Here is a 72,089-nt window from a genome sequence, read left to right as displayed (position 1 = left end):
TAAGCACTCATTTAAGAGAAACCAGAAAGGGCCTTAGTTAGCTTTTTATCCATGGATAGACATGTAACCTTACAAACAAAGAAAGTTAAACTTAGAAGAAATGCCTAAATGCCCCCCAAATTTAATGCATTCTTGGCCAATGGCCAAAACCTTACTGGTTCAAGGTGTTTAAGCAGAGTATCTGATTAATCATTGGCTGATCACTAAGGTATACACACCTAGGAGTGATGCAAGGGAGAGTAGCTGAAATATAACAACATGAATTAAAAAATGTTAAAAAAAAAAAAAAAACTGAACAAAGGCACAATGTGAGGATAATGTCTCCAAATAATTAAACCAGGCAAGCCACCAAGCAAATAAACAAATAACCACAAAAATAGTAACAACAAATATGTTCTAGGAATGGGGAACAAGAATACATATGTTTTACAGTAAATTACATAAAACATTCAGTGTTCAACAACAAAAATAACACATGCAAAGAAATAGGTAAGTGTGACTCATACACGAGGGGGTAAGAAAGCAATAGAAATTGTCTATGAGGGATTCCTTATGTTGGACTTAGCAGGAAGTTATTATAAATATCTTCAAAGAACTAAAGGACACTATGGTTAAATAATTAACAAAAGGCATGACAACAATGACTCATTAAATAGAGAATAAGTACAGAGACAAAAATTAAAAAACAACAAAATGGAAACGCCTGAGTTAAAAATACTATAACCGAAACATAAATTCACTAGAGAATGTCAACAGGAGATTTGAGCTGGCAGAAGATTAAATCAGCAAACTTGAAGATAAATCAAGAGCGATTACCCTATATGAATAATTTTTAAAGGGAAAAAATTGAATAGAGACTTATACACCTGTGGGACACCATCAAATGTACAAGTAAGCTTCACTTTCAGAAATGACTGGCTGACTCTCAAATTTATAGGGAAAAAGAGGATAGAAAACAGCTAAAACAATTTTGAAAAGGAGGAACAAAGCCATAGAACATACATCTCCCTATTTAAAATGTGCTACAAAGCTACATTAATTAAGACAGTGTGGTTCCAGCATAATATACATGTATAGAACAATGAAATATAATTGTGAAAGAGAAAATAAACTGTTATGTTAATGGCCTGTTGATTTTTGAGAAAGGCACAAAGACAACCGTTTGGGGAGAGGAAATGTTTTCAAGAAATGGAGCTTAGACAATTGGACACCCACACACATCAAGAAGAATGTATACATTCACCTCACATCATACACAAAAATTTGCTCAAAATGTGTCTCCGTTCTAAATGTAAGACCTAAAATTAGAAAACTTTCAGTGAAAATATAGAAGTAAATTTTAGTGACCTTGGGTTAGGCAAAGCTGTCTTAAATACAACACCAACAGCATGATCCATCTCAGAAATAACTGACAGATTATAAGTTGTCAGTTTTTTTTTTTTTAAGCTTCAAAAGACACCATTAAAAACGAAAAGATCAGACACAAAACTGACAGAAAATATTGGAGCCCTGGTGGCACAGTGGATAAAGAGCTTGGCTGCTAACCAAAAGGTCAGCAGTTCGAATCCACTAGCCACTCCTTGGAAACCCTATGGGGCAAATCTACTCTATCGTATAGGGTCACTATGAATCAGAATCGACTCCATGGCAACGGGTCGCTAGAGGGCCGCTGTAAGTCAGAATCGACTCTATGGCAGTGGGTTTGGTTTTTTGGTTTTTTACTACAATTCAATAACAGGAAGACAAATAACTCAAAAAGTGGGCAAAAATGTAAATAGATATTTCACAAAATTTCTGATTTCAAATTCTAACTACTATTATAAGTTAATATTTTACACATATATATCACACTGTTTATATGAAGTATTTCAAATAAAATTATCATATAGGAAAAGGTAGCAGTATGTACTATGAAAGGCTCCTATACTTATAAACAAGTGTTAAATATTAGTTTGATAATTCCAGGAACAAAATGAAACAGTAATGTTTATGTTTACCCTGATCAATTGAGTTATTTATCTTGTACTTAACTTTGATGAAAGTTTGGCCTTGAACACTCTCCAAAATGGATTATGTTGTTGTTGTGTGCCTTCAAGTCGATTTTGACTCATAGTGACTCTGAGTGACAGAGCGGAAGTGCCCACAGGATTTACTTGGCTGTAAACTTTGTGAAAGCATCACCGTATCTTTCTCCAGTGGAGCAGCTGGGTGGGTTTGAACACTAATATTTCGGTTAGCAGCTGAGTGCTTAACCATTTGTGCTACCAGGACTCCTTAAGATAGACTATAATAAGCAAAAACCAAACCTGATTCCGGCTCACAGCGACCCTATAGGGCAGAGTAGAACTGCCCCATAGAGTTTCCAAGAAGCTCCTGCTGGATTAAAACTGCTGACCATTTTGGTTAGCAGCCATAATACTTAACCAGTACACCACCAGGGTTTCTACAAATATATCAAATATGAAAGACTAGTCCATCTGGAGCTGGGGAAAGGAGTAAGACGAACTTCATAATTCGGCACCAAAATTCATATTATACTTCTCTCTCTCTCTCTCATGTGTGCACGTGCACACACACATACACACACACACACGTTTCTCAACACATTGGTAAGGGTTTACAAAGATGAGCTTCTACTCAATTTTCATAAATTTGAATACTATTAAGTCATAACTTCAGAATTATACTATTTCCCAAAGGCATCAGTAAATGTTCCTAAAATGCCTTTTATTTTGAATGCCAAAGAAATTACTCTCTCATTGGACTGTATTTCAACTGCTTGGAATAAGATGGTACTTAACAGTCCAAGAAATATTGTTACAACTAATATTAATTTGCACAGATATATACTTGCATAACTAAACAGCGTTGCCAGGCAACAATCTGAAATATAAGGCCATCACTTGATACAATTAAAATATATTTTCAGTCTAAAAACATTACAAATAAATTAATGCTGTCCCAGAACTTCCAGCAATTTTGTCAATTTTATAACTGAAAACTGGAAATCATTATCTTAGTTGTTCAAATCCTGGATTATGTGAAATGTTTGTTTTTGCAATAGGAAAAAAAAAAAAGATTGAAAACTAAGGGACAATGTTTGAAACAAGTCCACTTGTGCTTTATTATTCATTATTCTTCTGAGACAACATTAGTATTCTGCAGGGCTCAAGAGCAACATTGATTAGTAGTTGTGAAGATACTTCAAGATCTACTTTGTTCTTTGAAGATTATGCCTTTGTACACAGCCCGCTTCCTGAGGGAGCAGGTGATATTGGCAGACAAGCAAAGATGGAAATCAAGTGAAACAGCAAATGATGGAGTGCTTTTGGGAGGGATTGAGATAAAACTCTGAGTTTAATTACAGTCTACTCAGACACAAACCATAAAGAAGAAAAAAGGTTAGAGTAGATATTTGGATTGATTCGTGACTCATTATGAAATTTCTGGCAGATTTTCAATGACAGAAAAGATAAAGTTTATGTAACAGTAAGTATAAAATTTGAGTTGAAGACAGCAGATACACTGTTAATTAAAAAAAATAATAATGGTACATAAATATTAGAGGCCATAGGAAACTCAATTAGAAATCAATGTTTTAAAAGGCATGTAAAACAGGGGAATATTTTTAACCATTAAATTTTTAAAAATCATATATTTTTTTTGCTCTGTAGTATTTCACAAGAAGTACAGAATGAAACCACTAGTACTACGTTACTAGGAAACTTTACGTTAAACTCTAAGTTGGGGTAAGAGTTGTAAAAAAAAAAAAAGCCCAGTTGTAAAGAACTCAGAAAATTAATACTTAGAGAATCAATAATAAAAATAAAACATGCTAAAAAAAGATATGGTTTAAAATACTGAGCATGCACAAGGAAACTAGAAGTTGGATGCTGAAGCTAATATATATATATTGAAGAGAGAGAACCTTAGCAGTTACGTGACAACTATGAAGTTTTCTGAAAAACAATAAGTTGGGCCAAGCCAGGGATGTGCCTAACCCAAAGAGTTTCTCACTTCCACCTCTTAAACCACAGTTCCCCCAGATTATCTGTTATACATTGTAGTAATAGGTTTAGTGAGTGCAGTGTTCATGACTGGGTTTTTACATAAAAACTGAGAACAGTGTTGTATCGCCCAGTGATCCTGTTCCGCATTACATTATATCTTTTATTTTCCTTCTCTTCTCCTGTTTCCTTTTCCTGAGCATAATGAAGCAAAGTATAATAAATTTCCAACCAGACAAGGGACTTAATTTCAATGGTTAATACTGTGTTTTTTGATTTTTAAAAACAATTTAATAAAACTGGAAGTAGTAGAGACTTTTATGTTCATTCTACATGACAAATCTTAAGATCCTCTCTTCAGATATCCTATTCAAATTAAAAAAAAATATTTTGAGGTACTCGTGGATTCAATGCAGTTGTAAGATATAATACGGAGAGATCCCATGTACTCTTCACCCAATTTCCCTCAATTTTAACATCTTGAAGACCATAGAGCAATATCACTACCAGGATATTGACATTGGGGTTCTTTATAATTAATAATGGTTATAACACCACAGTTTTAATAGCTTTCTTGAAAATGTGAAATTTTATCACTCCCTGTCAGATCTGATTATACCCAGATGTGGCTGAATAAGTGCTTGTATAATTTTCTATGGCTGTGGTAACAAATTACCACAGACTTGGGTTTTAAAGCATCAGAAATTTATTCTCTCACAGTTCTGTAGGCCAGAAATCTGAATTCAATGTCATTGGGTTGAAATCAAGGTATTAGCAGGGCTACGTCCCTTAGGAAGTTGAAGGGAAGAATCCATTCCTTGTTTCTTCCAGCTTCTGCTGGCTGCTGGCATTCGTTTCTTCACTCCAGTATTCAAGGCCACCATCTCCAGATCTCCATCTGTTTCTTCTTCACGTTGCCTTCTGCTGTGTGCGTGGTCAAAGCTCTCTGATTTGCTCTTATAAAGATACATGGGATTGCAATTAAGGATAGTACAAAATAATCTTCCCATCTCAAGGGTCTTCATCACATCTGCAAAGACTTCATCATATAAAGGTAATGGTCACAGGCTCCAGGGATTAGGACATGGATATCTTTAAGGGTGGCATTTCTTAGCCTACCACTCAGCTCATACCACATAGAGTAATATCAGCTTTTCTGTTGCTAAGTCCAATCCAAATTTTTTAAATGTTATTTTAATTTTTTCTTTCTTATTTTCAGACAAAAAAAACCCTCTAAATGCAATGCAAATGTATTATTCTTACATCCCTGTTAATCACCTTGCATACACCCTGAAGATTTTTGCAGAAATGGTTTCTGTTTAAGTGGAGAGTAAAGACAAAGTTATATAGTATGAATATTTTTATTAATGCTTCTTAATAGTTTCTTTTACATTTCAGTATGGAAACAAGGGAAAAAGCAAATATACACACCTTATACACTAGTCTATACTACATTTTGTAAAATGATAATTTGATTTAAAAGAGCTTTTTTTTTAAGCACCAATAAATATTTTTTACTAATTCCTGCATTGTTTTTCAACTCTTCAATCTCTCTGCCATATGTAATAATTTTTATATTATGTTATACTCAAAGCCACATTCTTATTTCAGTTAAATTTTTAATTATCACAATGATTAATTCTTACTCTACTTAGCTGCTATGTTTGATCTTTTAACGTCTATATATTAAAACATTTCAGTTCCTTTTGAAGTTAGTGTAGAGAAGAACAAAAAGCTGGTGAAAACAGCTTTTTCTGCTTGATTTTACAGTACGTACCCAGCATCTCTTTTCATTTTTATCTTTGCAGGGTTCCATCCTAGACATAAATGGTAGATAAAACAGCATTAGCTTTTATTTCCCTTGTCATGATCCAGTTAGGCTTATCTGTAGTTGAGTAAATGCTTACCAAGGACTAGGTTTTAGGCTAAAATAGCTCCAGCTTCTATTTCTTGATGTGTGTTCGGTCACTGAAATAAATAGAAATGCCCTGGGGAGACTTAAGGCAGTATACTTATTTCAGATTTTCTTTAACTTTTTTTTTTTTTAAGTGGTTTGTCTAGGCCTTAAATCTCCCTGTGGTCACAAAATAGACGCTTACGTGACTTTATTACAACTGGTCTCTTCCAGAAAATGTAAAATGTGATTTAATATAACTTCCTAACAAGTTTGTCACAGCAATCAACTGGTTAAAAAATGGTTGCAGCAGGTTTAATATGGAAGAAAATCTGTTAAAAATAAAAAAAAGAAAGAGAGAAGCAACTGTTTTAATGCCATCAATCTACACCACTAACATTGGGCCATGATATTGACCAATAGAAGATGACGACTATAAATCATTCCATAAACACTCCTAACTTTTACTTGAAAAAGAACCCCAGGTGATGTACACTTCTTACCTTCAAATATGAAAGAAAACATCATCATTCCATCATTTCTAAACCCTGGGTTACTATGGAAGACAGATTTGATGGAAGATCACACTAAAACCGGTGAAGCATAAGATTTAAAATTTTGAGAGTGAAATGAGTAATAATACTTTATTTAAGTTAATAATAGGGAAATTGGTGGGGAAAAGTCCCCATGAGCTTTAGAGTTTATAACCTTTTTTTTAAAAAAAAAAATAATAATAATAATTATGTGAAAGCCACACATTAAATTTATACATGTAAACAAAGAAAACTCTCTTTTGTCATTTTCACTTCAGGCTACTTTAAAGATGAAAAAATACCAAGTTAAAGGACTTTGAATATTTATAGAGTCATAGAAAAGATGGCAAATAAAATCAATCCTTTCAAAGTAGACAATAAATAAAAGTGAATAGCTTCAAAACCATACTTGAAAAGACTATAGGGTTTTACTTTTTCTGGGCACTAAATTTCTATGAGAAGCAAACTGGGCAATAAAAGTTCATAACAACAGTCTCATTTATTTGATAGAACAAAGTCCATATGAAACACCAAGGGGAATATTTTGCTTATTGTTAGTCTTTTTTGAGCTATCTTAAAATGATTCTATTGGCTTTGCAAAATTAATGCTCTATAAATGTGGATTTGGGTATAAAAAGAAGAAAAAGTTGCTCAGTTGCTGAAGAAAAAAAAAATAAGTCATTAAAAAACACATTTTTTGTTCATTATTTCTTATAGCAAACATTTGAATCATCAATAAAAATCAATGGAATTGTATTCTGAGAGCACCTTAAATTAATTATTTAAAAATAAAATAAGCTTAAAAGGCACAATTAAAATATTCTGAAATGTAGGAAATTTAGTTCTTATATTCCTCGATGGTGAATTACTGTTGTTGAAAAGTTAGCATTTTTCATCATCCAGTTTTTTCATTTAAAATATCTGATTTATCTGGGAAACTTTTTTTAAAGACAAAAAAAAAAAAGCTTAGTTTTGTTAATCACTCCTTCCTCCTTATTCATCATCTTAATCTCATGATGCCACTGGCTACCACCTACCAGGTCACTCATTCAAAATCCCTTTTATTCTTTTTTTTTAACTTTTATCCTTACATTTTAACACTGGAATGAACCAGAACTCAGTATTTCTGCGTCCTTTCTTCTCTATAGATATTTATTACTTGCCAATTTCTTTAAGTCTTGTGTCTTTAATACCAGGTGTAGAGTAATGATTCCAAAATTCATATTTTTAGCCCAAATCTCTCTCCTTAACTTTTTTTAATTTCTTTAAGTCTTGTGCCTTTAATACCAGTTGCAGAGTAATGATTCCAAAATTCATATTTTTAGCCCAAATCTCTCTCCTTAACTTTAGATTCTTACATCTAACTGCCTACTCAACATCTTTGGTCAAATATTCAGTAGATAGCTCAAACTTTATGTAGCCAAAATGAAACCCTGATATTCCTCCAGGCCATTCGCACCACCTACAGCCTTCCTTATCTCAATTCCTGGCAGCTTAACCAGTCCAGGTGCTCAGGCCAGTAAACATGGACTCATCCCCAGTGCCACTATCTTTCTGTCACACCACATAAACAATCTGCCAGCAAACTACCCACAGTCCAACCATGTCTCACCACGTCCACTGCTATCAGCCTAGTCCAAACCAACATCTTTTCTCACCTGGATTCCTGCTTCTTCTCTATTTGCAATTCTATAGTCTGTCCCCTACACATAGAGTAATCCATTAAAATAGAGGTTTGATCATTTCCATCCTCTGCTCAAACCTTACAGTGGTTTGCGCTTCTCAGTAAAGATCAAAGTTCTTAAAATGGCGTAGAAATCTCTACCTGTTGTGGCTTTCCAATAACTCTGTGGTCTTCTCTCAGGCTACTCTTTCTGCCAAATGTTTCCTTCAGCCATACCGACTTCCATGGGGTTGGCTAACATGCCAACCATGTGTCTGTTAGAACCTTGTTTTAATTGTCCTCTCTACCTGGAATGCCCTTCCCCAAGACAAATGGTAAAGCCACCTCTCTCAGTGTTTTCAAGTCTGCTTTATTACTTGATACTTTTCAAGGAGGCTTGCACTGAACACGCTATTGATGATGAAACTTGATTCCTGCTCCTGTATATATATTTAATATATATTTAAAGTATATAAATACATTAAAATATATATTTCATATCACTTATGACTTACAACATAATAAGTTATTTATATATTTTTATTTTGGCTGTTTATTGTTTATCTCCCATACAAAAACATAAGCCATCAAATGTCAGGATATATCAGTATCTTAAGTATGTCAGTGCATACAAGTTTGCATGTACTCAATATTTTTCAATTAAATATCATAATACAAATTATGAGTAAGCATTGCAAAATGCATCAAGTATATACCTAAGTATTTTACTAATTGACACTTCAATAAAGAGAAATATTTTAAATTTTAATTCAAAATTTTTCGTTGACATAAAATTCACATAACTTAAATAAACTATTTTAAAGTGAACAATCCGGTGGCATCTAGTGCATTCATAAAGTTGTGGAACCACTATATCTATATATAGTCCTGAAACATCTTCAGGACCCCAAGACAAAACTCCGTATCTTTAAACAGTTATGTGCCAGCTCTTAAACCCCCAGCCCCTGATAACCACTATTCTGATTTCTGTGTCTATGGATTTACCCATTCTGGATATTTCATATAAATGGAATCATACAATACAAGATCTTTTTGTCTGGCTTCTTTCACATAGCATAACGTTTTTGAACTTCCTCCACATTGTATCGCGTATCAGTGCTCCATTCCCTTTTAGGGTAGCATAATATTTGATAATATGTATATACCACAATTTGTTTATCCATTCATTTGTTGATGGACTTTTTGGTTGTTTTCTTTTTCTGATTGTTGTAAATAGAGCTGCTAGGAACATGAATGTGCACGTATTTGTGTAGGTACCTGTTTTCAATTCTTTGAAATATACCTAGGAGTGATAGTACTCCGTCTATGTTTACTTTATAAGGAACTGCCAAAATGTTTTTAAAGGAGCTGAACATTTTACATTCATACCAGAAATATATGAGGGTTCCGCTTTCTTCACAACCTGGCCAATGCTTATTGTATTACTTTTTTCTTTTTCTTTTTAGTCGTAGCCACCCTACTGGATGTGAAATGTATCTTGTGGTTTTGACTCACATTTCCCTAATGACTAATGATGTCGAGCATCTTTTCCTATGCTTGCTGGCCATTTGTGTACCTTATTTGGAGGAATGTCTGTTCAAGTTCTTTGCCTGCATTTTGATTGTGTTGTCTTTTTGTCCTTGACTTGTAAGAGTTCTTTATATATTCTGAATACTACATCCTTATGATTTGCAAATATTTTCTCCCATTCTTACTGTCTTGAAAATATCATTTTCTTTTGTGGCTTGTGCTCTGGTGTCATATCTAAGAATCCACTACCAAATCCAAGGTCAGGAAGAGTTATCCCTATACTTGCTTCTAAGAGTTGTTGCTGTGTTGTTAGGTGCCATCAAGACAGTTCTGACTCATAGTGACCCTATGCACAACAGAACAAAACACTGCTTGGTCCTGTGTCACCTTACAATTGTTATCCTTGAGCCCAATGTTGCAGCCATTATGTCAATCCATTTCCTTGAGGGGCTTCCTCTTTTTCACTGACCTTCTACTTTACCAAGCATGATGTCCTTCTCCAGGGACTGGTCCCTCCTGATAACATGTCCAAAGTATGTGAGATGTAGTCTCACCATCTTTGCTTCTAAGTAGCATTCTGTCTGTACTGTACTTCTTCCAAGACAGATTTGTTCATTCTTTTGGAGTCCATGGTATAGTCAATATTCTTCTTCAATACCATAATTCAAAGGTGACAATTCTTCTTCAGTCTTCCTTATTCATTGTCCAGCTTTTGCATGTATTTTAAGAATTATATGGTTTTAAACATTACATTTAGATCACTGACCCTTTTTTTATTTAATTTTTATACATGGTGTGAAGTAGGGGTCCAACTTCATTCTTTTGCATGTAGATATCCAGTTGTCCCAGCGCCATTTTTTGCAGAGACTATTCTTCCTCCGTCAATTGAATGGTCTTGGTACCTATAAAAAAAAAATCAGTGGACCATAGATGATTGTATTTATTTCTAGATTCTCAATTCTATTCCACTGGTCTGTATGTCTCTATTTCTGCCAGTATACTGTTTTGATCACTGCAGCTTTATAGTAACTTTTGAAGTTGAGACATTTCAGTCCTTCAACTTTGTGTTTATTCATTTTAGCAATTCAAGATTCCTTGAAATTCCATATGAATGTGAAGATTGGCTTTTCATTTCTATTTTTAAAAAAAGGCTATTAGAATTTTGATAGGGATTACATGGATTGAATCTGTAGACCACTTTATTTTTACTTTTAGTCCATAGTACTGGAAACAACCCAAATATCCATGAATAGATGAATGGATAAAAACCTTGCGTCATGTGCATACTACTCAGCAATAATATGGAAGAACTACTCATACACACAACACAGTTGAATCTCAAAATGATTATGCTGAGTGACAGAAGACAGACAAGAAAGAGTACATTGTGTATAGTTTCATTTTTATAAATTTTAGAAAACATAAATCGGTCCATAGTGACAGAAAGATCAGTGTTTACCTAGGAATGGAGGAATGAGAAGGAGTGGGAGGGATGGATAAAAGACACATGGAAATTTTGGGGGATGGTGTTTATGTTCATTACCTTGATGTGGTGATGATTTCATTGTTGTTGTTAGGTTCCATCGAGCCAGTTCCAACTCATAGTGACCTATTTATAACAGAACGAAACACTGCCCAGAGCCTGCGCCATTCTTACAATCATTGTTATGCTTGAGTCCATTGTTACAGCAACTGTGTCAATCCATTTTATTGAAGATCTTCTTCTTTTTCACTGACCCTATACTTTACCAAGCATGATATCCTTCTCCAAGGACTGCCCTCTCCAGATAACATGTCCGAAGTATGTGAGATGTAGCCTCACCATCGTCATTTTTAAGGAACACTCTGGCTGTACTTCTTCCAAAGCAGATTTGTTTGATCCTTTGGAGTCCATGGTATATTTAGTATTATTCACCAACACCATAATAAGGTCTCAATTCTTCTTTGGTCTTTCTTATTTATTGTCCAGCTTTTGGATGCATATAAGGTGATTGGAAACACCATGATTTCATAGACATATACATATGTAAAATGTATTAAACTATGCACTTTAAATATAGACAATCTATTTTTGTCTCAAAAATACTTTAACGCAATATAACTGTTAAAAAAAAATAAGGATATCCATGCAATCTCTCTCAGATCTAGAAGACCTCTCCTAAAATTCATAAAGTATATAGAGACCAGAGACTTATGCCTGTAATAGTGTATTTGGTTATATATGTATAGTGGTGTGTGTGTGTGTGCGTGTGTGTGCGTGTGTGTGTGTGTGTGTGTTTTCTTAGTTTCTTAGGGCTGTGTCTTAGACTGGGTTTCCTACAGTAGCAAAACCAATGAAGCATGTATATATATATATATAGATAAGAGAGAGAGAGAGACAGGGATAGGGACAGAGAAACATCTCAAGGAAATGGCTTATGTGGTTGTAGAGGTTGGCTAGTCCCAAGTCCGTTTGCCAGGTGTCCGGCTGGAGACTTCTCTTGACTCATTTAGCTACAGGTGCTGATGAACCCAAGACTGGTAGCTCAGACAGCAGGCTTTTGGCTCACAGGCTGCAGAGGTTAACAAATTCCAAGATATGCAGTCAGACCATAGGCTGCTGATTCAAAGGCTGCAGAGGCTAACAAATCCCAAGACTGGCAATAAGCTGCTAGCTCAAATCCCAAGAACCAGTGGCCAGGTGATGATGAGCCAGATGCAGGATTTAGAGTGAAAGCCTTGCTGAAACACTTATTTATATACTGGAGGCAGGCCACACCCACAAGGAAATTTTTCTTTCAACTGATTGGCTGCTTATAACAGATTTCATCATGGAGTTGATTACATCATTACATAACTGCCAAACTACATTATAACTGCCATACCACTAAGAATCATGGCCAGGTCAAGATAATACACAACCTCAACCATCACACTCCACCCTTTGTCAGGTTTGCGCCTGTGCACATCTCCTTAAACAGTACATAATCTCTAAATAAAGACAATTACAATGTCATACATGTGCATAACATGATAAAACTAACACACATACAATGGGAAACACATTACCCCCTTTAACATCTTATATTTTATAAGTGAAGAAAACAAAAATGTTTGAGGCACACACACTAGGAAGAAATACTCATAACAAGTACTGTATTCCTTTTTGCAACTGGTACATAGTCATAACTGGTATTTAGGACTGCCTCCTTCCACCACCCATTCCGTATTCCCTTTACCCTCAGGAAGCAACTCAGCTGATCATTGCCTGGTGGAGAGATCCAAACCTTCAATTCCTAAAGGGTCTGTGCCGTTAGTAGTCATGTTGGAATTGGGTTGTTGTAATTTCCACTGACTTTAACCATTTAGGGCATGGTAATACTAAGGGACACCCTAAGGGATCTCCTGTATTTATCTTTACCAGCATTATCAATGGGATTTCCCCTTGGTAATCAGGATCAATCACATCAGCTAATATGGTAACTTCCTTCTTTGCCTGTTTATCCGGAGGCATGAGGAGCCCAAATCAGCCAGGTGGCATTCTTAACTTCCAGTTGAATGGAATCGGTGATGTGTCCCCAGGTGGGAGCATTCCTGTCTTTGGAACTAAGACTTCAAGACATGCAGAGCATAGCGTTGCGGGAACAGAAGCAAACATTTTACAACTGGGTCGCTAGGTGTAATAGAGAGTGGTGTCACTCCTGTTTCCACCCCTAATTCCTTGACCCATGCATTCTGGCCATGGGAGAAATAGCACCATATATTGGATGTTGGTTTAGAGCATATACAGCCTCCTGGGGAACTCTACCCAAAAACTGTAAGGTATTGCCACCTGGCTGGTCCATAATTGTGTGTTTAGAAGGCAAGTCTGTCATTTTATCAAGCCAGCTTCTTCAGGATGATGGGCAGAATGGTTGTTGTTTTTAGGTGCCGCCCAGTTGTTTCTGACTCATAGCGACCCTATGTACCACAGAACAAAACATTGCCTGGTCCTGTGCCAGGCTCACAATGGTTGCTATGCTTGAGCCCATTGTTGCAGCCACTGTGTCAATCCATCTCATTGAGGGTCTTCTTTTTTGCTGTCCCTCTATTTTACCAAGCATGATGTCCTTCTCAGGGACTGATTCCTCCTGACAACATGTCCAAAGTATGCAAGATGCAGTCTCGCCATCCTTGCTTTGAAGGAGCATTCTGGTTGTACTTCTTCCAAGACAGATTTGTTCATTCTTCTGGCAGTCCACAGTATATTCAATATTCTTCACCAACACCACAATTCAAAGGCGTCAATTTTTCTTCAGTCTTCCCGATTCACTGTCCAGCTTTCGCATGCATACAAGGCAATTGAAACTACCATGGCTTGGGTAGGGCATGCCTTGGTCTTAAAGGTGACATCTTTGCTTTTCAACACTAAAGAGGTCCTTTGAGACAGATTTGCTCAATACAATGTGTCTTTTGATTTCTTGACTGATACTTGCATGGGTGTTGATCCTAGATCCAAGTAAAATGAAATCCTTGACAACTTCATTTTTTTCTCCATTTATCATGATGTTGCTTATTGGCCCAGTTTTGTTTTCCTTATGTTGATGTGTAATCCATACTGAAGGCTGTGGTGTTTGATCTTCATCAGTAAGTGCTTCAAGTTCTCTTCACTTTCAGAAAGCAAGGTTGTGTCTTCTACATAACAGAGGTTGTTAATGAGTCTTCCTCCAATCCTGATGCCCCATTCTTCTTCATAGAGTCCAGCTTCTCGGGTTATTTGCTCAGCATACAGACCGAATAGGTATGGTGGAAAGATACAACCCTGACACATACCTTTCCTGACTTTAAACCACTCAGTATTCCCTTGTTCTATCAGAACAACTGCTTGTGTTTCTAGGTACAGGTTCCTCATGAGCACAACTAAGTGTCCTGAATTTCCCAATTCTTCACAATGTTATCCATAATTTGTTATGATCCACACAGTCGAATGCCTTTGCATAGTCAATAAAACACAGGTAAACAAAATTTTGGCATTCTCTGCTTTCAGCCAGAATTCCTCTGACATCAGGAATGATATCCCTGGTTCCACGTCCTCTTCTGAATCTGGCTTAAATTTCTGGAAGTTCTCTGTTGTTACACTGCTGCAGCTGCTTTCGAATGATCTTCAGCAAAATTTTGTTTGCATGTGACATTAATGATATTGTTCTATAATTTCTGCATTCAGTCAGATCGCCTTTCTTGGGAATAGGTATAAATATGGATCTCTTCCAGTCTGTTGCCCAGGTAGCTGTCTTCCAAATATCTCGGCATAGATGAGTGAGCACTTCCAGTACTGCAACCATTTGTTGAAACATCTCAATTGACATCCTGTCAATTCCTAGAGCTTTGTTTTTCGCCAGTGCCTTCAGTGCAGCATGGCTTCTTCCTTCACTATCAGGTTCCTGATCATATGCTACCTCTTGAAATGGTTGAATGTTGACCAGTTCTTTTTTAGTATAGTGACTCTGTGTATTTCTTACATTTTCTTTTGATGGTTCCTGCATCGTTTATTATTTTCCCCATAGAATCCTTCACTATTGCAACTCAAGGCTTCAATTCGTGTTAAGTCCAGTGATTCTATGAGCATGGGCCCATTACCACACTTCATTTGGTATGAAGTGAGTCCCTTGATCTGAAGTGACTGTTTGGGATAACATGATGGTGGATAAGGAATTCTGTGAGCCCCAGGATCACAGTTTTGACAGAAGTGTTGCGTGCAGTGGAAGTCCATGTTGCTGATAGTGTACATAACCTCCACCCCTGCCACCATAGCCACTTTGTTAATGAGCCCATTGGACAATGACAGGAGTGGCTGGGGAGGAGAATGACTGGTTTCCACAGAATGCATCATCATATCCATTTGTTTGTTAAAATCTTCCTCTGCCGAGGTCACCCTTTGATGAGCGTTCACATGAGACACAAATGTCTTCACTCCTTTGGCCCATTCAGAGAGGTCTATCCACGTGCCTCTTCCCCACACCTTCTTGTCTCCAATTTCCCTATTATGTTCATTCCAAGTCCCTGACCATCCAGACAAACCATCAGCCACAGCTCATGAACCAGAATATAATCGTACATCTGGCCATTTCTTCTTCCAAGAAAAGTGAACAACCAGGTACACTGCTCGAAGCTCTTCTCATTGGGAGGATTTCCTTTTACCACTGTCCTTCAGGGAGGTCACAGAAAGGGGCTGTATTGTTGCTGCTGTCCACTTTCTAGTGGTGCCTGCATATAAAGCAGAACCATCTGTAAACCAGGCAGGAGTTATCTCTTTTTCAGTCAAATGATCATAAGGAATTCTCCATGAGGCCATAGGTGCAGACTGGGAGATGGAAGGTAATGTGACAGGAGTGGAAACCATGGGCATTTGGGTCACTTTCTCATGCAACTTATTTGTGCCTTCAGGTCCTCCTCGAGCCTGATCTCCTGTATACCACTTTCAATTAATGATGCAGTGCTGCTGTGCACATCTGACTTTATGACTCTGTGAATCAGATAACACCCAGTTCATGGTGGGCAACTCAGGCTGCATGAGGACTTGGTGGCCCATGATTAAGCATTCAGTCTCTACTATAGCCCAGTAACAAGCAACAATCTGTTTCTCAAAAGGAGAGTAGTTATCTGCAGAAGATGGCAGTGCTTTGTTCCAAAATCCTAAGGGTCTGCACTGTGATTCACCAATAGGGGCCTGCCAAAGACTCCAAACAGCATCTCTATCTTCCACAGACCCTTCAAGCATCATTTGATCAACTGGATCATATGGTTAAAGTAGCAGGGCGGCTTGCACAGCAGCCTGAATCTATTGCAGGGCTTTCTCTTTTTCTAGGTCCCACTCAAAACTAGCAGCTTTTCGAATCACTTGATAAATAGACTGGATTAGTATACTCAAATGAGGAATATGCTGACTCTAAAATCCAAAGAGGCCCATTAAGTGTCGTGCCTCCTTTTTAGTGGTGGTAAGTGTCAGGTGCAACAACTTATCCTTCATGTTACAAGGAATATCTCGACAAGACCCATACTACTGGGCCCCTAGAAATTTCACTGAGGTGGAAGGCTCCTCAATTTTTGTTGGGTTAATTTTCCACCCTCTAGCACACAAGTGCCTTACCAATAAGACTAGAGTCATTGATACTTCTCCTTAGTAGGTCCAGTCAGCATAATGTCATCAATGTAATGAACCAATGTGACGTCTTATAGAAGTGAAAGGTGATCGATGTCACTGCAGGCTAAATTATGACATAGGGCTGGAGAATTGATATATATCTGAAGTAGGACAGTGAAGGTGTATTGCTGGTCTTTCCAGCTGAAGGGAAACTGCGTCTGGTGGTCCTTCAAACAGGTAGAGACTAAAAGGCATTAGCCCGGTTAATAGCTGTATACCATGTATCAAGAGATGTATTAATTTGCTCAAGCCGTGAAACCACAATTGGAACAGCAGCTGCAGTTGAAGTAAAAAAAAAAAGAAAATGAAATCCATTGTCGTAGAGTCAATCCTGACTCATAGTGACCCTATAGGACAGAGTAGAACTGCCCTATAGAGTTTCCAAGGAGTGCTCGGTGGATTTGAACTACCAATCTTTTGTTTAGCAGCCATAGCTGTTGACCACTATGCCCCCAGGGTTTCCCAAATAAAGTCACCACCTGGTTAAGTTTTCGATAATCTACTGTCATTCTCCAAAATCCATCTGTTCTTTTGCACATACAAAGTAAGAGATTTGAATGGGGATGTGGTGGGAATTGCCACTCCTGCATCCTTGAACTCCTTCATGGTGGTAGTAATCTCTGCAATCCCTCCAGGAATGCAGTATTGCTTTTGGTTTACTATTTTCCTAGGTAGAGGCAGTTCTAATGGCTTACACTTAGTCTTTCCTACCATAATAGCCCTTACTTCACATGTCAGGGACCCAACATGGGGGTTCTACCAGTTGTTCAGTTTGCCTATTCCAATTATGCATTCTAGAACTTGGGAAATGATTACAGGATTGGTTCAAGGACCCACTGGACCCACTTGGATGTGGACATGAGCTAAGACTCCACCAATAACCTGACCTCCATATGCCCCTACTCTGACTGGTGGACCACAGTGATCTTTTGGGTCTCCTGGAATTAGTGCCAGTTCAGAGCCTGTGTCCAATAATCCCCCCCAAATCTCATTATTTCCTTTTCCCCAATGAATAGTGACTCTAGCAAAAGGCCATATATTCCTTTGGGAAAGGCTGGGAGAAGGGTTAGCAGAATACATTTTTGGAAGAGCAGTGGGGTCCTTCCTCAAGAGAACCCAGCCTCTCCTTCATTCCAGGTGTTGTGGGTCTGTAAACTGGCTCAAGTCTGGGAACTGATTGAGGGGTACTGACTCTCTAGTCTGGAGATTTAAGTCAGACTGCTATTTACTTGACCTAGAATACTTCTGCTTTTAGAGATCAAGTAAATGTTTAGATTTCCCATCTATTTCATTCCTAGGGACACCATGACTAAGTAGCCAGTAAGTCCATACAAATCAGACTATTCTGATTACTGCTTTGACTCCATTGTCCATTACAGTAACCATGCCCACCTTGTCTTTGTTGACTGTGTGCCTCCACTTGGCCCCTACCTCCATGGGGTCCAATCAGCCCCATTGTAGTTAGGCATCTTAATTCAGTTAGAGCAGTTCTCACTGTCAGATCTGATTTGTATAGAATAAAATCACAGCAGTCTTCAAGGATGCTGGGGCTCCCTTCAAAAATTTGTTCCTCTTTGTTGTGGTAAAAGGTGTGTTCTCTGGGCACTCCATGTGTGGGCCTGTGGATCTAACCTGATAACGCCACTCTGACATGCCAATTTCCCTAAGCCTTTGGATACTTCCTTCTATAACATATCAAGGCAGGTATGGCACTTCAATTTGATTTAGTGCATTGTTAGTTTTTGTTGGATGCCATCAAGTCAGTTCTGACTCATAAAGACCCTGTGTACAACAGAACTAAACACTGCCTGGTCCTGTGCAATCTTCATAATCTTTGTTATATTTCAGCCCATTGTTATAGCCACTGTATCAATCCATCTCTTTGAGGGGCCTCCTCTTTTTGCTGACTCTCTACTTTATAAAGAATGATGTCCTTCTCCAGGGGCCAATCCCTCCTGATAACATGTCCAAAGTATGTGAGATGAAGTCTCACCATCCTTGCTTTTAAGGAGTGTTCTGATTATGTATCTTTTGGCAATCCCTGGTATATTCAATATTCTTCACCAACACCATAATCCAAAGGGGTCAATTTTTCTTTTCTTCCTTATTCATTGTCCAGCTTTCTCATGTGTAAGAGGCAATTGAAAATACCATGGCTTGGGTCAGGTGCATCTTAGTCCACAATGTGACATCTTTGCTTTTTAACACTTCAAAGAGGTCTTTTGCCGCAGATTTGCCAAATGCAATGCACCGCTTGATTTTCTGAGTACTGCTTCCATGGACATTGACTGTGGATCCAAGTAAAACGAAATCCTTGAGAACTGAAATCTTTTCTCCATTTATCATGGTGTTGCTTATTGTTCCAATTTTGAAGATTTCTGTTTTCTTTATTTTGAAATGTAATCCGAACTGAAGGCTGTAATCTTTAATCTTCATCAGCAAGTGCTTCAAGCCCTCTCCACTTTCAGCAATTGAGGTTCTGTCATCTGTATGTTGAAGGTTGTTAATGAGTCTTCCTCCAATCTTGATGTCCCATTTGTTATGGATTAGACTGTGTCCTCCAAAAATATGTGTAAACTTGGCTAGGCCACAGTTCCCAGTATCTTGTGATTGTCCACCATTTTGTCATCTGCTGTGATTTTCCTATGTGTTGTAAATCCTATCTCTATAATGTTAATGAGGCAAGATTAGAGGCATTATGTTAATGAGGCAGGACTCATCTACAAGATTAGGTTGTATCTCGAATCAATGTCTTTTGAAATATAAAAGAAAGAAGTAAGCTGAGAGAAAGGGGACTTCATACCACCAAGAAACAAGAGCCAGGAGAACAGTGCATCCTTTGGCCCTGGGGTCCCTGTCCTGAAAAGTTCCTAGACCAGGGGAGTGTTGATGATAAGGACCTTCCCCAGAGCTGACAGAGAGAGAAACACTTCCCCTGCAGCTGGGAACCTGAATTTGGACTTCTAGCCTCCTAGACTGAGAACTGTGAAAGAATAAATTTCTCTTTGTTGAAGCCATCCACTTTTAGTATTTGTATTATAGAAGCACTAGATAACTGAGACACTGTTCTTCCTCATATAGTCCATCTTATCAAATTGTTTGCTCAGCATACGGGTCAAATAAGTATGGTGGAAGTATATAACCCTGACACACACTCTTTCTGGCTTTAATCCATGCAGTATCCCTTTCTTCTGTTGGAACAACTACCTCTTTGTCTATGTACAGTTTCCTTATGTGCACGATTAAGTGACCCGGAATTCCCATTCTTCCCAATGTTATCCATAATTTGTTATGATTCACACAGTCAAATGCCTTTGCATAGTCAATAAAACACAGGTAAATATCTTTCTGGTATTCTTTCTGCCAGGATCCATTTGACATCAGCAATGATATCCCTTGTTTCAGCTCCTTTTCTGAATCTGGCTTGAATTTCTGGCAGTTCCCTGTCAATATACTTCTGCAGCTGCTTTTGAATGATCTTCAGCAAAATTTTACTTGCATGTGATATTAATGATATTGTTCAATGATTTCTGAATTCTGTTGGATCATGTCTTTGGAATAGGCATAAATATGGCCAATTTCTCTAAGCCTTTGAATATGTTCTTCTACAGTATACCAAGGTGTATGGTACTTCAATTTGATTTAGTGTAGGCCATCAAGTAATCCATGCTTCAGCAAACCAACCAAATAAACTATTAAATCTTTTTCTCTCTTCTCGAGCTGAAACATTAAATGAAGAATCTGCCCTTAGTGGGCCCATATCAATAATCTCAAACTGATTCAACTTTATGTTCCTTGCACCATTATTCCACATCCTTAATAGCCATTCTCACACATCTTCCTCAGGTTTCTGTTTGTACGTATTAGAAAAGTCGCACAGTACTTTCGGAGTGTAATGTGCCTCCTCCTGGGTCATACTTTGTATTTTACCTTTTGAGGCTCACTGGGACTTAGGTCTAGAAAGTCTAGAAGTAAAAATGGGTGTTGAGGATATGTTCTGAGAACATTCAGCAATGTCTTGTAAGGTATCTGCCTCAGAAAATGTCCAGGCAATGACTCAGAAGCCTCCCCAGGAGATGACTCAGGGAGCATTTGTTTCATGTCTCTGTCCTGGTTTTGTGTGGCTGCCAGCAATCCTTGGTGTTCCTATCCTTCTTATTGATTCATGTGCCTCCATAGTCATCACATGTTGCCTGTCTTCTCAATGACTGTGATTCTGTTTTACTGTCTGTTCTTCTCTTTTATAAAACACCACTCAGAATGGATTAGAATTTATCCTACTCACATATGACTTCTTTAATTAACTGAACAACTGTTAAAAAAAAAAAAAATTCCCCAAATAAGGTCACATCCCCCTTCACCATGGTTAGGACTTTAACATATCTTTTGGGGGGGACTTAATTTAATCCATAACACTGCTATCTGAACTTCATGTCTTAGGAATTAAAAATGAACAAAATATTGAACGTTGGCTCATATTAAGCTTAGCTGTCACATTTTTGTCATCTGTAAACTTTGTTACGTTTTAAATACAGTAGAAAGGCACTCTTAAATGTTTATCTCCATATCTCGTTGATTGCAAATTAACTTGATATGAGCATTGCTGTGGTGGGGACATATTTAAGCATAAATTCATCTGAGGATTAATATAAGTTATGCTTCTTCAGAGAAGTGGTTCAGATTAAAGGATAATCAGTTTATACCTACAGCTAAACGCTTGATAAAAGTCAACACCAACTTCTGTCCTGAATGCTCAGTTATTTTGTTGCAATTTTTCAAATGTTGACTTTAACTGTGAATTGTTTGCTAAAGATCTAGCATCTTTATTATTAGTGCAAAAAGTGCTAATAAAACAAATCATTATTTGCTCAAAAAAGTTTTATTCTTTAAAATTTAATTGATTAGTTGTAGCCTGATCATAAAAGGCTGAGCATTTGTAAAAACAAACTTGCAGAATAGGAATTTTTAATGTTTATTGAATCTGCTCTTGTTTGGAATGCATGTTTGATAGTTGGAGCTTATATAAACATGAAAACAGTCATCGCTTGTGATACATCAAAATAATGTAGCCACATTTAAAACCTCAATTTATTTTCAAAGAAAGAGATTGAAAACTATGATTAAGGTGTAAAATTAGTCATGTTTTTGCTTTTGTCTTCTCTTTAAAAGCATTCATGCAGCAACACTCTTGCTTCATTCCTGTTAAAATAGATGTTCTTATATTTATTTTCAGTGTACTATCAGTTTCAGAATATTACGATAATTCAAAATAAGGATAAAACACAGAAAAACTAAAAGAAAATATTCTACCTCTGAGGTTTATTTTAAGAAAAACAAACAAAATCTATATGTAATGAATAAAACAAACAATAAATGTTAATAATAATACAAAAAACCTAAATAATGATATATTCTAAAGCATTATATACCAATAGTTACCAATTAAGAATATTAACTGCTTAAGTATTTATGCCTAAAAATTTACCCGAGTTGCTTTGTATTTCAATTTATTAGAAGAGACCCTTAGATTAAGAATGTGTGGTCTTCTACAACTTTTCTTTGAATTAAGCAATCTGGCATGCAGAGTTTATATTCTCAAAAAAAAAAAAAAGTTTTAATTGGAAGTTAGGATCCCTGAGTTAATAAACTCCTATTTACCTCATGTGGACACTAAAATTGTCATTTTGTATTAGCATAAAAGGAAATAAAGTATTAAAGGTTAATAAAGTTATACATAGAATAGAAATATTTAAATGTGTCAAAGTTTGTTGTATATGGAAAACTATGTTTAACAATCTATCCAACTGTTTAGACATTCTAAATTTAATTCTTAAGTCAAAAGATATGACAATGTTGTTGTGTTCTTAAAAACTATATTTACCTTGGTATTTCTACATCCAATCCACCCATTGCTTTTAATGTTTTGTGTCTTTATCCTACATTAAAGCTTCCTATAAAGATATGCTACAACTTTACTCTCAAATTATTTTAAAGGGTATTTTTGATATTATTATCAACCCCATTATTCAGAGTGCTCTCTATAACAATTCATCTAAAAAGAAGATGTATAGACTGAGGCAATACAGAAGTCTTCTCTTCCATCTAAAGTTCTGCTCTGCTTTTTCTCATGAACAATGTGGAGCTTGTAACTGACATTTCCCCTGTTTCGCTTTGGCTAACAGACAAGTGCAGAGCTAAATTCTGGCTGTGTTTTAGAGTACTATAATGTTCATATATATATGCTGCCCTCCTTCCTGATATTTTTTATGTCGTGTGCACTTTCCCTACATCCATTTTATATTTACATTTTTCCATTCTATTGCCCATACTTAGATAATTTTGTAAATGACCTCTATATCTGATATAATCAGGGCATTTATAAATACAGAAAAGAAGACTCTGAAGAACATATCTAACACAAGAAAATGGGAAAATTAATGGAACTATTTAGTGAATTACCAATAAAGTTTTCTTAGACCCTTTAAAGGGATTTGGCAGCTGGTGGTGGCGTTTAGGCTATCTACTTTCACTAAAAAATACAGATTGCTTTTCTTACCTAGATACAAGTGTATCACAAAATTACTTTAAAGGCATATTATTTATGATTAGGCTTATTTCGGTTTATAAATATCTCACAGAGTGAATAAATGAGCAGAGAGTTTTCTGATATTACTGCACAGTGATTGGTAAGAAACAATCTACAGTGTTACATATGAGAAAAGCAGAGGCACAATGTACTAGCACCGTGTACTGAAGCATAATGTACTAGCTGAGCCAGTGGGTGGAAAACGGAAGTGAAGCACATCTCTGTGAGGGCACCCTGCTGGGAAAGCGAAGGTGCTGGGTCAGGCATGGGAGCGGACTGTCGCTGGATCAGATCACGTGTTTTCAAGTGAGAACAGTCTCAAACAGGAACTGGTGGGCAGGAAGATGGAGAAGGTGCTTAAGAGACAGCAGATATGGACCCTTCAGTAGTAGAACTTACTTTAGTCTGGTTATCAAAACTTGAAGTTTGTTAAAACCTGACAAGATATATCAACATCTTAACATTTATCACTCATTAAATTTTGCTGTTTTTAAGTTGACTAAGCCATTACTTCAATTCTGCATGTGTTTTGGGTAATTTTATGTTTTACTTTGTTTTAATAATGACATTTTGCCATCGTATCAGAAAATCTAAATACCTAGGCTGTTATCACTTCAGATTCACAAGAAAGAATTATGATTTTTTGGATATTGTAACACCACCTTTAATACAAAATAGTATAAACACATAAAAACATCTTGAATTTACATATTAAATGTTTCAGTCTTCTTTGGAGCATGACTGAAATATCAGTACTAAATATTAAGTTCAGCAATGTGTAGGTTATCAACAATTTTTATTTTTAATATACTCTGAGAGGTCAACCCCAACAGTAAGTCTACTTTTTCCCATCTGATTTTTGTTGTTGACATCACAATATTTTTGTGATAGTTTGCTTCTGGACAAATCAGGAAAGAAGTCATATGGTCTTGCTGTGAAAACATGGATGTGAAGGATAAGCTCAGGGCCTAAACACAGTAATCAGAGAAGATCAAATGAAAATTATGTGATAAATTAATGAAATGTGAAATTGTTCCTTTGAAATTCATTTAGTTCAGTTTTCATAGGAATTCACTCTGTCAGAGGGAGGACACTGTGTACAATTTTGTAAAGTAGATTCATATGTTCTTTCAATCTAAGCACATGGGAAGTGAGGGAGGAGGTGGAGATGACTAGGAAAGGAGATAATTTTGACAGACTTATGTAATATTTTCATAGATAGGAGAGATCTGTAATTTTGGCCAATTCTGGCTGTGTCTTTTTTTTTTTTTATAAATATCTGCTCAGTCAAAAACATTAAATGATTCTTATTTATAAACAATTTCAGGGGGTATTCACTTTGTGGATTGTTTTATTTATTTACTTCATAAAAGCAAAACCAATAAGCTAATCATTTTTTATGAATGGTTAGTATATTTCAATACACAGCAACTCGTTGACTAATTTAGCCCAAAGCTTCTAAGGAACACAGAATGTTCTTTAGGTCAGAGAGAGAACATATCCAGGGATAATAAAGTGTTGTTTCATAAGCAGATTTTTTCTTCCCCAGTAGTTTTATGTATATTATACCAGTACCTTACATATAATGTGAGCCCTACCCCTCCATGCCATAAAAATGTACAAGGTTACTGCCAAAACCACAGGACATTTTTTTATTGCTGCTCACTTCAGGAAATTTGGTTCTTATAGTTCAAGATAAGAGGATACTGTCAGGGTTTTGAAGCCATTTTTGAGTCAGTGATTAAGTCATTAGTGTCAGCATTATGGACAGAACAGATAGAAAACACATGACCAAAGCATACCCTAGTTCAATTCGATCCAAAACTCTTACTGGGAAGTTATATCATGTGCACAGTGGTTTAGAATGATTAAGAAATCCCTAGCTTTGGTAATATCCCCAGGAGTAGGAATGAGATCTGAAGGTGCAATAAGGCATGGAGATTGGGGTAGCTAATAAAACAGAGAAAGCACGTGAAAGAGGGTATAGATAAGACCACATAAAGAAATAAAGGAGCAAACATCATATGAAGATGAAAGCAGTATGGCCAGAAAGTAACTGGGTAAGTAGTCCAGTTAAATGTGATGAGAAAACATCAGAAACAGGATTTGGATCATTGGGCAAAGCATTTATCTGAGACTGAACCTCAGGACTCACACCCACATTCATCTTTGCAACAACTATCAAAACCAAAAACACCAAATTCATTGCCATCGAGTCGATTCTGACTCATAGGGACCCTATAGAACGGGGTAGAATTGCCCCATAGGGTATCCAAAGGCTGTAACTTGTTATGGAAGCAGACTGCCACATCTTTCTCCCATAGACCAGCTCGTAGGTTCCAACCAAGTGCTTAACAACACCTTCCACGTATTTGAGCGCAATAAAGATTTTCAGGAGGAATTAATCTCTCCAACTAGTAAAACCAAACCAAAACCAAATCCATTGTTGGCAAGTAGACTCCGACTCATAGTTACCTTATGCTACAGAGTAAAGCTGCCCCATAGAGTTTTCAAGGAGTACCTGGGGGATTCAAGCTGCCAAAATTTTGGTTAGCAGCCAAGCTCTTAACCACTCCGCCGCCAGAGCTCCCTCTAATAAAAAATGACTAAATTCAAGTAAAAGTGGAGAAAGCACCAATTGCATTTGATGTTGACTGTTCAGGTACACAGAAGCACCCACCTGTACCAGATGTCTGCTGGTTGATTGGACAAGCCTGTGGGATGCAAAAGCCATTTCTTTCCAAGGAGGCCACCAGGAAAGAGGCCAATGAAACTATGCCAGGGCTACTCCTAACCTCCATCAATAGCCTCACAAACATTGAGTTCTCTAATTTCACCAGACAACTTCTACAAATACGTGGCTGGGTGATTGGACTGCATTTTGCAACTTAAAATATACCACTTGTGAACATTTTGGATACAAATTAATTTACATGATATTCTTTATGCAAACACTGTGTGTTTCCTATGCCTTCCTTTAAACACACTAACACCTCATATTTATGTAACTATTTCAGTATAAATTTTATTAAATTAATAATTTTTCAACTAATTGGTATGCATAATCTATGCAGTTTTCTAAATTTAAACATACTTCATTTAACCATAATTATACAGACACAGTTAAAAAAAAGAAAAATTCAAAAACTGATTTTCTATTTCAGACTGCTAATCTTTAACTTACCTGTATAGCAACATTCTGAAAAAAGAAAATGCAGGCAAGTGCTTTGAATTTAGCTTAATGTCCCTCAGGTTGCTATAAATTAATGTCATTATAGAAAAATATTTTGCTTTAATAATCAAACACATATCTGTCTCCTAGTCCTAATGTATTCCATTTATACACAAGTTTTTCTCCCTTTCCCTTTTTATACACTTTCCCTTCTTTATCTCCAGTCTTCTCTCACCTATGTCTCTATCTCTCTCTTCCTTTCTCTCTCTCTCTGTCTCACACACAGACATTCACAATCACGCAAAGCCTTTATGCCTCTCATTCACTAGTAAATAGATTAAATTGGGTACTCAATTTTATACAGTATTAAAATGAAAGAAAGGATACCTTAAAGGATTTTCCTAATAGTACTAAGCAACAGCAGGAGAAGTACAAGAATGCTAAGAACATGCTATCTACAGATATTTTTGACTGTCTATCTGTCTATGTATCTATTTATCCAAATGCACAAACATATACCACTATGTGTTTGTCACATATTTTGATATAGTAATTTCATTATACTTTTCAAAATTGTGTAGTAAATATTCTTGAGTGTATCTCATGTTGTAAGGGAATACATTCTTAGTACTCTTATACCTTTCAGTGGCAACAATATATGCTTGGCAGGAACAGATGTGAGCATTCAATATTAAGATAGAAAAAAATGAGGATTTTGAACTAAAAGAGAATTGTTAAATTCCATTATTTTGCAGGCTAAAAGAGAGTTACATTCTTGCAACGGAGGATACTTCTGCTTGATATATTTTCCTTCCTGAATCTCTGAAACTTAGAATTGGCAGCAATGTAATACTTTATTTTGAAAATGTTTTAAGAATCTAAGAAAAGACTCCTGGAATTAAAGTTTATTCTTGGTAATACTGGGTCTCTCAAAATACCACTGCCACGTGGGAGCCAGAGTAATTTATCTCAGAATGTTAAACAAAGTCTAAACACACTCTCCCAAGCATCTCTTCTAAACTTGTTTATACAACATTTTTAGCACTTACCTTGTACAGGGACTGGGCCAAATGTTTTATGTAAATTAACTCATTCAATCCTTATGTGAGGGTTTATCATCCACATTTTGCTAGGTCAAAATATGAAAATTTACCTGTATGCAATTCTCCTTTCTACTATTAAATAAAATAAATGACATTTGAGAAATATTTAGTAAGAAATCTATTTATTATGCTAAAAGTCCCTCCTTATTCAAATTCCACACTACATTTTGGGGAAGTTAAGAGACCTGCTGATAGTCTCACAGTTAAGGAAACTGATTGCACAGCTGCCAGATCCTTGGTTACCGTCCCCTCCCTTCTCTTTCCTCTCTCACACCTACCCTCCAAAGTCAAAAAAAAAAAAAAACTTCCAATAAATTAAAGGTAGGATTGGAAGTGGAAATCCTCAAGTCAAGACCACATTTTTTTGCATGTTTGTCTGTTCGTTTTGCTTTGTTCTTTTCCCCTCCACTACATAAACTAAAAAAAAAAAAAAAATTTTTTTTTTTTTTACATAAACTACTTTCAGATGCCTGGCCCTGTGTCTACTTTATAAATTCCTAATCCTATTTTGGCGCTTCTCTCCCAAAGCAAAAAAGATATTTTCTATGTGACAGTGATCTTCCTTGTATGCCCATTATGGTCATTTTGAAAATTTGTAAAAATTTTGCATTTTAACTGACTCCTACAATTTTCCATGATTAAGTTACTGTTGAAACAGTTATAATTACAGGCATATTGTAACTAAAGATATTTTAAAGATAAAACTGTTCCAACTATATTGTTAAATTGAATAATTACATCAGCAGACCTTGAGACAATAATTTGGGCATTAAAGAGTTTGGTGAGCATGGTAAGGGATTGGAGAACTGAGGCAGGAAAAGGAGGAAGGAAGACAAGGAAGTCAATAAAGAGGGTATTCATGTGTGGGTTACTGCTATAGGCAATTGTAGCTCAATTCTGCTGAAATCCCTTTGAAGGACTGTTTATATGTAAATATAGATACATATTCAAACAAACAAACAAACAAAACCATTGCCATTAAGCCAATTCCAACTCATAGCCACCCTACAGGACAGAGAAGAACTGCCTCATAGAGTATCCAAGGAGCACCTGCTGGATACAAATTGCCTACCTTTTAGTTAGCAGCAGTTAACACTTAACCACTATGTCACCAGGGTTTCATATATATATATTTGTATTTATATACACACATCTCAGAATTCCCCACATGTCTGTCAGTTTGTCTTACTGTGGTGGCTTGCATGTTGCTGTGATGCTGAAAGTTATGCCACCAGTATTTCAAATATCAGCAGGGTCACCCATGGTGGCAGGTTTTGGCTGAGCTTCCAGACTAAGACAGACTAGGAAGAAGGACACCACAGTCTACTTTTGAAAAATTAACCATTGAAAACCTTATAAACAGAAGCAGAATATTGTGTTATAATGCCAGAAGATGAGCCCCTCAGGTTGAATGGCACTTAAAATACAACTGGGAAAGATCTGCCTCCTCAAAGCAGAGTCCTCTGTAATGATGTAGATGGAGTCAACCTTTCAGGACCTTCATATGCTGATGTGACATGACTCAAAATGAGAAGAAACATCTGCAAACATCCATTAATAATAGGAATGTAAGATGTTGTTGATAGGTGCCTTCCAGTCGGTTACGACTCATAGAGATCCTATGCACAACAGAACAAAATACTGCCCAGTGCTGTGCCATCCTTACAGTTATTGCCATGCTTGAGCCCCTTGTTGAAGCCACGGTGTCAATACATCTTGTGGAGGGTCTTCCTGTTTTTTCGCTAAACCTCTATATTACCAAGCATATGACCTTCTCCAAGGTTTTCTCCTGATACCACACCCAAAGTATGTGAGATGTAGTCTCTCACCATACTTGCTTCTAAGGAGCACTCTGGTTGTACTTACTCCAAGACAGATTTGTTCGTTCTTTTGGCAGTCCATGGTATATTCAATATTCTTCCCCAACACCAAAATTCAAAGGCATCAATTTTTCTTCAGTCTTCCTTATTCATTGTCCCGCTTCCACATGCATATGAGGTGATTGAAAACACCATAGCTTGGGTCAGGCGCACCTTAGTCCTCAAGGTGACATCTTAGCTTTTCAACACTTTAAAGAGGTCTTTTGCAGCCAATTTGCCCAATGCAATGTGTCTTTTAATTTCTTGACTGTTGTTTTCTTGGGTGTTGATTGTGGATCCAATTAAAATGAAATCCTTGACAACCTCAACCTTTTCTTCATTATCAGGATGTTGCTTATTGGTCCAGTTGTGAAGATTTTTGTTTTCTTTATGTTGCAGTGTAATCCGTACTGAAGGCTGTGGTCTTTGATCTTCATCCGTGTTTCAAGTCCTCTTCACTTTCAGCAAGCAAGGTTGTGTCATCTGCATAACACAGATTGTTAATGAATCTTCCTCTAATCCTGATGTCCCATTTTTCTTCATATAGCACAGTATCTTGGATTATTTGCTCAGCATAAAAATTAAATAGCTATGGTGAAATGATAAAACCCTTTGACACATACCTTTTCAGACTTTAAACCATGCAGTATCCCCTTGTTCTGTTTGAATGACTACCTCTTGGTCTGTGAACAGATTCCTCATGAGCACAATTAACTGTTCCAGGATTCCCATTCTCTGCAATGTTCTCCATAATTTGTTATGATCCACACAGTCAAATCCCTTTGCATGGTCAATGAAACACAGGTAAACATCTTTGTGGTATTCTCTTCTTTCAGCCAGGATCCATCTGACTGAATTCGGCCTGAATTTCTGTCCTCTTTTGAATTCAGCCTGAATTTCTGGCAATTCTCTGTCACTATACTGCTGCAGTCTCTTTTGAAAGATCTTCAGCAAAGTTTTGCTTTCTTGTGATATTAATTATACTGTTGGATAATTCCGCATTTGGTTGGATAACCTTTCTTGGGAATATGCATAAACATGGATCTCTTCCAGTCAGTCAGCCAGGTAACTGTCTTCTAAATTTCCTGGCATAGATGAATGAGCACTTTCAAAGCTGCATCCATTTGTTGAAACACCTCAATTGGTATTCTGTCAATTCCCAGAGCTTTGTTTTTCACCAGTGCCTTCAGTGCAGCTTGGACTTCTTCCCTCAGTACCATCGGTTCCTAATAATGTGGTACCTCCTGAAATGTTTGAATGTCAACCAATTCTTTTTGATATAATGACTGTGTATATTCCTTCCATCTTCTTTTGATGCTTCCTGCACCATTTAATATTTTCCCTATAGAATTGTTCAGTATTGCAACTCATGGCTTGAAGTTTTTCTTCAGTTCTTTCTTTCAGCTTTAGAAATGATGAGTGTATTCTTCCCTTTTAGTTTTCTATCTCCACCTCTTTGGGCATGCAATCATAATACTTTACTTTGTCTTCTCTAGTCACCTTTTGAAACCTCTGCTTGATTCTTTTAGTTCACCATTTTTTCCTTTTGTTTTAGCTACTCAGAGTTCAAAAGCAACTTTCAGAGTCTCTTCTGGCATCCACTTAGGTCTTTTCTTTCTCTCCTGTCCTCTTAATGACCTCTTGCTTTTTCCATGTGCAATGTCTTTGATGTCATTCCACAACTTGCCTGATCTTCAGTCATTAGTGTTCAATGCATCAAATATATTCTCGAGATGGTCTCTAAATTCAGGTGGGATATACTCAAGTTCGTACTTTGGCTTTGGTGGAGTTCTAAATTCTTCAGTTTCAACTTGAACTTGCTTAAGAGTACTTGATGGTCTGATTCACAGTTGGTCCCTGGCCTTGTTCTGACTGATGATATTGAGCTTTTCCATCATTTCTTTCCACAGATGTAGTCGATTTGATTACTGTGTATTCCATCTGGAAGGCCCATGTGTATAGTCACCATTTATGTTGGTGAAAGAAGGTATTTGCAATGAAGAAATTATTGGTCTTGAAAAATTCAATCATGGGATCTCCAGCATTGTTTCTATCACCAAGGCCATATTTTCCAACTACTATTCCTTCCTCTTTGTTTCCAACTTTTGCATTCCAATCACCAATAATTATCATGCATCCTGATTGCATGTTTGATCACTATCAGATGGCAGAAGTTGGTAAAAATCTTCTATTTCTTCATCTTCTGCCTTAGTAGTTGGTGCATAAATTTGAATAATAGTCATATAAACTGTTCTTTCTTGTAGGCATATGGATATTATCCTATCACTGACAACATTGTACTTCAGGATTGATCTTGAAATGTTCTTTTTGATAATGAATGCAATGTCATTCCTCTTCAAGTTGTGGTTCCCAGCATAGTAGACCCTATGACTGTTCAATTCAAAGTGACAAATACCAGTCCTTTTCAGCTCACTGGTGCCTAGGATATTGATCTTTATGCATTCCACTTCATTTTTGACTATTTCCCCCATGCAACTCTCAGTTTGTTGTACTGTGGGGGCTTATGTGTTGCGGTGATCCTGGAAGCTATGCCACTGGTATACAAGTACCAGCAGGGTCACCTATGGTGGACAGATTTCAGCTGGGCTTCCAGACCAGGAAGAAGGACTGAAGAGTCTACTTCTGAAAAGAATTAGTTCATGAAAACCTTATGAATAGCAGCAGAACATTGTCTGACATAGTGCCAGAAGATGAGCCCCAGGTTGGAAGGCACTCAAAACATTACTGGCAAAGAACTGCTTCCTCAAAGTAGAATCTACCTTAATGACATGGACAGAGTCAAACTTTCTGTACCTTCATTTGTTTCTTCTCAAAATGAGAAGAAACAGCTGCAAGCATCCACTAATAATTGGAATCTGAAATGTACGAAGTATGAATCTAGGAAAATTGGAAATTGTCAAAAATGAAATGGAACACATAAACATTGATACGCTAGGCATTAGTGAGATGAAATGGACTGATACTGGCCATTTTGAATCAGACAATCATATGGTCTACTATGCTGGGAATGACAAATTGAAGAGGAATGGTAATGCATTCATCATCAAGAACAGTTCAAGATCTATCCTGAAGTGCAGTGTTGTCAGTGATAGGATAATATCCATATGCCTACAAGAAAAGCAGTTTATACTACTATTGTTCAAATTTATGCACCAACTACTAAGGCCGAAGACGAAGGAATTGGACATTTTTACCAACTTCTGCAGTCTGAAATTGATGGAACATGCAATCAGGATGCATTAATAATTACTGGCCATTAGAATGTGAAAAGCTGGAAACAAAGAAGAGGGAAGAGTAGTTGGAAAATATGTCCTCATTCATAGAAATGACTCAGAGATCACGATAGAATTTTGCAAGACCAATGCTTTTTTCATTGCAAATAGCATTTTTCAACAACAAAAATAGTGACTATACATGTGGACCTCACCAGATGGAATACACAAGAATCAAATTGACTACATCTGTGGAAAGAGACCGTAGAAAAGCTCAATATCATTGGTCAGAATAAAGCCAGACACCAACGGTGGGACAGACCATCAATTGCTCGTATGCAAGTTCAAGTTGACGCTGAAGAAAATTAGAACAAGTCCACAAGAGCCAAAGTATGATCTTGAGTATATCTCACCTGAATTTAGAGACCATCTCAAGAAAAGATTTAAGATTTTTTTTATCAGAAATGAGTGTTGGACTTTGTGGAATGCCTTTTCTATGTCAGTTGAGATGATCACGTGATTCTTTTCTTTTATTTATGTGGTGAATTACATGAATTGATTTTCTAATGTTGAACCATCCTTGAATACCTGGTATGCATCTCACTTGATTGCGGTGTATTTTTTTTTTTGATATGATGTTGATTTCTATTGAATAGAATTTTTCGAGAATTTTTTCATTTATATTCATGAAAGATATTTGCCTAGAATTTTCTTTTTTTTTGTGGCATCTTTGCCTGATTTTGGTATCAGCGCTATTCTGGCTTCATAGAATGAATTCAGAAGTATCCCTTCCATTTCTATGTTCTGAAATAATTTGAGTAGTACTGGTGTAAGCTCTTCTCTGAATATTCAGTAAAATTCTCCAGTGAAGCCATCTGGGCCAGGGCTTCTTTCTTGTTTGGAGTTTTTTTATATTATTATTATTACTTTTCAACCTCTTCTCTTGTTATGGATCCAACAACCATTCCTGATAAAAACCCTCAAAAAAATAGGTATAGAAGAGAAATTTCTCAACATAATAAAGAGCATCTATACAAAACCAAGATCAAACATCATTCCTAATGGAGCAAGGCTGAAAACTTTCCCCTTGAGGACAGGAATAAGACAAGGATGCCCTTTATCACTGCTCTTATTTAACATTGTACTGGAAGTCCTAGCTAGAGCAATAAGGCAAGAAAAAGAAATAAAGGCTATCCAAATTGGTAAGAAAGAAATAAAACTGTCTCTATTTTTTTTTTCTATTTGCAGATGATATGATACTATACATAGAAAACTCAAAAGATTCCATGAGAAAACTACTGGGACTAATAGAAAGATTCAGCAGGGTAGCAGGACACAAGGTAAACATACAAAAAATCAGTTGGACTTCTGTACACCAATAAAGAGAATGATGAAAAGGAAATCAGGAAAACAATGCCATTTATAATAGCCCCTTAAAACAATAAAATACTTAGGAATAAATCTAACCAGTGGTGTGAAAGATCTATATAAAGAAAACTACAAAACACTACTACAAGAAACCAAAAGAGATCTACGTAAATGGAAAAACATACCATGTTCATGGATAGGTAGACTCAACATTGTGAAAATGTCAATTCTACCCAAAACAATGTACAAATACAATGCAATCTCAATCCAAATACCAACAGCATTCTTTAAAGAGATGGAAAAACTAATCATTAACTTTATATGGAAAGGAAAGAGGCCCCGGATAAGTAAAGCACTATTGAAGAAGAAGAAGAAAGTAGGAGGACTTACACTACCTGATCTCATAAACTACTATACAGCTACAGCAGTCAAAACAGCCTGGTACTGGTACCATGACAGACACATCAATCAATGGAACAGAATTGAAAATCTAGATGTAAATCCACCCACCTATGGTCATCTGATCTTCTGCAATGGCTCAAAGTCCTTCAAATGGGGAAAAGACAGTGTTTTTAACAAATGGCGGTGGCAAAACTGAATGTCCATCTGCAATAAAATGAAACAGGACCCATACCTCACACCGTACAGAAAGCTTATTCAAAATGGATCAAAGACCTAAGTATAAAACCAAAAATTATAAAAGTCATAGAAGAAAAAATAGGATTACCATTAGAGGCCCTAATACACAGCATTAACAAGATACAATCCATAACTAACAATACGCAACAGCCAGAAGATAAGCTAGATAACTGAGATCTTCTAAAAATTAAACACTTATGCTCATAAAAAGACTTCACCAAAAGAGTGAAAAGTGGACCTATAGGCTAGGAAAAAATTTTGGTCTATGACAAATTGGACAAAGGTCTAATCTCTAAAATCTACATGTAAATCCAACACTTCCACAGCAAAAAGACCAATAACCCAATTAAAAAACAGGCAAAGGATACAGACAGACACTTCACCAAAGAAGACATTCAAATGGCTAACAGATATGCAATGATATGCTCCCTATCACTAGCCATTAGAGAAATGAAAAGCAAAAAAACAATGAGATACCATCTCACCCAAATATTACTGGCATGAATAAAAAAAAAAAACAGAAAATAACAAGATTGGAACTCTTATGCCCTGCTGGTAGGAATGCAAAATGATACAACCATTTTGGGAAAAAATATGGCACTTCCTTAAAAAGTTAGAAATAGAAATACCACATGATCCAGCAATCCCACTCCTAGGAATATATCCTAGAGCAGTAAGAGCCATCACACAAATAGATATATGCACACCCAAGTTCACTGTAGCATTGTTCACACCCGCAAAAAGATGGAAACAACCTAGATGCCCATCAACAAGTGAATGAATAAACAAACTATAGAACATACACACAGTGGAATACTATGCAATGATAAAGAACATTGATGAATTGGCAAAACATCTCCCAACATGGATGAATCTGGAGGGCATTATGCTGAGTGAAATAAGTCAACCACAAAAGGACAAATATTGTATGAGACCACTACTATAACAACTCATGAAAAGTTTTACATACAAAAAGAAACAATCTTTGATGGTTACAATGGAGGGGAGAAGTGGGATGGAAAAACACTAAATAGATAATGGATAAGTGGTAAGTTTGGTGAAGGATAAGACAGTACATGATACTGGAGAAGCCAGCACAACTTGGCCAAGGCATGGTCATGAAATCTCCGTAGACACATCCAAACTCCATGAGGGGCCAAATTACTGGGCTCAGGGCTATGGGGACCATGGTCTCGGGGACCATCTAGCTCAACTATCATAACACAGCTCATAAAGAAAATGTTCTATATTCTACCTTCATGAGTAGCATCTGGGGTCTTAAAAGCTTGTGAGCAGCCATCTAAGATACTCTACTGGTCTCACTCTATCTGGAGCAAGACAGAAAGAAGAAATCCAAGACACAGGGAAAGATTAACCCAAAAGACTAATGGACCACAACTATCATATCTTCTACCATTGTGAGTCCAGCACAACAAGATGGTGCCTGGCTACCACCACTGACTGCTCTGACAGGGATCAAAACAGAAGGTTCCAGCAGAACTAGAGAAAAATGTAGAACAAAATTCTAATTCACAAAAAGATCAGACTTACTGGTCCGAAACAGACTGAAGAAACCCCAACAGTGTGACCCACAGACACCCTTATAGCTCAGTAATGAAGTCACTCCTAGGATCACCATTCAGCCAAGATTAGACAGGCCCATAAAACAAAATGAGACTAAATGGGCATACCAGCCCAGGGGCAAAGACAAGAAGGCAAGAGGGGACAGGAAAGCTGGTAATGGATGAGCCCAAGTTCTAGAAATAGAGAGTGTTGACATGTCATGGGGTTGGCAACCAATGTCACAGAACAATATTTGCATTAATTTTTTATACTGAGAAATTTGTTTGCTCTGTAAACCTTCATCTAAAGTACAATAAAAAAAAGAACAGATTTGACTTATTGAACGCTAGTGACTGAAGACCAGAGTGTTGTGGAATGACATCATTAAAAAGACAGGACAGAAAAAAAAAATGATCAAAATGGATGTCAGAACAGACTCTGAAACTTGCTCTTGAATGTTGAGTAGCTAAAGCTAAAGGAAGAACTGGGGAAGTAAAAGAGATGTACAGAATATTTCAAAGAGTGGGTTGAGAAGACAAAGTAGAGTATTATAACGACATGTGCAAAGACCTGGAGTTAGAAAACCAAAAGGAAAGAACACGCTCTGAGTTTCTCAAGCTGAAAGAACTGAAGAAAAAATTCAAGACTCGACTTGCAATATTGAAGAATTCTATGAGGAAAATATTAAACAACACAGGAAGGAAGCATCAAATGAAAATGGAAGGTGTACAGTCACTACACCAAAAAGAACTGGTGACATTCAGCCATTTCAGGGGGTAGCATATGATCAAGAGCCTATGGCACTGAAGAAAGAAAGCCAAGCTGCACTGAAAGCATTGATGAAAACAAGGCTCCAGGAATTGACAGGATATCTATTGAGATGTTTCAAAAAACAGATGCAGTGCTGCAAGTACCCCCTCATCTATGCCAAGAAATTTGGAAGACAGCTACCTGCCAACCAACTGGAAGAGATACATATTTCTGGCCATTCCGATGAAAGGTGATCCACCAGAATGCAGAAATTATCGAACAGTATCATTAATATCAGACAAAAGTAAACTTTTGCCCCAGACATTCGAAAGCAGTTACAACAGTGCAATGACAGGGAACTGCCAGAAATTAAAGCCAGATTCAGAAGAGGACATGGAACAAGGGATATCACTGCCAGTGTCAGAGGGATCTTAGCTGAAAGCAGAGAGTGTCAGAAAGATATTTACCCGTGCTTTACTGACTATGCAAAGGCATTCAACTGTGTGGATCATAACAAGTTTTGAATAACATTGTGAAGAATGAGAATTCTAGATCAGTTAATTGTGCTCCTGAGGAACCTGTACATAGACCAAGAGGCAGTTTAGTTTGAACAGAACAAGGGGATACCACATGTTTTAAAATCAGGAGAGGTGTGTGTCAGGGTCGTATCCTTTCACTATACTTATTCAATGTGTCTGCTGATATAAAATAATCCAAGAATCTGGACTACTTGATGAAGAATGTAGCATCAAGAATGGAGGAAGACTCATTAAAAACCTGCAGTGAAGGACTTACTGATGAAGATCAAAGACTACAGTCTTCAGCATGGATTACACTTTAACATAAAGAAAACAAAATCCTCACGACTGGGCCAATAAGCAACATCGTAATAAACAGATAAAAAATTGAAGTTGTCAAGGATTTTATTTTACTTGGATTGATGATCAACACCCATGGAAACAGCAGTTAAGAAATCAAAGATGCATTTCATTGGGCAAATCCACTGCAAAATCTCTCTTTAAAGTGTTAAAATGCAAAGATGTCACTTTAAGGATTAAGGCTCCATCTGACCCTAGCCACGGTGTTTTCAATCACCTCATATGCACGTGAAAGGTGGACAAAGAATAAGGAAGACTGAAGAAGAATTGTCATTTTTGAATTTGCATGATGGTGAAGAATATGTAATATACCATGAACTATCAAAAGAATGAATGAATCTGCCTTGGAAGAAGTACAGCAAAAATATTACTTAGAAGCCAAGATCGCAAGACTTTGTCTCATATTCTTTGGACATGTTATCAGGAAGGACCAGTCCCTGGAGATGGACATCATACTTGGTAAAGTAGAGCGTCAGCGAAAAAGAAAAAGACCCTCAACAAGATGGATTGACACAGCGGCTGCAACAAGGGGCTCAGGCATAACAATGGTTGTAAGGATGTGTCAGGACTGGGCAGTGTTTTGTCCTGTTGTCTGTAGAGTCACTATGACTCAGAACCAACTCAAAAGCACCTAACAATGACAATAACATCTCAGAATTATCTCACTGAAAGACAAGAAAATTGGCTTAGTTATTCACCAACTTTCTTTCCTCTTTGGTTGAGGGTTGTCATTGAAGTGCCAACTCCAAGGCACTTCCCTGCCTTCTTCACATTTGGGTCAAGCACGGTCTTGCAGCCACAGGAGGCTCTAAGGTCTTCAGCTTAAAACTGTCCATCAAGTTGCAGAAGTCCACTGAAAAGGAACAAGGGAACAAGGATCAGACACTGAGGTGTCTGATACAGTGCTTAATTCACATGAAACTCTGATTAAACAAGTTATATCCTGTGATGATAAAACTCTAATTTTTAAAAGAAAATTTTAAGATTAAATTATAACCATAATTACTATCAATTATAAAAAGAACAAGAAAAGTAACATCATATACTTCTAAAAATCACTATTAAACACATGTACATATAATATGTTGTTGTTAGGTGCCGTCGAGTCGACCCTATGCACAACGGAACGAAACACTGCCCAGTCCTGTGCCATCTTTACAATCGTTGTTATGCTTGAGCTCATTGTTGTAGCCGCTGTGTCAATCCACTTCATTGAGGGTCTTCCTCTTTTCTGCTGACCCTGTACTCTGCCATGCATGATATCCTTCTCCAGGGCCTGATCCCTCCTGACAACATGTCCAAAGTATGTAAGACGCAGTTTCCCATCCTCGCCTCTAAGGAGCATTCTGGCTGTACTTCTTCTAAGACAGATTTCTTCGTTCTTTTTTTTTTTTTGGCAGTCCATGGCATATTCAATATGCTTTCCAAACACCACAACTCAAAGGCATCGACTCTTCTTCGGTCTTCCTTATTCATTGTCCAGCTTTCACATGCATATGATGTGATTGGAAATACCATGGCTTGGGTCAGGCACACCTTAATCTTCAGGGTGACATCTCTGGTCTTCAACACACTTTGAAGAGGTCCTTTAGAACCGGTTTGCCTAATGCAATGCATCTTTTGATTTCTTTTTTTTTTTTTTATTAACTTTTATTGAGCTTCAAGTGAACATTTACAAATCAAGTCAAACTGTCACATATAAGTTTATATGCACCTTACTCCATACTCCCACTTGTTCTCCCCCTAATGAGTCAGCCCTTCCAGTCTCTCGTGACAATTTTGCCAGCTTCCAACTCTCTCTAGCCTCCCATCCCCCCTCCAGACAGGAGATGCCAACACAGTCTCAAGTGTCCACCTGAAACAAATAGCTCACTCTTCATCAGCATCTCTCTCCTACCCACTGTCCAGTCCCTTCCATGTCTGATGAGTTGTTTTTGGGAATGGTTCCTGTCCTGGGCCTAAAAAAGGTTTGGGGACCATGACTGCCGGGATTCCTCTAGTCTCAGTCAGACCATTAAGTATGGTCTTTTTGTGAGAATTTGGGGTCTGCATCCCACTGATCTCCTGCTCCCTCAGGGGTACTCTGTTGTGTTCCCTGTCAGGGCAGTCATCGGTTGTGGCCAGGCACCATCTAGTTCTTCTGGTCTCAGGATGATGTAAGTCTCTGGTTCATGTGGCCCTTTCTGTCTCTTGGGCTCTTAGTTATCGTGTGACCTTGGTGTTCTTCATTCTCCTTTGATCCAGGTGGGTTGAGACCAATTGATGCATCTTAGATGGCCGCTTGTTAGCATTTAAGACCCCAGACACCACATTTCAAAGTGGGATGCAGAATGTTTTCATAATAGAATTATTTTGCCAACTGACTTAGAAGTCCCCTTAAACCATGGTCCCCAAACCCCCACCCTTGCTCCGCTGACCTTTGAAGCATTCAGTTTACCCCAGAAACTTCTTTACTTTTGGTCCAGTCCAGTCCAGTTGAGCTGACCTTCCATGTATTGAGTATTGTCCTTCCCTTCACCTAAAGCAGTTCTTACCTACTAACTAATCAGTAAAAAACCCTCTCCCAGCCTCGTAACCACAAAAGAATGTGTTCTTCTCAGTTTATACTATTTCTCAAGATTTTATAATAGTGGTCTTACACAATATTTGTCCTTTTGCCTCTGACTAATTTCACTCAGCATAATGCCTTCCAGTTTCCTCCATGTTATGAAATGTTTCACAGATTCGCCATTGTTCTTTATCGATTTGTAGTATTCCATTGTGTGAATATACCATAATTTATTTAACCATTCATCCTTTGATGGACACGTTGGTTGCTTCCAGCTTTTTGCTATTGTAAACAGAGCTGCAATAAACATGGGTGTGCATATATCTGTTCTTGTAAAGGCTCTTCTTTCTCTAGGGTATATTCTGAGAAGTGGGATTTCTGGGTCCTATGGTAGTTCTATTTCTAACTATTTAAGACAACACCAGATACATTTCCAAAGTGGTTGTACCATTTTACATTCCCACCAGCAGTGTATAAGAGTTCCAATCTCTCTGCAGCCTCTCCAACATTTATTATTTTGTGTTTTTTGGATTAATGCCAGCCTTGTTGGAGTGAGATGGAATCTCATTGTAGTTTTCATTTGCATTTCTCTAATGGCTAATGATCGAGAGCATTTTCTCATGTATCTGTTAGCTGCCTGAATATCTTCTTTCGTGAAGTGTGTGTTCACATCCTTTGCCCACTTCTTGATTGGGTTGTTTGTCTTTTTGTGGTTGAGTTTTGACAGAATCATATAGATTTTAGAGGTCAGACGCTGGTCGGAGATGTCATAGCTGAAAATTCTTTCCCAGCCTGTAGGTGGTCTTCTTACTCTTTTGGTGAAGTCTTTAGATGAGCATAGGTGTTTAATTTTTAGGAGCTCCCAGTTATCTGGTTTCTCTTGGTCATTTTTGGTAATGTTTTGTATTCTGTTTATGCCTTGTATTAGGGCTGCTAAAGTTGTCCCTATTTTTTCTTCCAAGAGATTTATTGTTTTAGCCTTTATGTTTAGGTCTTTGATCCACTTGGAGTTAGTTTTTGTGCATGGTGTGAGGTATGGGTCCTGTTTTCATTTTTTTGCAAATGGATATCCAGTTATGCCAGCACCATTTGTTAAAAACGCTATCTTTTCCCCAATTAACTGATGCTGGGCCTTTGTCAAATATCAGCTGCTCATATGTGGATGGATTTACATCTGGGTTCTCAATTCTGTTCCGTTGGTCTACGTGTCTGTTGTTGTACCAGTACCAGGCTGTTTTGACTACTGTGGCTGTATAATAGGTTCTGAAATCAGGTAGAGTGAGACTTCCCACTTTCTTCTTCTTTTTCAGTAATGCTTTGCTTATCCGAGGCTTCTTTCCCTTCCATATGAAGTTGGTGATTTGTTTCTCCATCACTTTAAAAAATGTCATTGGAATTTGGATCAGAAGTGCATTGTATGTATAGATGGCTTTTGGTACAATAGACATTTTTACTATGTTAAGTCTTCCTATTCATGAGCAAGGTATGTTTTTCCACTTAAGTAGGTCCTTTTTAGTTTCTTGCAGTAGTACTTTTTAGTTTTCTTTGTATAGGTCTTTTACATCTTTGGTAAGATTTATTCCTAAGTATTTTATCTTCTTGGGGGCTACTGTGAATGGTATTGATTTGGTGATTTCCTCTTCGATGTTCTTTTTGTTGATGTAGAGGAATCCAAGTGATTTTTGTATGTTTATTTTATAACCTGAGACTCTGCCAAACTCTTCTTATTAGTTTCAGTAGTTTTCTGGAGGATTCCTTAGGGTTTTCTGTGTATAAGATCATGTCATCTGCAAATAGAGATAATTTTACTTCCTCTTTGCCAATCCGGATGCCCTTTATTTCTTTGTCTAGCCTAATTGCTCTGGCTAGGACCTCTAGCACAATGTTAAATAAGGGCGGTGATAAAGGGCATCCTTGCCTGGTTCCCGTTCTCAAGGGAAATGCTCTCAGGCTCTCTCCATTTACAGTGATGTTGGCTGTTGACTTTGTATAAAAAAAAAAAAAAAATTTTTTTTTTTTTTTTTGTATAGATGCCCTTTATTATGTTGAGGAATTTTCCTTCAATTCCTATTTTGCTGAGAGTTTTTATCATGAATGGGTGTTGGACTTTGTCAAATGCCTTTTCTGTATCTATTGATAAGATCATGTGGTTTTTGTCTTTTGTTTTATTTATATGGTGGATTACATTAATGGTTTTTCTAATATTAAACCAGCCTTGCATACCTGGTATAAATCCCACTTGGTCATGGTGGCTTAATTTTTTGATATGTTGTTGAATTCTATTGGCTGGAATTTTGTTGAGGATTTTTGCATCTATGTTCATGAGGGATATAGGTCTGTAATTTTCTTTTTTTGTGATGTCTTTACCTGGTTTTGGTATCAGGGAGATGGTGGCTTCATAGAATGAGTTAGGTAGTATTCCATCATTTTCTATGTTTTGAAATACCTTTAGTAGTAGTGGTGTTAACTCTTCTCTGAAAGCTTGGTAGAACTCTGCAGTAAAGCCATCTGGGCCAGGGCTTTTTTTTGTTGGGAGTTTTTTGATTACCATTTCAGTCTCTTTTTTTGTTATGGGTCTATTTAGTTGTTCTACTTCTGATTGTGTTAGTTTAGGTAGGTAGTGTTTTTCCAGGAATTCATCCATTTCTTCTAGGTTTGCAAATTTGTTAGAGTACAATTTTTCATAATAATCTGTTATATGATTCTTTTAATTTCAGTTGGGTCTGTTGTGATGTGGCCCATCTCGTTTCTTATTCGGGTTATTTGTTTCCTTTCCTGTATTTCTTTAGTCAGCCTGGCCAATGGTTTATGAATTTTGTTAATTTTTTCAAAGAACCAGCTTTTGGCTTTGTTAATTCTTTCAATTGTTTTTCTGTTCTCTAATTCATTTAGTTCAGCTCTAATTTTTATTATTTGTTTTCTTCTGGTGCCTGATGGATTCTTTTGTTGCTCACTTTCTATTTGTTCAAGTTGTAGGGACAGTTCTCTGATTTTGGCTCTTTCTTCTTTTTGTATGTGTGCATTTATCGATATAAATTGGCCTCTGAGCACTGCTTTTGCTGTGTCCCAGAGGTTTTGATAGGAAGTATTTTCATTCTCGTTGCATTCTATGAATTTCTTTATTCCCTGCTTAATGTCTTCTATAACCCAGTCTTTTTTTAGCAGAGTATTGTTCAGTTTCCAAGTATTTGATTTCTTTTCCCTAATTTTTCTGTTACTGATTTCCACTTTTATCGCCTCGTGGTCTGAAAAGATGTTTTGTAATATTTCCATGTTTTGGATTCTGCAAAGGTTTGTTTTATGACCCAATATGTGGTCTATTCTAGAGAATGTTCCATGTGCGCTAGAAAAAAAAAGTATACTTTGCAGGAGTTGGGTGGAGAGTTCTGTATAAGTCAATGAGGTCAAGTTGGTTGATTGTTGTAATTAGGTCTTCCGTGTCTCTATTGAGCTTCTTACTGGATGTCCTGTCCTTCTCCGAAAGTAGTGTGTTGAAGTCTCCTACTATAATTGTGGAGGTGTCTATCTCACTTTTCAGTTCTGTTAAAGTTTGTTTTATGTATCTTGCAGCCCTGTCATTGGGTGCATAAATATTTAATATAGTTATGTCTTCCTGGTCAATTGTCCCTTTTATCATTATGTAGTGTCCTTCTTTATCCTTTGTGGTGGATTTAAGTTTAAAGTCTATTTTGTCAGAAATTAATATTGTTACTCTTGCTCTTTTTTGCTTAATGTTTGCTTGATATATTTTTTTCCATCCTTTGAGTTTTAGTTTGTTTGTGTCTCTAAGTCTAAGGTGTGTCTCTTGTAGGCAGCATATAGACAGATCGTGTTTCTTTATGCAGTCTGAGACTCTCTGTCTCTGTATTGGTGCGTTTAGTCCATTTACGTTCAGCGTAATTATAGATAGGTATGTGTTTAGTGTTGTCATTTTGATGCCTTTTTATGTGTGCTGTTGACAGTTTCAATTTTCCACTTACTTTTTTGTGCTGAGATATTTTTCTTTGTAAATTGTGCTTTCCTCAATTTCATAGTATTTGACTTTATGTTTTCTGAGTCCTTACGTTTTTCTTGGTTTTTATTTTGAGTTATGGAGTTGTTATACCTCTTTGTGGTTACCTTAATATTTACCCCTATTTTTCTAAGTAAAAACCTAACTTGTATTGTCCTATATCGCCTTGTATCCCTCTCCATATGGCAGTTCTATGCCACCTGCATTTAGTCCCTCTTTTTGATTAGTGTGATCTTTTACATACTGACTTCAATGTTTCCCTGTTTTGAGCATTTTTTTTAAATTAATCTTAATATGTTTTTGTGATTTCCCTATTTGAGTTGATATCAGGATGTTCTGTTCTGTGACCTCGTGTTTTGCTGGTATCTGATATTATTGGTTTTCTGACCAATTTCCTTAAGTATTTCTTGTAGCTTTGGTCTGGTTTTTGCAAATTGTCTAAGCTTGTGTTTATCTGTAAATATCTTAATTTCACCTTCATATTTCAGAGAGAGTTTAGCTGGATATATGATCCTTGGCTGGCAGTTTTTCTCCTTCAGTGCTCTGTATATGTCATCCCATTGCCTTCTTGCCTGCATGGTTTCTGCTGAGTAGTCTGAACTTTTTCTTATTGATTCTCCCTTGTAGGAGACCTTTCCTTTATCCCTGGCTGCTTTTAAAATTTTCTCTTTATATTTGGTTTTGGCGAGTTTGATGATAATATGTCTTGGTGATTTTCTTTTTGGATCAATCTTAAATGGGGTTCGATGAGCATCTTGGATAGATATCCTTTCGTCTTTCATGATGTCAGGGAAGTTTTCTGTCAGCAGATCTTCAACTATTCTCTCTGTGTTTTCTGTCCTCCCTCCCTGTTCTGGGACTCCAATCACACGCAAGTTATTCTTCTTGATAGAGTCCCACATGATTCTTAGGGTTTCTTCATTTTTTTTAATTCTTTTATCTGATTTTTTTTCAAATATGTTGGTGTTAATTCCCTGGTCCTCCAGATTTCCCAGTCTGCATTCTAATTGCTCGAGTCTGCTCCTCTGACTTCTTATTGCGTTGTCTAATTCTGTAATTTTATTGTTAATCTTTTGGATTTCTGAATGCTGTCTCTCTATGGATTCTTGCAACTTATTAATTTTTCTACTATGTTTTTCAATAATCTTTTTGAGTTCTTCAACTGTTTTATCAGTGTGTTCCTTGGCTTTTTCTGAAGTTTGCCTTATTTCATTTCTGAGGTCATCCCTGATGTCTTGAAGCATTCTGTAAATTAGTTTTTTATATTCTGTATCTGATAATTCCAGGATTGTATCTTCATTTGGGAAAGATTTTGATTCTTTTGTTTGGGGGGTTGTAGAAACTGTCATGGTCTCCTTCTTTATGTGGTTTGATATAGACTGCTGTCTCCGAGCCATTACTAAGATGTTGTAGTGATTTATTCTATATTTGCTCACTGAGTCTCATCTTGTTTTGTTTTCTTTCTATATACGTGGATGGGCTATTAGATTGTGCTGTCTTGATTGTTGTAGCCCTTGACTTACTTATGACCTGTTACCAGCTGTTTTGGGCTGTTACCAGATATATATGCCTGAGTCCATTCACTATTCTTGAGTAGAATCTGATTTTGGGTCATCAAGTGTGTGATGCACCCTATCACCTATCCACCTTGAGAAGTAGTGGTGATAGTTGTGTGCACCAGATCCTAGTAGCAGCAGGGGTTCACACTCCAGGGGAGGGCAGGATGCTGACAGGCTTCTCCCAAGTGTCAGTGAGGTAGGTGTGTCTCTATTCCTAAAGCACCTTGGTGGGTGGGCTCTGCAGCTGTAACTTAGGCCCCCAATGCAAGTACCTCTACAGATTGATAGTTGTCACCCTCCTTAGACCACTAAGGCAGGAGGCTAGGTGGTCTGGGGGGAGCTTCAGCCCTCAGTTCCCTGTTGTGGGTCGGTGAGGGCTCTGTTGAATATGCAGAGATATCAGACCTGGGAAACTTGTCTTTCCAGTAAATCCGCTAAAAAAAAATGTAGTCAGATCCCTATCAGAATTGCCTTTGCCTTATAATAGCCACCTTGTTCCCTGTAGGGATGAAAGCTGGAGACTGTGGATCACATATGCTTGGCTGGAGCTGGTTCTGTGTTTTTAGTCCAATTAGGGAAGGATTTTTGGTCCCTGGGTTTTTTGTAGTTGCTTCTCTCAGGCCGGAAGAATGGGTTAGGAAAAGACCAAAAAAAAAAAAGGGAAAAGAAAAACCACGTAGCAGTTCTCCCTCTGGCTCAGGAAATTCCAATGTTAATGAAGCTGCCTGGGAAGGGGAGGTGAGGGTTCAGAAAAACAGGAGAGAGTAGCACCCCGGAATATAGACAAAGTTACTTATCTTGCTTGGGATGACTATCTTATCTGAGATTCCCGAGGGGCATGTCGCCTATGTGTGCTGGCTGGGTAGAGATTGCCCCCGAGGGTCAGGCCCGCAGAAGCCACGGTCAGTTCCTCCTATGCCAGTCCAAAGCCCAGCGTCAAGGTTCCCTGGCTGGGATGCTGCACTCTCGGCTCCAAAAACAGTCGCTGCCTCCCGGGGACTTCTCCTCCCGCCAGCCGCTTCGCTGCGCCGCCTGTGCTGACTGGCTGGGCTCCTTCCCGAGGTCAGTTCAGGGGGGTAGGGCTGCGTCCCGTGTTTGCGCCATCACTGGATGTTGTGTTCAGCTCCCCTGTGCCCAGTCCTAAGCCCGGCGCCAAGGTTACCTGACTGGGACACTGGCTCTAGGCTCCGAAAACAGTCTCTGCTTCCCTGTAGTTGTTCGTTCTCCGTCTCTGTCACTCAGGTCAACTCTTTAAATCTGTGTTTGTTGGTCAGGGTTCGTAGATTGTCATGTATTGATCGATTCACTTGTTTTTCCGAGTCTTTGTTGCAAGAGGGATCCGAGGTAGCATCTACCTAGTCAGCCATCTTGGCCCCCCTCCCTCTTTTGATTTCTTGACTGCTGCTTCCATGGCTGTTGATTGTGGATCCAAGTGAAATGAAATCCTTGACAACTTCACATATTATATATATAGAGAGAGAGAGAGAGAGAAGGTATAATTTTATTACAAATGCATCTCTTACTGGAATAAATGGAGTTTTTTCCAATTAATTCACAAATCTTGACTGAATATACTTTTTCCTAGAAAGAAAGGGAATCAGCAACATTCATATTCTTGTTTTCAATTTGGAGATATAAAAAATAAGAAGCCTTGTACATACAAATAAGTAGAAATTCACAGAAGGACGGCTATTGTACCATCATTCAATTGTTTAAATTCCTTTTAAGTTACAGAACAAAAATACATGACAATATTGCCAAAAATTAATGAACTATCAGCTGATTGCTTTATTAAGGTCTCTTTCAATTTTATGGAGGTCATATTATTGTAAATTACTCAACTTACAGAAGATTTATTACATAGTTCCTAAAGTCCTTTACTGTCTTAGTATCTTGGGATTATACCAAAAATGTTCTAACAAGATTTATCAATGGACTATTAATCTTATTTGCTACTTTTTTGCTAAAAGTCATCTCATTTATTTTGACTGTTTTATTGTTGGTGAATTTTAAATATATTGTCATCAACATTTGAGGCTGATAAGAGAATTTATTCAAATCATGGGAAAAAAGTGCCATAATATACATGGCCAAGCCAACCCTTCTTGTCAAACTCGTTAGCTAATTCAGAATTACTTCTGTCAGAATATGTATCATTTTATTTTGAAAATTAAAGTGTTGACTTGTGTTTTGAGGAATTTTATAAAAACCAGCAACAATTTAAAATATGGAATGCATTTTTTCAGAGAAAGTTCTAAAAACTACAATATTAAAATGATGCCAAAGATAATGTGTTTTTTTAACATGATATTAACTACACATTTCTAATTAATTAAAAGAATGCTATGTAATATTTAGTTATTACATAAGTTAAAAAATCGTAAGTTATTGGAGTAAAATGAATGTTAAAATACATTCCTTTTATTAAATGAGTGCGTGCTTATATTGAATTCTGGTATTCTGATCTTAGGAATAACTACATTAAAAATAAAAGAAAATCATAAAAAATCAGAAATAAATCAGTTAGGTTAGTGGCCATGACCAAATTTTCCCTCTCTATGCGAAGAAATAATTGATTCAACAATTAGAACAGAAGTTTTCGTTTGTTTCTATGAGAAGTTAGGAAATACTGAACATTGTATAAAATGAAATCAGGACTGAATATGTCCTTAACCACCTTATTGAATAACGCACGCTTACTGTAAAATTGAAATTTTTTAACCTATTGTTTCTGGAAAAAGTTAAGAGGCCCAGAGAAATATTCAAATTATATCAGAAAGTATCAACTTTGCCAATCTATATTACTTTGGCTTTCAAACATGGTTTTCTTTCCAGCTAAAGACGCGGCCTAGAGATAAGCATTGCATATAGCAGAAAAGAATTGCTTACTTTTCAAAATGTGAAAATTCGTGTGCGTGTGTGCGCATTCGCTATGTTTTATTGATGCTCTCTTTGCTTTGGTCTCACAGGTATCTCTCTCAAGAGATTTATTCTTTGTCTGAAGCCCCAAATGGAAGATGTAAAGCCATTAAAAGAATATCGTTATTGTATGCACATTCCTACACTGCCATACATCTGAATTCAGAACAAGGCTTGATTTTCATCTCCAGGATTTGCCATTAACAGATATACATAAAACTAATGGAAAGATAGGAACTTTTTGTTATTCATTAAAAGAAGCATTTTTGTGTGTGTGTGTGGTTTAATTTTCCAGAGTATTTTTAAACCACGGGGCAATATATCTTGCAAAATTTAAGGTAGGAAAATGAATGTAACAAGACACCCTGGGTAGTGCAAGTGGTTAACTTTCTCAGCTGCTATCTGCAAGGTTGACAGTTCGAGTCCAACCAGAGGCGACTCAGTAGAAAGACCTGGTAATCTACTTCTGAAAAATCAGCCATTGGAAACCCTACTGAGCACAGTTCTCTACTCTGACACACTTGGGGTTGCCCTAAGTCAGGATCAACTTGGCAAGTTTAAGTATAATAAGGATTCTGACTCCATTTTTGATATTTGACTGACAGCTTTCAAGCCCCACCGCTCAGCCTTCTTCATTGCCCCACATCTGGACAAGCTGCTAAGAAAGCCTGGGTGCTGTGTGCTTTGGTGTTGGTGGGAAGTTCAAACCACACAAGCCTGGCTGTCAAGCTTATGTGCATAGGAACACTTACCCCAGCCCTCCCTCTCTACTTACCACCATGAAGTCAAGCTAGTCTCCTTTCCCTTCTCTCTCAAGTTATTGTTGGCCTTGGTTGGAAGATACCCCGCTCATCATGGGAATAATAAACATTTTCATGTCCTCTAGTCTGTACAGCCCATCAGTCACTACATTCAAATTTTGGGTATGTGGGATGGTGGGGGGCCCATTGCCTTTGTAGGGAGACCAAAACAGTAAGAAATCTTCATTTCTTTTTAAGTGGAAGAAAGGCTATTGTGAACTCTGGGTTTTTAGATCACTTTTAAGGAAGAGTAACATAGGAATTTGATCTGAAGATCTGGAAATGGATTTCCTTAAATCTCTGTATTTTTATGCCTTCAGGGTTTATGTAACACTGAAGACCACTAACATTATATGTGATGTTACAGCTACCATTTGCTGTTGCTAATGCTATGTGTTCTCTTGCTATATTTATTATATTCTGCATAAGCTTGAAATAAATGATCTCTGACTTCCATAAAAATGTGAAAGATTTTATTATCATTAGTAACTTTTTTGAATATTGTGTTGTATATATATGTAAGCATTCGCCATTTCAACACTTTTTTCATGTGCAGTTCAGTGGCATTAATTACATTTATTATGCTGTGCAACCATCCCCGTAATTCCTTTCCAATTTTTTCCACCACGCTTAACAAAATTCAGTTTACTATAGATCTAACAGTGATAAAAATGTATGGTGTTGATGAAATTAATTTGACATGTCAATAGAAGCGGTATATTGGCAACAAGATACTTGAAGATATCATTGATGCATGGATGGAGTAATTCTCAACATTGTATATAGAGCCATTAAGAGGAGGCATAACATAAAGAAAGTTAAGTTATACCGTTACTGTTTCACAAGCAGAGAACTGCTCCGTGAGTGTCACATTCTCTGTGTGAATGAAATATAACATAGATCTTAGATTTCTACTAATCAAAAAGCTAGTGGTTCAAAAGGTTTATTTTACGCATTTTGATTTCTTTTTTTTTTTTTTAATCCATCAGAAGAAATGTGCATACATCTGTTCATGTTGATGCTTTCAAGTCCTTGGGTATATTCCTAGCAGTAGAATTTCTGAGTCATATGGTGGTTCTATTCTTAGGTTTTTTTTTTTTTTTTGAGGAACCACCACTCTGTTTCCACAATGACTGTACCATTTTTCATTACCATCAGTAATAGACAAAAGTTTCAATTTCCCCAAATCCTTGCCAGCAGTTGATCTTGTCTTTTCTTTTTTCTTTTAATCTTAGACATCCTAGTGGGAGTGAGACGTTATCTCACTGGGGTTTTGATTTGCATCTCTCTGATAGCTAATGACATTGAGCAAATTTTCATGTGTTTGATGGACATTTTCATGTGTTTCATGTCCTCTTTGATGAAATGTCTATTCAAGCCCTTTGCCCATTTTTTGATTGGATTATTTTCCCTTTTGTTGTTAAGTTGTCAAAGTTTTACATATATTTTGGTGATTATATTCCTATTGGATATACAGTTTCTAAAGATACTTTCCCAGTTGGTATCTTGTCTTTTCACTTTTTTGGTAAAGACTTTTGATGAAAAAAGTTTTGTTTCATTTAGTTTTTTAATTTTTATGAGGTTGTATTTATTTTTGCTGTTTGCGCTCTTGTTATTATACTGGATGATACATTGAACAGACATATGTACACCCATGTTCATTGCAGCATTATTCACAATAGCTAAAATGTGGAAAAAACCTAGATGCCCATCAAAGAATGAATGGATTAACAAACTGTATTACATACACACGGTCAAATACTACTCAGCCAGAAAGAGCAATGAAGTCTTAATACATGCTACGATGCAAGCCTCGAGTTGCAATTGTGAAGGATTCTATGGGGAAAGTATTAAATGATGCAGGAAGCATCAAAAGAAGATGGAAGGAATACACTGAGTCATTATACCAAAAAGAATTAGTCAATGTTCAACCATTTCAAGAGGTGGCATATGATCAGGAACCGATGGTACTGAAGGACGAAGTCCAAGCTGCTCTGAAGGCACTGGTGAAAAACAAGGCTCCAGGAATTGAAGGAATACCAATTGAGATGTTTCAACAAACATATGCCGTGCTGGAGGTGCTCACTCATCTCCGCCAAGAAATATGGAAGAGAGCTTCCTGGCCAACTGACTGGAAAAGATCCATATTTATGCCTAGTCCCAAGAAAGGTGATCCAACTGGATGTGGAAATTATAGAACAATATCATTAATATCACACACAAGCAAAATTTTGCTGGAGATCATTCACAAACGGCTGTAGCAGTATATTGACAGGGAACTGCCAGAAATTCAGGCCAGTTTCAGAAGAGGACATGGAACCAGGGTTATCATTGCTGATGTCAGATGGATCCTGGCTGAAAGCAAAGAATACCAGAAGGATGTTTACCTGTGTTTTATTGACTATGGAAAGGCATTCGACTGTGTGGATCAAAACAAATTATGGATAACATTGTGAACAATGGGAATTCCAGAACACTTAACTGTGCTCGCAAGGAATCTTTACATAGATCAAGAGGCAGCTGTTCAGACAGAAAGAGGGGATGCTGATTGGTTTAAAGTCAGGAAAGGTGTGCGTCAGGGTTGTATTCTTTCACCATATCTATTTAATCTGTATGTTGAGCAAATAATCTGAGAAGCTGGACTATATGAAGAAGAACAGGGCATCAGGATTGGAGGAAGATTCATTAACAACCTGCATTATGCAGATGACACAACCTTGCTTGCTGAACAAAGACCACAGCCTTCAGTATGGATTGCACCTCAACATAAAGAAAACAAAAATCCTTACAACTAGACCAATGAGCAACATCATGATAAACAGTGAAAAGATTGAAGTTGTCAAGGATTTCAGTTTACTTGGATCCACAATCAACAGCCATGGAGGCAGCAGTCAAGAAATCAAAAGGCACATTGCATTGGGTAAATCTGCTGCCAAGAACCTCTTTAAAGTGTTGAAGAGCAAAGATGTCACCTTGAAGACTAAGGTGCATCTGACCCAAGCCATGGTATTTTCAATCCCCTCATATGCCTGCGATAGCTGGACAATGAATAAGGAAGACCAAAGAAAAATTGATGCCTTTGAATTGTGGTGAAGACCGAGGAAGAAGAATCGATGCCTTTGAATTGTGGTGTTTGGGAAGAATATTGAATGTACCACGGACTGCCAAAAGAACGAACAAATCTCTCTTAGAAGAAGTACAACCAGAATGCTGCTTAGAAGCCAGGATGGCGAGACTGTGTCTTACGTACTTTGGACATGTTGTCAGGAGGGATCAGTCCCTGGAGAAGGATATCATGTTTGGCAGAGTACAGGGTCAGCGGAAAAGAGACAGACCCTCAACGAGGTGGACTGACACAACGGCTACAACAATGAGCTCAAGCATAATAATGATTGTAAGGATGGTGCAGGACCAGGCAGTGTTTCATTCTGTTGTGCATAGATAGGGTCACTATGAGTCTGAACCGACTTGACGGCACCTAACAACAACAACAATACAACATTGATGGAGCTTGAAGACATTATTCTGAGTGAAATAAGTCAATCGCAATAGGACAAATATTGTATGACTTCACTTACATAAATATACAAGAACAGGCAAATGTACAGATAACAAAGTTTATTAGTGGTTACTAGGGGTGAGAGGGAGGGGAAAAGGGCAAGAGTTATTGCTTATACAGCACTGAGCTCCAGTGTACAGTGATGGAAAAATTGCCTTAATTTAGGGTCAGGTTAAAAGGCCAATTAATGTAACTAGTGTTGATAAGCTTTTCAGCTGTAAAAAGCTGAATTGGCAAAAGTTGTGTAATAGACATACTTACAAAAACAACAATAAAAAGAGTAGCTGCTGAGCTTGTTTATTTATAACCAAACACATCATGGGATTTGATTTCTTGGTTTGGAAGTTTAGGGTCATGGTTTCATGGGTCATCCCAGTTAACCAGGCTAATATTGTGTTTAGTGCTTCTCTGCTATCTCCTAGTTCATTGTGTAGCACTTATGGTCTTAAAAGCTTGCAAGTGGCCATTGAAGTTACAAAAATTGGCTTCTATTCACCTGGAGCAACAGAGGAAGAAAGAGAGACAGGAATAGGAGGAAAAAATGGAACATGTTGCCTCCATGAATGTCTTGGTCACCTAGTGCTGCTATAACAGAAATACCACAAGCAGTTGGCTTTAACAAAGAGAAGTTTATTCTATCAGAGTCCAGTAGCTAGAAGTCTGAATTCAGGGAGCCAGCTCCAGGGGAAGGCTTTCTCTCTGTGTCAGGTGTCCTTGTCATCAGTATTTCCTTGTTCTGGGAGCATCTCTGTGCAGGAACCTCCAGTCCAAAGACGCACTCTGCTCCCAGCACTGCTTTCTTGGTTATATGAGGTCTTCTTGTCTCTCTGTTCACTTCTGTCTTTTATATCTCAAAAGAGATTGGCTTAAGACACTATCAAATCTTATAGATTTTATCAATATAATTGCCACTAATCCCTCTTATTAACATCATAGTGACAGAATTTACAACACATAGGGAAATCATATAAGATGACAAAATGGTAGACAATCATACAATACTGGGAATCATGGCCTAACCAAGTTGATGATGAACAACTGCCACTTTTAACATGAGCCCAGAAGAATCAGATGGTGCCTGGCTATCATTACTGAATGTTTTGATCAAAGACTGTGTAGAAGAATTCTGATCTAAAGGGAGAAAATACAGAACAAAATATCAAATTCTGATGGAATCTAGGCATTCTGGAGCCATGGAGGCTGGGTGAATCCCCAAAACTACTGCACTGAGATAACCTTTAAACATTGAACCAAAAACATACTGTAAAGTCTTTTTAAAACCAAACAATAACTTAGCTAGTAAAGCACGTCTGCCTTTAACATTGTGCTCTTTTAAGGTTTATTTCTATGAAATCAAATTGACAACAGCAACTTGAAAGATTATAGAGGAAAATTAGGAGGCAGTGAGATTATACTAATTGGGGAGGAACAATTCAGAAAAGGAGGATTAGAGTGGTTGCACAACTTGAAAAATGCAATTAATATCATTGAATTATACATGCAGAAATTTTTGAATTAGTGTATGTTCTGCCGTGTATCTTCTTAAAAACAATAAAAAATAAATTATTTTAAAAAATGGACATAAAGCTATGCTGTTAAAAGTAATTGTAAACTACACATTTAACATACAAAAGAAACTTTAATAAAAGGACTGTTCCCAGTGAAAATGTAATGGCTATCTTTGCAGTGAATCAATTCTGTGCACTGAAAGACAGTCTGGTCTACTGGAGAGAGCTCTAGATTTGGGGTCAGAAGACCAGTGTCTTCTGTATGTGTAGGCAAGTTGTTTAATCCTTCTGTAACTAGATTTAAACAGCATTAAAGGTGGCGGGAGTTCCTGGGTGGTACAAATGGCTAACGGGTTTGGCAGCTATCTGAAAGAGGGAGGTTCAAGAACATCCAGAAGTGCCTCAAAAGGAAGGCCTAGCAATCTATTTCCAAAAGATTACAGCCACTGAAAACCCTATGCAGCACAGTTCTACTCTGACACTCATAATTCACCATGAGCTGGAATCAGCTTGAAGGCCACTGGTATTGTTTCTGATAAAAAGTAATCTACAAATCTGATTATGGTTCCCTTGTATAAGTCGTTTTTCTCATGCTGCTGCCAAGATTTTCTCTGTCATTGGCTTGTCACAGTTGGATTCTGATGTGACTAAGTGTATTAAAAAACAACAACAACAAACTTGTTGTTGTCAAGTCTGTTCTGACTCATAGCAACCCTATAGGGCAGAGTAGAACTGCCCTACAGAGTTTTCAAGGCTGTAATATTTACAAAAACGGACTGCCAAATCTTTCTCCTGCTGAGGGGCTGCTGGGTTCAAACCACTGACCTTTTGTTTAGCAGCAGAGTGCTTAACCACTGTGCAACCAGGGCTCCTTTTCTAGGTGTAGGTTTCTTTTCAAGTAAAATGAAATCCTTGAAAGCCTCAATATTTTCTCTGTCTATCACGAAGTTGCTTTTTGGTCCAGTTGAGAGGATTTTTGCTTTCTTCCTGTTGAGATGCAATCTTATACTAAATTCTGTAGTCTTTGATCTTCATCAGTAAGTGCTTCAAATCCTCTTCACTTCCACCAAACAAGGTTGTATCATCTGCATATCGCAGGTCACAGTTTTTTAATGAGTCTTCATTCCATCTTGATGCCACATTCTCATATAATCTACCTTCCGGGATTATTTGCTCAGTGTACAAATTGAATAAGTATGGTAAAATGATATGACCCTGATATACACCGTTTCTGTTTTTAAACGATGTTCTATCCTCTTGTTCTGTTTGAAAAACAGGTTCCACAGGAGCACAAATAAGTGTCCTGGCATTCCCATTCTTCGTAATGTTATCTGTAATCTGAAGAATTGATGACTCTGAATTGTGGTGTTAGTGAAGAATACTGAATGTACCATGGACTGCCAAAAAAACAAACAAATCTGTCTTGGAGGAAGTACATCCAGAGTGCTCATTAGAAGCAGGAATGGTGAGACTAAAACCCACATATATTTAACATTTTATCAGGAGGGATCAGTCCCTGAAAAAGGACATTATGCTTGGTAAAGTAGAGGGTCGTCGAAAAGAAGGAAGACCCTCAACAAGATGGATTGACACAGTGGCTACAACACTGGGCTCAAGCACAACAAGTATTGTGAGGATGGCACAGGACCTGGCAGTGTTTCGTTCTGTTGTACACAGTGTTGCAATGAGTAGGAGCAGGCTTATTGGTATCTAATGACAACAACAACAGTAAATGTTTCATTTCAGCTGTACTTATCAACAACAGACTATTCATTTTTTTCTTTTTCTTGTAATGTATTGATAGTCTCTATTTAATGAGTCATTGCCTTCATATTTTCAATTATTACATCGAACAAGTGCTTCTTTACTTTTTATATATATCTATAACACCTTCTTTGAACTGCTAATTCCAACGTGTGGACTTCCTCAGAGACAACACATTTTGTCTGTTCTTTTTTCTGTATATGCGTTATGCTTACCTGCTTCTTGGAATGTTTCATTTTATTTTGTTGTTAAAAAGTGGATGTTTTAGATACTATATTTTAGCATCACTGGATTTGGATGCCCCTATGGGTTGTTATGCTTTCTTTATTTAGTGACATGCTTAGAGTTCGTATCCCCCACAGTGTGTGGCTACTGACGATTCTGCTCATTTGATTAATTTACTATTTAGTTCTGGATTCCTAGGTGTCATGCATTGGTCAGCAAAACTTAGTGGTCCATAAATGATAAGTCAGATATTGTGCTTTAACACCTTGAGCTAGTACGGCTTCCACCATTTGTTAACACATCTGTGTGTGTGTGCTTCGGAGTTTGTTACAAATTCAGATGGTTTAAAAGTTTGTCCACACTTTTACTTTTTACATTTGCAAGGCTTCATGTTCAGCCAGGGACTAGAATCATGCCAGGGCCGCCTTCTTTTATGTGTGTGCATGTAGCATTGTGCCTGTGTATAGTCTTCTGACAATGAGGAATAGGTAAGATTTTTTTCAAGGTCCTTTTTGCCTGTTGTGTTCCCCAGATCTCTCTGTTAAATTTCTGACCTGTCTGCCAGTTTACCGTTAGCCCCGATGAGTATTGAGACCTCTTGTTAGCTGGGGATGTTGCCTTTATGACTGTTTACCATTGAGCTACCTATTGATTTTGGTAACGCCCGTGGACATAGGACTTTGCATGCTCTTCTGCAAATTAAGTTAGCTCCCTCAAGGAGCTAAGCTGTCAGTGTTCACACATTGCCCTAACCTGGTGGAATTTCTGTGTCACAGAGCTTTGATGAAGAGATCAAAGTAGTCTACCACTAAAATGTCATAGACTCCCATTGTTCTTGCTGAATTTCAATAAATTTTCTTAAACTCTTCTCGATGTTTAGCACGTCAGTTAATTTTCAGAATCCCTGAGCACTGTTTTTTTTTTTTTGTTGTTGTTGTTTTTTAACAGTTTTGTCCAGTTTTATCATTGTTTTTTAGGTCAAACTCCTCACTTAGCCATTCTATAATCCCACCTCCTCCAACACTGTGGTATTTGTCTGATTCTTTGCTCTATTATATTTTAATCTGCTTCCTCTCTTTTCTCTCTTTGTACCTTAAAAAGATACTTATTTGCATTAGCTGCCAGTTGATAGTTAAGCCATAATGCTGGTACCAGTAAGTCATCTGAGTCAATTCTAATATAATGTCAATAACACCCAGCATATATAGTTCTTTCCTCTTTTTTTTTTTTTTTTCTTTTTACTCTGTTTATTTTAAAAATATATCCTTTGGCAATGTCAATAAAAGCCACTACTTACCCACTTTGAATTCCCTCAGAGGTGATTGTTGTTTTTGTTCCTAAGCACTTCTCCTAAAGTTTCTTAAATCTTGCCTTCCTTGGAAACATGTTTTGTGTTTGTTTTCTCTTAGAGTAATTAAAGTCCTGCATTCGTAACGTTTAAAAAGCAATGCCAAATGAATAGCATGACTTATAACGCATTGCCTAATTTTGGGTTACTTAGGAGAATGAAAAGGCGTGTAAAACTAATTAACAGGCATTAATTGATCAAAAGCAGGTATAAATTAGAACTATGCTAAATGTATGATTCATCTATGGCATATAGTTATCACCATCCTGACTTCATGATAATGCTGCAAAAAAATGAATAAAAAGAACAGTTTGTATTCCTTCCCATTAATCCCAGTCTGAGTTCTCTTATATTTTTGCCTTAATCTTAACCTGTATTTTCACTCACCTTTTTATCTTCCTTCAAATGTATTTGTTTAAATTCACATACCTTAGTTCCAATGGCCAAAATTTAGTTCAAATATACTACTTATTATAAACGATACTTTGAAATTTGACTCCACTTAGCAAATATATATTTGATATGCTAATAGGCTGATGATGGTCAGCTATCACATGATAAAGAAAAGCAAAACAGTGAGCAACTGGAAAATTCTGCACTAGTATTCATAGAATTTTGTAGTTGAAAGGGAATTTGTCATGTATTATATTGTTGGAGACTGAGCTGTTGATACCTTTTTTAATAAGGCAGTTTAGAATTGTTTCTGCCCTATCCTTTATTATATAGATTGTTTCTTTTCCATGATACAGACTTGCCTGATTCGGGGTGTCAAGATTGTTTTGCTGAACTTTCCAAACGTAAAAATCATGAACAGAGGAGATAATTTTTTTCCTGGGAGACTCAACTCTTGCGAACCTTGGATATAGTTCTTTGTAATGTTTTTCTCTTCACTCTTTACGGCTGTATCCATTTAAGTTCTCCATACCGTTTGGTTCTATAGACAAAGCTACGTTATAACATCAGGAAGTTTAATAGGTGCAAAATTTTAGATACTTAAATTTTTATGTTGTCCATATTTCATTCATTGGCATTCATTGTGTTCATTCATTGTCCATCCTAATTCTTCTCATCTGAGACTAGATGCCTGGGGTACACTCTTTTGAATATTTGCCATATTGTATTCACTGGTCTCTGGAACAAAAAAGAGGCTCTTCTGTTTCTGCCAGTTGCACAAACTGTGATTATTTGAAAGCATCTCTCTTAATTGGTTTTTTTTTTTTTTTTTCTTAAGAATCTGCCTTATCTGTTTGTCCTATACAAAACATTGGCCCTTGCTGCAGAATTTACATTTTGTTAGTCTTTCTTTTTTTGCTACATTTTCTTCCCATTCCCACCTATCTATTAAGTTTTTAACATATCTTCCCAGAGCATCAGTCAATTCATCTGGCATAGGTAAACATTTTCCCTCCACTCACTTAGTCACACTTGTTGTAACGATAGCATGCAGTATATTCTGTCACACCCAAATCAAAGACAGTTTATGTTCCAATAAGGTCAAATAAGAAATCAAGCTTTCATTTTGTTTTGTTTTGTTTAAAACAACTTGAGTCAGAAGACCTGAGAGTTAAGGTTTTAGAAATATGCTACTAATCCACCATATGACATGAGCCAATTGATTGTATTCCACCACGTATTGGATTAAAACATCATGTCTAAAACAGTATTGTTTAATTAGAAAAATCACTAAATGTCTTCTGTCCAAAATTCTGAAATTCTAGGAAGTACACAATGAAAAAAAAAAAGTGTTTTAAGAATCAATCAAAAGAATATCGAAACCAATATATTCAATTCAATTTACCAAGTGATTATTGAAAAATAATAATTACCAGTAATGTTCTAGGACTTTAAGGAAATTATAACTTTCACTTTTCCTTTCCACTGTGTGTGTGTGCATGTATGTGTGTGTGTAGGTATTATAGAAAGAGCTTATTTAGAAAGAGTATTGAACAAATAAATTTTTTATTTCTCTACTAACAAATACCCATAACAAGCTGATTATTTCACTTATGGTTCATGTGGCTTTGATAAGCTCAGGTTCTCTAAGCTGGTGGAGTTAATGGCACCTTCCAAGTAATTTGAGTGTTAAATGTATGTGTGTGTGTGTGTGTGTGTGTATACACATATACATAACCAAAGAAACCAAACCAGTTGCTGTCCAGTGGATTCCGACTCATAGCGACCCTATAGGACAGAGTACAACTGCCCCAAAGAGTTTCCAAGGAGCTCCTGATGGATTCAAACTGCTGACATTTTTGTTAGCAGCCTTGGCTCTTAACCGTTATGCCACCAGGGTTTCCATGCAGGTAGTCCCCGATTTAAAACTTATTCAAGATAAGAGGAACTGCATTTATGTACAACTGTCTTTTTTTTTTTTTTAATGTGCATATATCTTTTGGTTAGTAATATATACCACCTACAATGTTGCAATGTATAATTTGCTGATAATGTTCTTAGATGTTCTCTGGAAGATGTTCAAAGATTGGATTTATGAAGATACTGATAATAAGAGGAAATAATAGTGAAAACTAAAAAAACGAGGTATTTGACTTATGTCAGAACTGACTTACAACAGAGCTGTAGTATTGGAACCCCATTGTAATTTGAGGACTACCTGTATATTAGTTGAAAATGTATGTACAAATGTACATTATTATTTTTCCTTGCTGGAAGCAACCTTACTCTCTTTGGTGGTCTCGTAAAAATTTACTTCTGGAAGATCTTCAGTGTTTCACATTAAGTCTTCTATTAGATTCACTTCCTTGTACTATCTTTTATTCATCATTATGCTGCTACTACTACTACAGGGAACAGGATATTACTTTTTTTTTTCTCCTTAAATCCTCCACATTTTCACTATCATAATCTCTTGGACAAAAAAGTATTTTAAGCTTCCTTTTTTTCCCCTTGGTAAAAAAACCCAGTGCTGTCGAGTCGTTCCCCTTGGTAGTGGATCACCCAACCCAGTGCCATTGAGTCAATTCCAACTCATAGCGACCCTATGGTAGTGGGTAGTAATAGAGTTTATTTTTTGGGCAAAATCACTTTATTTTTTTTAAACATAATTCCAATATCGTTGTTGCTATCGTTAAGTGCCATCCAGATGGTTCTGACTCATAGTGACCCTATGTACAACAGAACAAAACATTGCCTGTTCCTGCACCATCCTCACAATTGTTATGCTTGAACCCATTGTTGCAGCCACTGTGTCAATACATTGTTGAGGGAATACTTCTTTTTCACTGACCCTCTATTTTACCAAGCGTGATGTCATTCTCCAGGGACTGGTCCCTCCTGATAACATGTCCAAAGAACATGAGACAAAGTCTCGCCATCCTCGCTTCTAATGAACATTCTGGCTGTACTCCTTCCAAGACAGATTTGCTTGTTCTTCTGGCAGCCCATGACATATTTAATATTCTTCACCAACACCACAATTCAAAGGCATCAATTCTTCTTTGGCCTGCCTTATTCATTGCCTAGCTTTTGCATGCATATGATGTGATTGAAAACACCACGGCTTGGGTCAGGTGCACCTTAGTCCTCAAGCGACATCTTTGCTTTTTAGCACTTTAAAGAGGTCTTTTGCACCAGATTTACCCAATACATTACGTCATTTGATTTCTTGTTGGCTGCTTTCATGGGCATTGATTACGGAACCAAGTAAAAAGGAATCCTTGACAACTTCAGTCTTTCTGTTTATCATAATGCTGTGTATTGGTCCAGTTATGAGGATTTTTGTTTTCTTTATGTTAAGGTGTAATTCATATTGAAGACTGTAGTCTTCATATAGGCCAGCTTCTCTGATTATTTGCTCAGCATACAGGTTGAATAAGTATGGTGAAAGATTGCAACCCTGATGCACACCTTTTCTGACTTTAAACCACACAGTATCCCACTGTACTGTTAGAACAACTGCCTCTTGATCTATGTACAAGTTCCTCATGAGCACAATTAAACATTCTGGAATTCCCATTCTTCACAATATTATCCATAATTTGTTATGAACCACACAGTCGAATGCCTTTGCATAGTCAATAAAGCACAGGTAAACATCTTTCTGGTATTTTCTACTTTCTGCCAGGATCCATCTGACATCAGCAGTGATATCTCTTATTCCATGTCCTCTTCTGAATCTGACCTGAATTTCTGGCAGTTCCTTGTTGATGTACTGCTGCAATGGCTTTTGAATGATCTTCAGCAAAATTTTTCTTGTGTATAATACTAATGATGCTGTTCAATAATTTCCAGATTCTGTTGGATCACTTTTCTTTGGAATGGGCATAAATATGGATCTCTTCCAGTAAATTGGCCAGGTAGTTAGCTTCCAAATTTCTTGGTAAAAACAAGCGACCGCTTCCAGTGCTGCATCTATTTGTTGAAACATCTCAATTGGTATTTCATCAGTTCCTGGAGCCTTGTTTTTAGCCAATGCCTTCAGTGTGGCTTGGACTTCTTCCTTCAGTACCATCAGTTCTTGATCATATGCTACCTCTCGAGATGGCTGAACACTGACCAATTCTTTTTGATACAGTGACTCTGTATATTCCCTCCATCTTCTCTTGATGCTTCCTGCACAATTTAATATTTTCCCCATAGAATCCTTCAATATTACAGTCTTGAATTTTTTCTTCACTTTGTTCAGCTTGAAAAATTCTCAGCATGTTCTCCCCTTTTGGTTTTCTAACTCTAGGTTTTTGCATATGTCATTACTATACTTTACTTTGTCTTCTCAAGCCACCTTTTGAAATCTTTGGTTAAGTTCTTTTACTTCAGCATTTCTTTCTTTTGCTTTAGCTACTCAAAGTTCCAGAGCAAGTTTCAAAGTCTCTTCTGACATCCCCTTTGGTTTTTTGTTTCTTTTCTGTATTTTTAATGATCTTTTGCTTTTTTCATGTATGATATCCTTGATATCTTCCCACAACTCGTCTGGTCTTCAGTTATTAGTTTTCTGAGTCAAATCTATTCTTGAGATAGTCTTTAAATTCAGGTGGAATATACTCAAAAGTCATACTTTGGGTTTCGTGGACTTGTTCTAATTTTCTTCAGCTGCAACTTGAACTTGCATATGAGCAATTGATTGTTCCACAGTTAGCCCTTGCCTTGTTCTGACTGTTGATATTGGGCATTTCCATTGTTGCTTTCTACAGATGTAGTCAGTCTGATTCCTGTGCATTCCATCTGGCAAGGTCTACGTGTATAGTTGCTGTTTCTGTTGTTGAAAAAAGATATTTGCAATGAAGAAGTTGTTGGTCTTGCAAAATTCTCACCGTGTGACCTCTGGCATCATTTCTATCACCAAGGCCATGTTTTCCAACTACCAGTCCTTCTTCTTTGTTTTCAACTTTCACATTCCAATCACCAGTAATTGTCAATGCATCCTGGTTGCATGTTCAGTCAATTTCAGACTGCAGAAGTTGGTAAGAATCTTCAATTTCTTCATCTTTGGCCTCAGTGGTTGATCTGTAAATTTGAATAATAGTCATATTAACTGGTCTTCTATGCAAGCATGTGGACATTCTCCTATCACTGACAGCATTGTTCTCCAGGGTGGATGTTGAAATGATCTTTCTGATGATGAATGTAATGCCATTCCTCTTCCAATTGTCATTCTTGACATAGTATACCATATGATTGTCCAATTCTAAATGGCCAATACCAGTCCAACTCAGCTCACTAACTCCTAGGATATTGAAGTTTACACATTCCATTTCATTTCTATTTCCAATTTTCCTAGATTCATTCTTTGTACATTACACATTCCTATTATTAAAGGCTGTTTGCAACTGTTTCTTCTCATTTTGAGTCATGCTATATCAGCAAATGAAGGTCCTGAAAGCTTAACTCCATTCATGTCGTTAAAGTCAACTCTACTTTGAGGAGGTAGCTATCTCACAGTAGTATTTTGAGTACCTTCCAATCTGAGGGGCTCATCTTCTGACACTATATCAGACAATGCTCTGCTGCTGTTCATAAGGTTTTCACTGGCTAATTTTTTCAGAAGTAGACTGCCAGGTCTTCTTCCTAGTCTGCCTTAGTCTGGAAGCTCAGCTGAAAGCTGTCTACCATGGGTGACCCAGCTTGTATTTGAAATATTGGTGGCATAGCTTCGAGAATTACAACAACACACAAGCCACCACAGTATGACAAACTGACAGACACGTGGGGAATTGCAATACAGAGTGAAAAAAAGGAGAATTTTTCTGTTGTAGAAAATTAACTCAATTTCGATTGCTCTCGGCTTTATTGCAAAAACTAAACACTAGCTTAAAGTACACAGATTTTAACTGAACTAAATTCCAGTGAATTTAATAGACAGAATATACTTGGATGATAGCTGTATCTTGTTTACTTAGCATTTTTCCCAATAATCTACCAACAAGGCTAAAGTAAACCAAAATAATAATAAAAATAATTATAGAATCATAAAAATTAAAGACAATTACATAATCATCTCTACACATGGGGTTACTATGAATTGGATTGATTTGAGGGCAAGTAACAGCAACATAAACACCTTAGGGACCCTCTGGCTATCATTTTGTGAAGAGCTGTAAAAGGCAGGGTCGCTTATACACCTTTTCCTGTCTTTTGCCACCCTTTAGCAAATACACGGGGTTTAGAAGAACATGAACGTAAACCTCAGAAACTGTCAGTTTTGACTTTTTGATTGCAGGAAATGAGAAAACTCGTGAATACAAAAGGTCATATTTGTTTTCACTTGGGATAGGTTTCTTTGAATAAACCACCAATTTCAAAACCCTAGTACTTCCACAGCAATCAACAATTCCTTTCCTTTTTGGGCCATACTGGTTATATGAGTTGGTACAGCCCTTGTTTTTGCTTTGTTTTAATTTGATTGGATTTTTTTTTTTTTTAATTTTCTTCCTGTCTCTAAGGAAATGCACAGGTCTCTGTTATATTTTATGTCTAAGAGAAATAAGGCCAATATTGAAGAAACAAAAACAGAAAGAAAGGACAGAAGGATATAAGGAGAGAGTGATGTAGGGAGAGAGGGAGGAAGGAAAGGAGGGAAGAAAGAGAGGGAGGGAGGGAAGGAAGGCAGCGAGGGAGGGGGAGAGAAAGAAAAGGAAAGAAAGAAAGGAAAGGAACGAAGGAAAGAGGGAGAGGAAGGAAGGAAGAAAGAAGTCAGAGAGGGATGCAGGTAGCAGGTAGGGAGGCTGTGAGGAATAAGAAATGGGCCCAACAAATGAGTCTATGAGCTACAGTTCCAGGTAAAAGGACAACTAAAATACATTCAGTTATATATTAAACTGATTTCAGAGCAAGGGAAAGAAGTGTCACTTTCAATGGTTCTTGAGACAAACTTAGATTATATAATTAATTTTATTTTTTATTAATATCTATAATTTATTGGAGTTGATATCAACACAAATTAAAATTAGAGCATTGAGAAAAAGTGTTGGGCCCCAAGGTTCAAGAAAGAATAATTGATCTGAGCATTCATATTAATATGACAAAAAAATCATTAGACTTTTCCATAGATATTCAAGTTATTAACCAAAAATAAAGTTGTCCTTTATTAGCTACTATTCATCCAACTTATTTTTACTGTTACAAACTGGTTGTAATTGACAAAAATAAAAATCTAACATTATATGATGGCCAAGTTCACAAAAATGATAACAAATAGACAGTGAAAAAAATATTTTAAAAGAAATAAATCCATCATTCCTAGAGGCAATGAAAACTAAGTAACAAGACACAAAAATACTCTGTACATTGGGGATCAGTGTTGTCTTATCAGGGAGATTCAACAGCCTGAATTAGATGGAAATAACTTTAGTATTGTTCTTTAAATGAATGGGTGGCAATTAAATTTATTCCCAGGCATACACGACATACGAGTACATGTAAAAAAAATTAGGTATCAACTGAGGTGATTAAAATAATAGGGGCTGAATAGATGGACCTAAATTTATTATTTTCTTTCAAATCAATTTGTCCATTTACATATATTAGATTATATTTTTTTCAGACATTTCTGAGTATTCAGTTGTTTGTATAGTTTGTTATTAGCAAGCAAAATATAATCCTGATTTACACATATGGGGACAGCTTTACTTTATAAACATATATATATATTATTTTAAATATAATTTATAAGATACTATGAGGAAATTTTTTTTTTTATGAGGAAATAGGAAACCCTGGTGCCTTAGTGGTTAAGTCCTGTGCCTGCTAACCAAAAGGTCAGTGGTTCAAATGCACCAGGCTATCCTTGCAAACTCCATGGGGCAGTTCTATTCTGTCCTATAGGGTCACTAAGAGTCAGAATTGACTCAAGGGCAACAGGTTTGGTTTGGGTTTTTTATGAGGAAATAAACAAAGACCTCCCAAATGAGAACAAGCAAAGGCTAATCAGAGCTTGCTATAGAAAGCGAACCAGCCACAATCATCTGTATTTGGCAGAGACTCGAACGCAGGCAGGAGAGAGTAAAAACTTTGTACTTGTAAAAGGAAAGGCTTCAGTATGTCCTGATTGGGGACTGATGGCAGGAGGAAGCTGGAAGCAGGCAAGCTAGAAAAAGGCATTCTACAGGGCAGTTCTACTCTGTCCTTTAGGGTCTCTATGAGTCAGAATCGATTTGATGGCAACAGGTTTGTTTTTTGTTTGTCTCACATGCCTTCCAGTGGATTTTCAACACATAGTGATCCCATGTGACAGAGCAGAACTGCCCCAGAGGGTTTCCTAGTCTGTAATCTTTATGAGAGCAGGTCACCTCAGAGTCCCCGGGTGGGTTCAACTTCAAACCTTTTGGTTAGCAGCTGAGCTAACCAGGGCTTCTTCATATGACTGGTTAGGAGAACATATTTGGCTTTCTCTGGTTAGTCATAAGTTGGAAATGGAAACAAGAAATAGGGATGCTGGTAGTTACTGATTAAGTCCTGACCATTTGGGCTAATTGTTACAGGGTTTGTGTTTGACTTTCTGGGCTGATGGGTGCATATTGTGGGCTGGAGTTCTATCTTGTATATGGTCTAGCCATTGTCTGTTTGTATATTCAGTGTCTCAAGTCTGTAATTTCTTAGGTAAGCATATCTTGGAAAAGTAAAAATAAACAAAAAAAGCCTATCTGTGAGTTTGTGTTCTTTTTTATATTGCTTTTCATGTTATTAAAAGTATTAGTATTTGTTATTCCCAGGAGTGAATCTCTGAGGGTGTCCTCACAGTTACAAAGCCCAAACATAGTTTTCATCAAAGACTGGAATCTAAACATCTGAGTGGAAAATTTCATCTAGTCAATTTCTCGCATGATTTGTATTTAGCTTACTCAGGAAGTTTTCCGTGACACAAGAAACAATCAAAACAGTAATTCCTGAAAAAATCCCTTATGCATTATTTGTTTTGCCCTCAGTATGTGACTTTCCTCACCCTAGTATTTGGTAGTCACTTTTTGTTACAGTTTTTCTTACTCTGTAATATCTTGGTGTTTACACTTTTCTTTAAAAGTTAGCTACAAATATAAATCCACACACATAAAATGAGCAGATATGTGTTTATATATTTAAGAGGCTATGGACCTGGAAACTCATTTTGGCAGTGTGATTGACCAGAATTAAATAAACCAGAAGTGACTTTCTTGTATGCCATTCAAGTGAGTTTAATTACAGTATCACAAATGAACCATGGATGAAAAGACATTTCAAATAAGACTCTTATTAGATTACTACAGTGCTGTCCAATAGAAATATAATATCGGCATACATGTGGTTGTAATTTTCTATTAGCCACATTTTAAAAAGTAAAAAGAGATGAAATTATTTTAATTTAAACCAATATCTCTAAAATAGTATTCAATATGCAATCAATATTAAAAAATTGTTGATTAAATAGTTTTTGTACTAAGTCCTTGGAATCCAGTGCACATTTTATATATCTGCATGTTTCAATTTGGAAGAGCCACATGTGATTAATGGTTACCATATTGAACAGTGGAAACCCTGGTAGCATAGTGGTTAAGAGCTATGGCTGCTAACTGAAAGGTCAGCAGTTCAAATCTATCCGGTACTTGGAAACTCTATGCAGCAGTTCTACTCTGTCCTGCAGGGTCTCTATGAGTCGGAATCGACTAGATGACAAGTTTTTTTTTTTTTTTTTATTATTATTGAACAGTGCAGGATTATAATAGTAAAACAAAAATGAATTAACTCTCTTTAGAATTATGGATTTCTAGTTTTTTTTTTTTAGAAAGTTAACTGAGGTGCCCTGGTGGTGCAGTGGTTAAGACGTCGTCTGCTAATCAATAAAGGTCAGCAGTTCAAACCCACCAGCCACTACTTGGAAACCATATGGCACAGTTCCACTCTGTCTTATAGGGTGGCTATGAGTTGGAATTGATTTGAAGGCAACGGGTTTGATTTTTTATGAGTCGGAATCCACTAGATGGCAATGGGTTTGGCTTTTTTTTTCTGGTGGTGGGGCTGCAGTTAGGAGCCCTGGCAGGCAGTGATTAAAGTGCTTGGCTAGTTAAAGTGTTTGGCTGTTTAAAGTGCTTGGCTGCTAACCAAAAGTTTGGCAGTTCGAAGCCCCCACTCATTCTATGGGAGAAAGATATGGCAGTCTGCTTCTGTTATGATTTAAGAAAGAAAAGAAAAGCCAAACACATTGCCATGGAGTCAATTCTGACTCATAATGGCCGTATAAGACAGAGTAGAACTGTCCCATATGGTTTCCAAGTTGCTACTGGTGGACTCAGACTTCCAACCTTTTGGCTAGAAGCTGAGCTCTTAACCACTGCACCACCAGAACATCATCATTAAGATTAGAGCTTTGGGGGGCCAAGATGGCTGAATAGGTAGAAGCTACCTCGGATCCCTCTTGCAACAAAGACTCAGAAAAACAAGTGAATCGATCACATACATGAAAATCTATGAACCCTGACCATCAAACACAGATCTAAAGAGCTGACCTGAGTGACAGAGACTGAGAACGAACAACCACGGGGTAGCAACGACTGCTTTCAGAGCCTGGAGCCAGCATCGTAGTCAGAAAACCCTGGCACCGAGCTTTGGACAGGGCACAGGGGAGCTGAGCAGGGCATCCTGAGACAGCACAAACACGGGGCGCAGCCCTAGCCCCCAGAAGTGACCTTGGGGAAAGAACAACCAGTGCACGCAGGCAGCGCAGCAACGCGGCTCACAGGAGGAGAAGTCACCAGGAGGCAGAGACTGGTTCTGGAGCCTGGAGTGCGGCGTCCCGGCCGGGAACCTTGGTGCTGGGCTTTGGACTGGGAGCGCAGGAACTGATGACGGCTTCTGAGACAGCACAAGCACAGGACGTGGGCCTGACCCTCGGAGGCAATCTCGACCCAGCCAATGCACACAGGCTACACACTCCTTGGGAATCTCAGATAAAACACTCCTCACCAAGAAAGATAAGTAGCTTTGTCTATATTCCGGGGTTCTACCCTCTCCTATCTATCTGATCCCTCCCCTCCCCTTCCCAGCCAGCTTCATTAACTTTGGAATTTCCTGAGCCAGAGAGTGAAGTGTGTTGTGGTTTTTCTTTTTCTTTTTGGTCTTTTCCTAACCCATTCTCCTGGCCTGAGAGAAGCAGCTACAAAAAACCCAGGGACCAAAAATCCTTCCCTAGTTGGACTAAAAATACAGAACCAGCTCCAGCCAAGCATATGAGATCCACAGTCGTGGGCTTTCATCCCTACAGAGAACAAGGTGGCTATTATAATGCAAAGGCAATTCTGATAGGGATCTGACTGTAATTGTTTTAGCGGATTACCAGAAAGAAAAGTTTCCCAGATCTGATATCTCAGCGTATTCAACAGAGCCCTCACTGACCCACAACAGGGAACTGAGGGCTGAAGCTCCCCCCAGACCACCTAGCCTCCTGCCATAGGGGTCTAAGGAGGGTGACACCTACCAATCTGTACAGGTACTGGCATTGGGGGCCTAAGGTACAGCTGCAGAGCCCACCCACCAAAGTGCTTTAAGAATAGAGACACACCTACCTCACTGGCACTTGGGGGAAGTCTGTCAGCATCCTGCCCCTCCTGGAGTGTGAATCCCTGCTGCTACTAGAATCTGGTGCACACTACTATCACCATTACTCCTCTAGGTGGATAGGTGACAGTGTAAATCACACACTTGATCACCCCAAATCAGATTCTACTCAAGAATAGTGAATGGACTCCTAGTCTTATATATCTTGTAAAAGCCCAAACCAGCTGGTAATAGTACATAGGTGATTCAAGGGCTACAACAATCAAGACAGCACAATCTAGTAGCCCATCTACATATATTGAAAGAAAACAAAACAAGATAAGATTCAGTGAGCAAATATAGAATAAATCACTACAATATCTTAGAGATAGTCCGGAGGCAGCAGTCGATATCAAACCACATAAAGAAGCAGATCATGATTGCTTCTGCAACTCCCCAAACTAAAGAATCAAAATCTTTCCCAAATGAAGATACAATCCTGGAATTGCCAGATACAGAATATAAAAAACTAATTTATAGAATGCTTCAAGACATCAGGGATGACCTCAGAAATGAAATAAGGCAAGCTACAGAAAAAGCCAAGGAACACACTGATAAAGCAGTTGAAGAAATCAAAAAGATTATTCAAAAACATAGCAGAAAAATTAATAAGCTGCAAGAATCCAAAGAGAGACAGCATTCCGAAATCCAAAAGATTAAGAGTAAAATTACAGAATTAGACAAATCAATAGGAAGTCAGAGGAGTAGACTCAAGCAATTGGAACGCAGAGCGGGGGATCTGGAGGACAAGGGAACTGACAACCATATAGGTGAAAAAAATCAGATAAAAGAATTAAAAAACTGAAGAAACCCTAAGAATCATGTGGGACTCTATCAAGAAGAATAACTTGCTTGTGATTGGAGTCCCAGAACAGGCAGGGATAAAAGAAAATACAGAGAGAATAGTTGAAGATCTGTTGGCAGAAAACTTCCCTGACATCATGAAAGACGAAAGGGATATCTATCCAAGATGCTCATCGAACCCCATTTAAGATTGATCCAAAAAGAAAAACACCAAGACATATTATCATCAAACTTGCCAAAACCAAAGATAAAGAGAAAATTTCAAAAGCAGCCAGGGATAAAAGAAAGGTCTCCTACAAAGGAGAATCAATACGAATAAGTTCAGACTACTCAGAAACCACGCAGTCAAGAAGGCAATGGGATGACATATACAGAGCACTGAAGGAGAAAAACTGCCAGCCAAGGACCATATATCCAGCAAAACTCTCTCTCAAATATGAAGGTGAAATTAAAACATTTACAGATAAACACAAGCTTAGAGAATTTGCAAAAACCAAACCAAAGGTACAAGAAATACTAAAGGAAATTGTTTGGTCAGAAAATCTATATCAGATACCAGCACAACACAAGGTCACAGAACAGAACACCCTGATATCAAATCAAATAGGGAAATCACAAAAACGAATTAATTTTAAAAAGAAAAAAATGCTCAAAACAGGGAATCATTGAAGTCAATATGTAAAAGATCACAATAATCAAAAAGAGGGACTAAATACAGGTGGCATAGAACTGCCATATGGGGAGGAAAACAAGGCGATACAGGACAACACAAGTTAGGCTTTTACTTAGAAAAATAGGGGCAAATATTAAGGTAACCACAAAGAGGTCTAACAATTCCATAACTCAAAATAAAAACCAAGAAAAACATAACGACTCAGCAAACATAAATTCAACTACTATGAAAATGAGGAACACACAATTTACAAAGAAAAATGTCTTAGCATAAAAAAGTAAGTGAAAAATGAAATTGTCAACAACACACACACAAAGGCATCAAAATGACACCACTAAACACATACTTGTCTATAATTACACTGAATGTGAATGGACTAAATGCACCAATAAAGAGACAGAGTCTCAGACTGGAT

The sequence above is a fragment of the Loxodonta africana genome, chromosome 8 (assembly GCF_030014295.1).
Source record: "Loxodonta africana isolate mLoxAfr1 chromosome 8, mLoxAfr1.hap2, whole genome shotgun sequence".
Lineage (NCBI taxonomy): Eukaryota > Metazoa > Chordata > Mammalia > Proboscidea > Elephantidae > Loxodonta > Loxodonta africana.
This window is presented reverse-complemented; position numbering follows the sequence as displayed.